The 72,089-nt window shown below is 43.8% G+C and overlaps 1 protein-coding gene across 1 annotated transcript; it reads left to right on the forward strand.

Annotated features, from left to right (window-relative positions):
* Nucleotides 1–24,932: 24,932 nt before the first annotated feature.
* On the forward strand, nt 24,933–25,956 carry LOC123185063 (non-specific lipid transfer protein GPI-anchored 22). Its single transcript, XM_044597074.1, has 2 exons — nt 24,933–25,548; nt 25,650–25,956. The coding sequence occupies exons 1-2, from the start codon at nt 25,041–25,043 to the stop codon at nt 25,724–25,726; spliced, it is 585 nt and encodes a 194-aa protein (XP_044453009.1). The 5' UTR covers nt 24,933–25,040; the 3' UTR covers nt 25,727–25,956.
* The last annotated feature ends 46,133 nt before the right edge of the window (nt 25,957–72,089 follow it).

Here is a 72,089-nt window from a genome sequence, read left to right on the forward strand (position 1 = left end):
TATTGAGCTCAATGTGACCAAGGTGTTGGACACGGGATCATGCATTACGGTACGAGTAAAGTGACTTGCCGGTAACGAGACTGAACAAGGTATTGGGATACCGACGATCGAGTCTCGGGCAAGTAACGTACCGATTGACAAAGGGAATTGCATACAGGGTTTGATCGAATCCTCGACATAGTGGTTCATCCGATGACAACATCGAGGAGCATGTGGGAGCCATCATGGGTATCTAGATCCCGCTGATGGTTATTGACTGAGAGAGTCTCGGTCATGTCTGCATGTCTCCCGAACCCGTAGGGTCTACACACTTAAGGTTCAGTTAAGCTAGGGTTATAGGGATATGTATATGCAGTAACCCGAATGTTGTTCGGAGTCCCGGATGAGATCCCGGACGTCACGAGGAGTTCCGGAATGGTCCGGAGGTAAAGATTTATATATGGGAAGTCCTGTTTCGGGCATCGGGACAAGTTTCGGGGTTATCGGTATTGTACCGGGACCACCGGAAGGGTCCCGGGGGTCCACCGGGTGGGTCCACCTGTCCCGGGGGGCCACATGGGCTGTAGGGGGGTGCGCCTTGGCCTAATGGGCCAAGGGCACCAGCCCCACATAGGCCATGCGCCTAGGGTTTAAGGGGGCAAGAGTCCTAGGAGGGTAAGGCACCTCCTAGGTGCCTTGGGGGGAGGGAAAACCCCCCTTGGCCGCCACACCCCCTAGGAGATTGGATCTCCTAGGGCCGGCCACCCCCCTTGGCACCCCTATATATAGTGGGGGAGAGGAGGGACTTCATACCTGAACGCCCTGGCCTTTGGTTGCCTCCTTCTCCCTCCCCAACACCTCCTCCACCTCCAAAGTGCTTAGCGAAGCTCTGCCGGAGTACTGCAGCTCCATCAACACCACGCCGTCGTGCTGCTGCTGGTGCCATCTCCCTCAACCTCTCCTCCCTTCCTTGCTGGATCAAGAAGGAGGAGACGTGGCTGTTCCGTACGTGTGTTGAACGCGGAGGTGCCGTCCGTTTGGCGCTGGTCATCGGTGATTTGGATCACGTCGAGTACGACTACATCATCACCTTGCAAGCTTCCGCACGCGATCTACAAGTGGTATGTAGATGCAAACTCTCTCCCTAGACTCGTTGCTTAGATGAACTCATAGATGGATCTTGGTAAACCGTAGGAAAAATTTTAATTTTCTGCAACGTTCCCCAACAGTTCAGAGTCCCGGATGAGATCGGGGACATGACGAGGAGTCTCGAAATGGCCGAGATGTAAAGATCGATATATTAGACGACTATATTAGGACATCGGAAAGGTTCCGAGTGATTTGGGTATTTTTCGGAGTACCGGGGAGTTAAGGGAATACGGAGAAGAAGTATTAGGCCTCATGGGCCAAGTGGTGGAAGAGAGGAGGCAGGGCGCGCGGCCCCCCTAGCCCAAACCGAATTGGACTAGGGGGCGGGCCCCCTTTCCTCCTTTCGTCCCTCTCCTTCCTTCTCCCCTTCCCCTTCCTTTCATGCTCCTAGTAAGAGTAGGAAAGGGGAGTCCTACTCCTACTAGGAGGAGGACTCCTCCTCCTGGTGCGACCTACATGGGCCGACCGGCCTCCCCCCTTGCTCCTTTATATACGGCGGCAGGGTGGCACCCTGATACGTCTCCAACGTATCTATAATTTTTTATTGTTCCATGCTATATTATATTCTGTTTTGGACATTATTGGGCTTTATTATACACTTTTATATTATTTTTGGGACTAACCTATTAACCGGAGGACCAGCCTAGAATTGCCGTTTTTTTTGCCTATTTTAGGGTTTCGCAGAAAAAGAATATCAAACGGAGTCCAAACGGAATGAAACCTTCGGGAACGTGATTTTCGGAACGAACATGATCCAGAGGACTTGGACCCTACGTCAAGACATCAATCAGGAGGCCACGAGGTAGGGGGCGCGCCTAACACCCCCCCCCCCAGGCACGCCCTCCACCCTCGTGGGCCCCCTGTTGCTCCACCGATGTACTCCTTCCTCCTATATATATATCTACGTACCCCCAAACTACCAGATACGGATCCAAAACCCTAATTCCACCACCGTAACTTTCTGTATCCACGAGATCCCATCTTGGGGCCTTTTCCAGAGCTCCGCCGGAGGGGGCATTGATCACGGAGGGCTTCCACATCAACACCATAGCCTCTTCGATGAAGTGTGAGTAGTTTACTTCAGACCTACGGGTCCATAGTTATTAGCTAGATGGCTTCTTCTCTTTTTTTGGATCTCAATACATAGTTCTCCCCCTCTCTTGTGGAGATCTATTCGATGTAATCTTCTTTTGCGGTGTGTTTGTTGAGACCGATGAATTGTGGGTTTATGATCAAGTTTATCTATGAACACTATTTGAATCTTCTATGAATTCTTTTATGTATGATTGGTTATCTTTGCAAGTCTCCTCGAATTATCAGTTTGGTTTGGCCTACTAGATTGATCTTTCTTGCAATGGGAGAAGTGCTTAGCTTTGGGTTCAATTTTGCGGCGTCCTTTCCCAGTGACAGTAGGGGCAGCTAGGCACGTATTGTATTGTTGCCATCGAGGATAACAAGATGGGGTTTATTTCATATTGCATGAGTTTATCCCTCTACATCATGTCATCTTGCTTAAAGCGTTACTCTGTTCTCTTGAACTTAATACTCTAGATGCATGTTGGATATCGGTCGATGTGTGGAGTAATAGTAGTAGATGCAGGCAGGAGTCGGTCTACTTGTCTCGGACGTGATGCCTATATACATGATTGATACGTCTCCAACGTATCTATAATTTTTGATTTCTCCATGCTATCTTATCTACTCTTTTGGACATTATTGGGCTTTATTATCCGCTTTTATATTATTTCTGGGACTAACCTATTAGCCGGAGGCCCAGCCCAGAATTGCTGTTTTTTTGCCTATTTTAGGGTTTTGAAGAAAAGGAATATCAAACGAAGTCCAAACAGAATGAAACCTTCGGGAACATGATTTTCTCACCGAACATGATCCAGGATACTTGGACCCTATGTCAAGAAACAAAGGAGGAGGCCATGAGGTAGGGGGCGCGCCTCCCCCCATGCGCACCCTCCACCCTCGTGGGCCCCCTGTTGCTCCACCGACGTACTCCTTCCTCCTATATATACCTACGTACCCCCAAACGATCAGATACAGAGCCAAAACCCTAATTCCACCACTGCAACTTTCTGTATCCTCGAGATCCCATCTTGGGGCCTGTTCCAGAGCTCCGCCGGAGGGGGCATCCATCACGGAGGGCTTCTACATCAACACCATAGCCTCTCCGATGAAGTGTGAGTAGTTTACCTCAGACCTTCGGGTCCATAGTTATTAGCTAGATGGCTTCTTCTCTCTTTTTGGATCTCAATACAGAGTTCTCCCCCTCTCTTGTGGAGATCTATTCGATGTAATCTTGTTTTTGCGGTGTGTTTGTTGAGACCGATGAATTGTGGGTTTATGAACAAGATTATCTATGAACAACATTTGAATCTCCTCTGAATTCTTTTATGTATGATTGGTTATCTTTGCAAGTCTCTTTGAATTATCAGTTTGGTTTGGCCTACTAGATTGATCTTTCTTGCAATGGGAGAAGTGCTTAGCTTTGGGTTCAATCTTGTGGTGTCCTTTCCCAGTGACAGTAGGGGCAGCAAGGCACGTATTGTATTGTTGCCATCGAGGATAACAAGATGGTTTTTTTATCATATTGCATGAATTTATCCCTCTACATCATGTCATCTTGCTTAAGGCGTTACTCTGTTTTCATGAACTTAATACTCTAGATGCATGCTGGATAGCGGTCGATGAGTGGAGTAATAGTGGTAGATGCAGGCAGGAGTCGGTCTACTTGTCTCGGACGTGATGCCTATATACATGATCATACCTAGATATTCTCATAACTATGCTCAATTCTGTCAATTGCTCAACAGTAATTCGTGCACCCATCGTAAAATACTTATGCTCTTGAGAGAAGCCACTAGTGAAACCTATGGCCCCCGGGTCTATCTTCATCATATTAATCTTCCAATACTTAGTTATTTCCTTAGCTTTTTTACTTTGCTTTTATTTTACTTTGCATCTTTATCACAAAAATACCAAAAATATTATCTTACCATATCTATCAGATCTCACTCTCGTAAGTGACCGTGAAGGGATTGACAACCCCTTATCACGTTGGTTGCGAGGAGTTATTTGTTTTGTGCAGGTACGAGGGACTCGCGCGTAGCCTCCTACTGGATTGATACCTTGGTTCTCAAAAACTGAGGGAAATACTTACGCTACTTTGCTCCATCTCCTTTCCTCTTCAAGGAAATCCAACGCAGTGCTCAAGAGGAAGCAATGATCATACCTATATATATTCTCATAACTACGCTCAATTCTGTCAATTGCTCAACAGTAATTTGTTTACCCACCGTGAATACTTATGCTCTTGAGAGAAGCCACTAGTGAAACCTATGGCCCCGGGGTCTATCTTCCATCATATTAATCTTCCAATACTTAGTTATTTCCTTTGCCTTTTATTTTACTTTGCATGTTTATCATAAAAATACCAAAAATATTATCTTATCATATCTATCAGATCTCACTCTCGTAAGTGACCGTGTAGGGATTGACAACCCCTTATCGCGTTGGTTGCGAGGATTTATTTGTTTGTGTAGGTGCGAGCGACTCATGCATGGCCTCCTACTGGATTGATACCTTGGTTCTCAAAAACTGAGGGAGATACTTACGCTACTTTGCTGCATCACCCTTTCCTATTCAAGGGCAAACCAACGCAAGTGCTCAAGAGGTAGCAAGAAGGATTTCTGGCGCCCTTGCCTGGGAGTCTACGCAAAAGACAACACACTAAGTACCCATCACAAACCCTTATCTCCCGCATTACATTATTTGCCATTTGCCTCTCGTTTTCCTCTCCCCCACTTCACCCTTGCCATTTTATTCGCCCTCTCCCTCTCTATCCTTCCTCTCTTTCTCTATTTGCCTCTTTTTGCCTGTCTCTTGTTTGTTTGTGTGTTGGATTGCTTGCTTGTCATGATGGCTCAAGATAATACTAAATTGTGTGACTTTACCAATACCAACAACAATGATTTTATTAGCACTCAGATTGCTCCTCTTACCGATGCTGAATCTTGTGAAATTAATGCTGCTTTGCTGAATCTTGTCATGAAAGATCAGTTTTTCGGCATTCCTAGTGAAGATGCCGCTACCCATCTAAATAGCTTCGTTGATTTGTGTGATATGAAAAATAAGAAAGATGTGGATAATGATATTGTTAAATTGAAGCTATTTTCTTTTTCGCTTAGAGATCGTGCTAAAGCTTGGTTTTCGTCTTTGTCTAAAAATAGTATTGATTCGTGAAATAAGTGCAAAGATGCTTTTATCTCTAAGTATTTTCCTCCCGCTAAGATCATCTCTCTTAGAAACGATATTATGAATTTTAAGCAACTTGATCATGAACATGTTGCACAAGCTTTGGAGAGTATGAAATTAATGATATGTAATTGCCCTACACATGGTTTGAATTTGTGGATGATTATACAAATTTTTTATGCCGGATTGAATTTTGCTTCTAGAAATCTTTTAGATTCGGCCGCGGGAGGCAACCCAATTTTATTTTTATTCCTTGCTTTTTGATCCTGTTTAGTAATAAATAATTTATCTAGCCTCTGTTTTGGTTGTGTTTTTTGTGTTTAATTAGTGTTTGTGCCAAGTAGAACCGTTGGGAAGACTTGGGGAAAGTCTTTTTAATCTTGCTGTAAAAAACAGAAACTTTAGCGCTCACGAGAACTTCTGCCATTTTTATTTGGAAAGATCTATTTAGTTAATTATTTTTTCAGATGATTAATAGATAAATTACTCATGTCTAGCAGTTTATTTTAGAATTTTTGGGGTTCCAGATCTTGCGTTAGCTACAGATTACTACAGACTGTTCTGTTTTTGAAAGATTCTGTTTTTCGTGTGTTGTTTGCTTACTTTGATGAATCTATGGCTAGTAAAATAGTTTATAAACTATAGAGAAGTTGGAATACAGTAGGTTTAACACCAATATAAATAAAGAATGAGTTCATTATAGTACCTTGAAGTGGTGTTTTGTTTTCTTTCGCTAACGGAGCTCAAGAGATTTTCTACATTAAGTTTTGTGTTGTGAAGTTTTCAAGTTTTGGGTGAAAGATTTGATGGATTATGAAACAAGGAGTGGCAAGAGCCTAAGCTTGGGGATTCCCATGTCACCCCAAGATAATCTAAGGACACCTAAAGGCCAAAGCTTGGGGATGCCCCGGAAGGCATCCCCTCTTTCGTCTACTTCCATCGGTAACTTTACTTGAAGCTATATTTTTATTTACCACATGATATGTGTTTTGCTTGGAGAGTCTTGTATTATTTGAGTCTTTATTCGTTAGTTTTCCACAATCATCCTTGCTGTACACACCTTTTGAGAGAGACACACATGATTCGGAAATTGTTAAAATACTCTATGTGCTTCACTTATATCTTTTGAGTTATATAGTTTTTACTCTAGTGCTTCACTTATATCTTTTAGAGCATGTCGGTGGATTTGTTTTATAGAAACTATTGTTCTCTCATGCATCACTTAGATTATTTTGAGAGTCCTACAAAACAGCATGGTAATTTTCTTTAATTATGTTAGGCATTCAAGATTAATAATAAAATTTTCTTATGAGTGTGTTGAATACTATGAGAAGTTTGATACTTGATAATTGTTTTGAGATATAGAGATGGTAATATTAGAGTCATGCTAGTTGAGTAGTTGTGAATTTGAGAAATAATTGTGTTAAATTTTGTGATTCCCGTAGCATGCACGTATGGTGAACCGTTATGTGATGAAGTCGGATCATGATATATTTATTGATTGTCTTCCTTATGAGTGGCGGTCGGGGACGAGCGGTGGTCTTTTCCTACCAATCTATCCCCCTAGGAGCATGCGCGTAATACTTTTATTTGATAACTTGTAGATTTTTGCAATAAGTATGTGATTTCTTTATGACTAAGGTTGAGTCCATGGATTATGCGCACTTATTCTTCCTTCCACCATTGCTAGCCTCTCTAATACCACGCACCTTTCGCCGATATCATACACCCACCATATACCTTCCTCAAAACAGCCACCATACCTACCTATCATGGCATTTCCATAGCCATTCCGAGATATATTGCCATGCAACTTTCCACCGTTCCGTTTACTATGACACGCTCCATCATTATCATATTGCTTTGCGTGATCATGTAGTTGACATTGTATTTGTGGCAAAGCCACCATTCATAATTGTTTCATACATGTCACTCTTGATTCATTGCATATCCCGGTACACCGCCGGAGGCATTCACATAGAGTCATATTTTGTTCTAAGTATTGAGTTGTAATTGTTGAGTTGTAAAGTAAGTAGAAGTGTGATGATCATCATTTTTAGAGCATTGTCCCAAGTGAGGAAAGGATGATGGAGACTATGATTCCCCCACAAGTCGGGATGAGACTCCGGATGAAAAAAAAGAGGCGAAATAAGCCCAAATAATAATAATAAAAAGAGGCCATAAAAAAAGGAAGAAAAGACCCAAATAAAAAAATGAGAGAAAAAGAGAGAAGGGACAATGCTACTATCATCTTACCACACTTGTGCTTCAAAGTAGCACCATGATCTTCATAATAGAGAGTCTCCTATGTTATCACTTTCATATACTAGTGGGAATTTTTCATTATAGAACTTGGATTGTATATTCCAATGATGGGCTTCCTCAAAATAACCTAGGTCTTCGCGAGCAAGCGAGTTGGATGCACACCCACTTAGTTCCTTTTGTTGAGATTTCATATACTTATAGCTCTAGTGCATCCGTTGCATGGAAATCCCTACTCACTCACATTGATATCTATTGATGGGCATCTCCATAGCCCGTTGATACGCCTAGTTGATGTGAGACTATCTTCCCCTGTTTTGGCTCCTCCACAACCACCATTCTATTCCACCTAAAGTGCTATGTCCATGGCTCACGCTCATGTATTGCGTGAAGATTGAAAAAGTTTGAGAACACCAAAAGTATGAAACAATTACTTGGCTTGTCACCGGGTTGTGCATGATTTAAATACTTTGTGTGGTGAAGATAGAGCATAGCCAGACTATATGATTTTGTAGCGATAACTTTCTTTGGCCATGTTATTTTGAAGAGACATAATTGCTTAGTTAGTATGCTTGAAGTATTATTATTTCTATGTCAATATTGAACTTTTTTCTTGAATCTTTCGGATCTGAATATTCATACCACAATTAAGAAGAATTACATTGAAATTATGCCAAGTAGCATTCCACCTCAAAAAATCTGTTTTTATCATTTACCTACTCGAGGACGAGCAGGAATTAAGCTTGTGGATGCTTGATACGTCTCCAACATATCTATAATTTTTTATTGTTCCATGCTATATTATATTCTGTTTTGGACATTATTGGGCTTTATTATACACTTCCATATTATTTTTGGGACTAATCTATTAACCGGAGGCCCAACCCAGAATTGCTGTTTTTGCCTATTTTAGGGTTTCGCAGAAAAAGAATATCAAAAGGAGTCCAAACGGAATGAAACCTTCGGGAACGTGATTTTCGAAACGAACATGATCCAGAGGACTTGGACCCTACGTCAAGACATCAATCAGGAGGCCATGAGGTAGGGGGGCGCGCCTACCCCCCCCCTTCCAGGCACGCCCTCCACCCTCGTGGCCCCCTGTTGCTCCACCGACGTACTCCTTCCTCCTATATATACCTACGTACCCCCAAACTACCAGATACGGAGCCAAAACCCTAATTCCATCGCCATAACTTTCTGTATCCACGAGATCCCATCTTGGGGCCTTTTCCAGAGCTCCGCCGGAGGGGGCATTGATCACGGAGGGCTTCCACATCAACACCATAGCCTCTTTGATGAAGTATGAGTAGTTTACTTCAGACATACATGTCCATAGTTATTAGCTAGATGGCTTCTTCTCTCTTTTTGGATATCAATACAAAGTTCTCCCCCTCTCTTGTGGAGATCTATTCGATGTAATCTTATTTTGCGGTGTGTTTGTTGAGATCGATGAATTGTGGGTTTATGATTAAGTTTATCTATGAACAATATTTGAATCTTCTATGAATTCTTTTATGTGTGATTGGTTATCTTTGCAAGTCTCTTCAAATTATCAGTTTGGTTTGGCCTACTAGATTGATCTTTCTTGCAATGGGAGAAGTGCTTAGCTTTGGGTTCAATCTTGCGGTGTCCTTTCCCAGTGACAGTAGGGGCAGCAAGGCACGTATTGTATTGTTGCCATCGAGGATAACAAGATGGGGTTTATTTCATATTGCATGAGTTTATCCCTCTACATCATGTCATCTTGCTTAAAGTGTTGCTCTGTTCTCTTGAACTTAATACTCTAGATGCATGTTGGATAGCGGTCGATGTGTGGAGTAATAGTAGTAGATGCATGCAGGAGTCCATCTACTTGTCTCGGACGTGATGCCTATATACATGATCATACCTAGATATTCTCATAACTATGCTCAATTCTGTCAATTGCTCAACAGTAATTTGTTTACCCACCGTGAATACTTATGCTCTTGAGAGAAGCCACTAGTGAAACCTATGGCCCCCGGGTCTATCTTCCATCATATTAATCTTCCAATACTTAGTTATTTCCTTTGCCTTTTATTTTACTTTGCATCTTTATCATAAAAATACCAAAAATAGTATCTTATCGTATCTATCAGATCTCACTCTCGTAAGTGACCGTGTAGGAATTGACTACCCCTTATTGCGTTGGTTACGAAGATTTATTTGTTTGTGTAGGTGCGAGGGACTCGTGCATGGCCTCCTACTAGATTGATACCTTGGTTCTCAAAAACTGAGGGAATTACTTACGCTACTTTGCTGCATCATCCTTTCCTCTTCAAGGGAAAACCAACGCAAGTGCTCAAGAGGTAGCACACCCTAGAACACACAAGTTGATCATTGATCCCTTAGCCATGTGCGGTGCCCCGCTCCACCATAATCCACCTCGATCATATTGTAGCGGTGCTTAGGCGAAGCCCTGCGTCGGTAGCAACATAAGTATCGTCATCGCACCATCGTGCTGACGGAACTCTCCCATGAAGCTCTGCTGGATCGGAGTTCGTGGGACGTCATCGAGCTGAACGTATGCTGAACTCGGAGGTGCCATGCGTTCGGTACTTGGATCGGTCGGATCATGAAGACGTTCGACTACATCAACCGCGTTCTCATAACGATTCCGCTTACGGTCTACGAGGGTACGTGGACGATACTCTTCCCTCTCGTTGCTATGCATCACCATGATCTTGCGTGTGTGTATGAGTTTTTTTGAAATTATTACGTTCCCCAACACGTGCAAGCTTAAATAATCCACAAACTTCATCCACATAGATTAGGTGCAAATCAGGATGTAATGTTCCATCACCTGTGAAAAGATTAGTTAGCAGTTTCTCTATCATACCCGAAGTGATGTGGCCATGGGTGCAACCAAAAATAATATTTCACATGAAATAATAATCCAACCTACACATGTTCAGAAGGAGTTGCTGACGGCACCAACTAAGAAGACCAAGGCAGAAGAGTTTTTTCTTTATTGGAAAAATACGGATGCCAATTCCATTGTCAGATCATAAGTCGGAGGATATTAAGCCGACCTTCAGAACAACTCCGCATTACGTAGCATAACAAAATATACTTGTGCGTGCTATTTACAAATTAAGGTCAAGTGTCCAGCGTGTTATTTCCTAGTATTACAAGTTACGTAGCATGGAGGGTCAAGAGTAGTAGTCCGTTTTGGACTTTTGTGATCAACTTGCCGGATACTTAATTAGTTAAATCTTGTTTAGTTTGAATAGGAAAGTGATAGAGTCCGATTGTAGTTGGGTTTGTTTCCACAGTTTTGCTTATGCGCGTTGCCTATATAACAGGCAGGCTCAGGCCTTTGTATGGGAGAGTGAGTGAAATAAAGTACCAGAAAACACATCACGTTGGGATGCATCAAAATCCTTGTGTTTGCTGATCCGCGAGGGATTTCAGAGCTGCTACGCGTAGGATTTGATCCACTCGAATTCTTGCGCAAGTCTTTTTGTTCTTTGGTCTTCTTGGGTCTTTGCTTGATCCGAAGAGTCGTACTACTACTTTTACCTACACTGCTCCTGGTGCGACGATCGTTCGTCGACGTTCTTGCTAATTCATTAAGTACCGTGAAAGATTGGACCTACGAACGACTCGCCGTCTAGTCGGGTCTCATCAAGTGGTATCAGAGCAAGGTTGATCACGGTACAATTTTCTCTATCTAGTTCTTCTGTTGATCTACTTGAGTTGCTACAATGGTGCATTCACAGAAATCAAATTCAAGTGTGCATGGTGCACATGAAGGAGATGTGGAAGACGAGCTGCCCTTGCCCACCTATGATCCAAGTGTTGCGTCGGCTATCGTGCTTGGATTGGAGGCAACTCGTGACTATGTGCTGAATCTAGTGGGGAGGCGCATCGACAAGGTTGAGGAAAGTCTAGGAAAAAAGATTGCTGATTTGACTGAGGCCGTTCATCGATTGAGACCACGTTCACCACCTACCGATGGGTCTGTTGCACCGCGTCGTCATCGGCAATTATCTGGACAGCGGGTAGGTGAACAAGTTCGCAATAATGGTGAGCTTGAAGACCATCAGTCTGAGGGGGCTGGTAACTATTATGAGTCTGTGCGGCGTGCTTATAACCATCATGGAAGTGGTCTACACCATGGGAGGGACATGAACGTCCGCGGCGCGCCTACGAAGATGATGGTATTGGAAGAATAAAAATTTCCATACCGTTGTTTAGCGGCAAAGACAACCCATATGATTATTTGGAGTGGAAGATGCGCGTGGATCAGATTTTTGATAGACAACGGTACACCAAGGAGAAAAAGGTGCGTGCTGCATCTATTGAGTTCACGGGCTATGCTTTAATATGGTGGAACCAACTATGTCACGCGGGTGGACGTCCGGAGTCTTGGAAACAGATGAAGAGTATCATGAAGAGACGTTTTGTTCCGGAGCACTTCACTAGGACCTTGTACACACGGTTGCAGCAGCTTCGACAAGGTAATTCTAGTGTTGAGGAGTATTATAAGGAGATGGAAATATTATTGATTCGTACAGGGGTAGAGGAGCATGAAGAGGCTACAATGGCACGATTCATGCATGGTCTGAAATCAGAGGTACGAGATCGTGTCGATATGGTAGAATATAATGGATTACAAGGATTATTACACCATGCCATTCGAGCGGAGCAGCAAGTAAAGTGTCGTGCCGGTCATGATAATTCATCAAACTCGATGCTACGTAATTTTCAGAGAGAGGATGGTGGTAATAGTGGATTCAAATCTGATTTTAAGTCAGCTGCCAAGGAACTATCTCCATCCAAGGTTGAATCGTCTCGTGCTTCTAACTCTCGCACTAGTGATAGTGTGTGCTTTAAGTGTGGTGGTAGGGGGCATAAGAAGTTTGAGTGCCCTAATGAGAAGAGAGTACTCCTCATAGAAGAAGGATACATGTCCGCGAGTGACGGAGAAAAAAAATACTGATAGATCTAGTGAGAAATCTGAAGATGATGAAAAAGTGATTGCGAGTTTTGAAGCTGCAGAAGCATACACATCATTAATGGTGCAACGAGTGAAAGAAGACCGTATTGAGGATAAGGGGCGGCGATGGGATATTTTTCAGTCCGAGTGTAAGATCAACAACACCAATTGCAAGCTAATAATAGATGGTGGAAGCTACACCAATGCAGTCAGCAAAGGGTTAGTTGATGCTTTGGGGTTGCCGGCATGGAAGCACCCACAACCCCACCGTGTTGAGTGGTTGTACCATACTGGAAAGCTCAAGGTCACTCATAAGGTACGTGTCAAATTCTCAGTTGGCGACTATACTGATATGGTGATATGTGATGTCATACCAATGGATGCATGCCACTTGTTACTGAGGAGACCATGGCAGTATGATCATAGTGCTACACATGAAGGTCGGACAAACACTTATTCATTTTGGGATGCTGGGAAGCGATGTGTTCTGCAACCAATGTTTTATAATGCAATCAAGGTGGACGGAAATGTTTCATTACAGATTTTTTTTGGGAAAACTACATTGAAACCGAGGACGGTTTCAATTCAAGGGGTAGGGGATGATGTGGCCATGGGTGCAACCGAAAATAATATTTCACATGAAATAATAATCCAACCTACACATGTTGAGAAGGAGTTGCTGACGGCACCAACTAAGAAGACCAAGGCAGAAGAGTTTTTCTTTATTGGAAAAATACGGATGCCAATTCCGTTGTCAGATCATAAGCCGGAGGATATTAAGCCGACCTTCAGAACACCTCCGCGTTACGTAGCATAACAAAATATACTTGTGCGTGCTGTTTACGAATTAAGGTCAAGTGTCCGGCGTGTTATTTCCTAGTATTGCAAGTTACGTAGTATGGAGGGTCAGGAGTAGTAGTCCGTTTTGGACTTTTGTGATCAACTTGTCAGATACTTAATTAGTTAAATCTTGATTAGTTTGAATAGGAAAGAGATAGAGTCCGATTGTAGTTGGGTTTGTTTCCATAGTTTTGCTTATGCGCGTCGCTTATGTAACAGGCAGGCTCAGGCCTTTGTACGGGAGAGTGAGTTAAATAAAGTACCAGAAAACGCATCACGTTGTGATGCATCAAAATCCTTGTGTTTGCTGATCTGCGAGGGATTTCAGAGCTGTTACACGTAGGATTTGATCCAGTCGAATTCTTGTGCAAGTATTTTTGTTCTTTGGTCTTCTTGAGTCTTTGCTTGATCCAAAGAGTCGTGCTACTACTTTTACATACGTTGCTGCTGGTGCGACTATCGTTCGTCGACGTTCTTGCTAATTCATTGAGTACCGTGAAAGATTGGACCTACGAACGACTCGCCGTCTAGTCGGGTCTCATCAAGAAGAGATTTCAAAATAAACATTTTCAGAAGGTTCAGTAGGTTGAGGAGCAACTCTTTGCTCTACCGGTCAAGGTGAAGATACCCCGAACAAGCCCCTCAAAGGATTATGTTCCATAGTAACAAGTGACAGTAAATTTCAGCACACTATATAAATTTTTCCTTACCAACTTCCACCTACCAAAAGCGCTTCACTCTCCAGCAACGGCGCCAGAAAATAGTCTTGATGACCCACAAGTATAGGGGATACATCGTAGTCCTTTCGATAAGTAAGAGTATCGAACCCAACGAGGAGCAGAAGGAAATGATAAGCAGTTTTCAGTAAGGTATTCTCTGCAAGCACTGAAATTATCGGTAATAGATAGTTTTGTCATAAGGTAATTTGTAATGGGTAACAAGTAATGAAAGTAAATAAGGTGCAGTAAGATGGCCCAATCCTTTTTGTAGCAAAGGACAAGCCTGGACACACTCTTATATAAAGGAAAACACTCCCGAGGACACATGGGAATTATCGTCAAGCTAGTTTTCATCATGCTCATATGATTCACATTTAGTACTTTGATAATTTGATATGTGGGTGGACCGGTGCTTGGGTACTACCCTTCCTTCGACAAGCATCCCACTTATGATTAACCCCTCTTGCAAGCATCTGCAACTACAAAAGAAGTATTAAGGTAAACCTAACCATAACATGAAACATATGGATCCAAATCAGCCCCTTACGAAGCAACTAATAAACTAGGGTTTAACCTTCTGTCACTCTAACAACCCATCATCTACTTATTACTTCCCAATGCCTTCCTCTAGGACCAAACAATGGTGAAGTGTCATGTAGTCGATGTTCACATGACACCACTAGAGGTGAGACAACATACATCCCATCAAAATATCGAACGAATACCAAATTCACATGACTACTTATATCAAGACTTCTCCCATGTCCTCAGGAACAAACATAACTACTCACAAAGCATATTCATGTTCATAATCAAAGGGGTATTAATATGCATAAAGGATCTGAACATATGATCTTCCACCGAATAAACCAACTAGCATCAACTACAAGGAGTAATCAACACTACTAGTAACCCACATGTACCAATCTGAGGTTTGAGACAAATATTGGATACAAGAGATGAACTAAGGTTTGGGATGAGATGGTGCTGGTGAAGATGTTGATGGAGATTGACCCCCTCTCGATGAGAGGATCGATGGTGATGACTTCCCCCTCCTGGAGGGAAGTTTCCCCGGCAAAACAGCTCCGTCGGAGCCCTAGATTGGTTCTGCCAAGGTTCCGCTTCCTGGCGGTGGAGTTTCGTCCCGTGAGCTTGCTTATGATTTTTTCCGGAGGAAAGACCTCATATAGCAGAAGATGGGCACGAGAGGGCTGCCAGGGGGGCCCACGAGGCAGGGGCCGCGCCCCCACCCTCGTGGATGGTGGGTGGCCCCACTTTGGTGCTTCCTTTGCCCAATATTTTTTATATATTCTGAAAATGACTCCTGTGGAGTTTTAGGACTTTTGGAGCTGTGCAGAATAGGTCTCTAATATTTGCTCCTTTTCCAGCCCTGAATTTCAGCTGTCGGCATTCTCCCTCTTCATGTAAACCTTGTAAAATAAGAGAGAGAATAGGCATAAGTATTGTGACATAATGTGTAATAAAAGCCCATAATGCAATAAATATCGATATAAAAGCATGATGCAAAATGGACGTATCAGCTACTTTGCTGCATCACCATTTCATCTTCAAGGGAAAACCAACGCATGCTCAAGAGGTAGCAGGCTTCCCGCGGTGGCATGGCGTGGTGCAGTCCCTATCCAAGGCGGATCTGTGACGGTGATCCGCTATGGATTGGTTTGGATCAGAGACGGTGACGAGCGCGCGTGATCCTTCTCGGTGGCTCTCGCGGCTTGACGAGGCGGGGTGGGAGCCCTCCTCCTACGCTCCAGTGGTGGCACACTCAGGTAGTGCCCGGTGCACCAGGGATCCCACAGTGGCATTATTGCCGCGGGGTGGTCACCGGATCTAGGCGGCTGGATCTGGGGCTTTGAAGGCGGTCGAGACGGTGCAAAGGTTGTTGGGTGGATCTCTTGGGACGGACCCAGGTGAAAACCTGGTCTTCAGTCGATGGACGGAGCTGGTGATGACGATGCCCTTATCATTGTTTCCTTCATGAAGGCATCACCGAGGTGAAGCTCCCAACTCCACTCAATACCTCCGGGGGAAACCCTAGATTAATTAATCGGATGTTGGCGGCAATCATGTGTCGTAACGCCCCTTGGGGGCAGCATTCTTGGAGGTGCACTCGGCTTTGCGGGACCAGCGGACGGCTTCTTTGGTGGAGCGGTGCTTCATCCATACATTGATGGCGATGGATCTTGACGGCGTGGCGCAGTGCAGATTCAGAGTTTGATGTGGGGGGGGGGGACTCGCGCAGGAGGACGACGCTGTCTGGCGTCGTGGTGGCATTGATGGCAGAGAGACCTGGCACGGTAGATGCAACAGTACAGCTCTGAAGATGGAATCATGGCAGGTGGCTGCGGCGGCCTCATACTCAACAGGTGTCCTGATTGAGGAGTGCGCCGGACTGGTAGGTGCCCCATACCAGGCAGGCGTCCTGGTTGGGACCTCATGTCTTAGATGTTTAGGTTTGGCCGCGATGTCTGTTTGGTATTAGGCCCAGGGCTATCAACGCCCCTTCCTCAATTGGATAGGTGTAGCGACAGTTGTTGGTTAGATGGTGGCTTTAGTCTTGCTGTGGTATGACTTTGTAAGGTCTTGTGAGAATAATTAATAAAGTGGCCGCATGCATCGCCTAGATGCAGAGGCCGGGGTCATCCTCCTTTTGTAAAAAAAATCAATTCCTAGAAGTTTCTAGACTTGAGTTGCAGCAGGACACAAAAAAAGAATGCGACAGACATCATCAGCCTCAGCCCCACATTTGCATGTGGGCATCCAGGGGAAAAATTATGCCATCCAAGGAAACCTTGATATGCCTACGTGCCAAATTAAGTCAACATGGAAATGTATCCCGTAGATTTTTTCAGTCATTTTTAACCTTTGATGGGCAATTCAAACCCTCTTTTTTTAATTGGCAAACCCAAATTTTTGGCCAAATTCTTCCCGACTCAGCACCCCCTACTTCCTATCTACTAGAAAATTATTGCCTCCCAAGTGCAAGGGTTTGGAGCAAGTAGCAATTTCCCTTAAGTGACCTCAAGGTTTATCGAACCAACAAAAGCTAAGTGATTTCGATTAGTGATTAGTACCTGCACACACAAGTATAAAACCTTCTTGTGCGGTTATGCCCCCAACAAAACTAGCAAGGTTGTCAATCTCACTAACTAGCTTGTCGGGGGAATGACCCCTGGGTAGGCGCATCCATACTTGACCATTTTCAAAAACATCAGGGCAGCAAGCGCCCGTCAATCCGGCTAGCTAATACTCCACCCCAAAACTGCTATCCAACATGCATCTCAAAGTATTGCAATAAGTATGATGACATGAAGTAGATGATATATTTTCTTCACCCTACGTCCAAATGACAACTACATGACCCTCTTTTAATCCCTAGTGGCAACAACACAATACAAGCCTTTTTTACTTTCTCTGAGCGCAATAGCTTACTTGTAAGGTTGAAGCCAACTATCATACACAACTCCCTTTGAATATGTGATGTCTAATATGCAACTTTATTCTTGTAGACTCTGTTGAGCCTCCAAGCACAGAGTTTTGTAGGACAGCGGCGAATTTCTCTCAAGTGGAGGACTTAAGGTTTAACAATCCATAGGAGGTGTAGGATGAAGATGGTCTCTCGGAAATAACCCTACAATCAAATATAAGAAATCTCTTGTGTCCCCACAACACCCGATACAATGGTAACTTGTATAGGTGCACCAGTTTGACGAAGAAATGGTGATACAAGTGTAGTATGGATAGTACATATATGATTTTGTAATCTGAAATAATAAAAACAGCAAGGTAGCAAGTAGTAAAAGTGAGCACAAACGGTATTCCCATGCTTGAAAACAAGACCTAGGGTTCATACTTTTACTAGTGCAATCTCTCAACAATGCTAACATAATTGAATCATACAAAATTCCCTCAATGTGCGACAAGGAATCACTCCAAAGTTCCTATCAGAGAAAGTAGGATGAAAACATGTATCAACCTTTGTGCCTAGATTACCCCAATGTCACCACAGGAATCGCAAGTTGATTACCAAAACATATATCAAGTGACCCAATAGAATACTCCATTGTCACCACAGGTATCCACATGCAAGACATACATCAAGTGACTCAAATCTAAAATTTCCAATCCGATAACAATGAAACCTCATAGAGTAGGACTCAATTTGTCACAACAAAGATAGAGAAGGACGAACACCATATATATGATTCCACTATATTAACAAAGCTCATGGTACATCGAGGTCGTGCCCTATCAAGATCACGAGAGAGAGAGAGAGAGAGAGTCAAACAGATAGCTACTGGTACATATCCTCGGCCCTAGGTGTGAACTACTCCCTCCTTGTCATGGAGGCAGCCGAATCGTTTGTGTTTGTTTTCGCTAATCGCACACAATTCATCCTAGTGAATTGTATGTGTCTATCGCACACACCTTGATTTGGCCAACCATTTCTATTGTGTTGACTGATCGCAAATAGTTTATCCTTGTGAACTGTATGCCGTATATCGCACACACATTGATCTGGCCAACTATTTCTGTTGTGTTGGCTAATCGCAAACAGTTCATCCGAGTGAACTGTATGCCGTATATCGTGCACACCTTGATCTGGCTAGCCATTTCTATTGTTCTGGCTCATCGCAAACAGTTCGTATAGATCAACTGTATGCCACGTATCGCACACGCAACTCTAATCTGAATCATGCTTGGTGTCTCCGCCATCGCACACAGTTCGTCTTATTGGTGACAGTTTTACTATGACGCCGTTTGGGACACATTTTGGTCGAAGGGTCTCTGATTCATGTGTTGTGTTAGCAGGTCGTTGCACCAGTGTAAGCTTGCCCTTCCAGTAGTTTAATTTCTTTCCAAATCGATCTTCAATGCATTTCATTCTTTGTTGGTTGATGTACGATGATGGATTGATATTTTCAAATATCTAAAATGTAGGGACCCCAGGTCACACCCGAACAACTGTCTATAATTATTATGTTCTTCCTTGGCACACCCAAAGTAGAACAACTCACTCTTATTGAAATTAAATTTCAAGCGAGACAGTTGTTGGAATATACATAAAACCAGTTTCATATTTCTAGCCTTTGTCATATCATGTTCCATGAAAATAATACTATTGTCCACATATTGTAGTATGGACACCCCACCATTATCCACGAGATGCGGGATGAGACCACCTACCTGGTCATTCTCTTTAGCTCTACCAATGAAAACCACCAACATATCAACACCTACATTAGCAGGATATGAGACACCGGATCCCTCTGCATCAGTCCTTTTTGCGTCTGGAAATAATAACCTATGTCATAATTAACCTTGATCCTTACGCTGCCTGCTTGTGTAAAGAATTCAACTTGCTTCCTCCAAGCCGAATCAAAACCCTTCATACACAAAGCCTGCTACAGGAATGGCCACTTGACTTTACCGTATGCCTTCTTGAAATCCACTTTGAAGACAACTCTATTGAGTTTCTTCGAGTGAATTTCATGTACGGTTTCATGCAGAACGACCACATGAAAGCCATTTGAGTCGGTTGTACCGCAGTATGCACAATTTGTGTGAGGCAATTAGTCCTAATTTTGGTAAATATCTTAAAGGTCACATTTAAGCACACATATCGATCTGAACTGCTCAATGCGAACCGCCTCCACCTTCTTTGGCAACAACGTAATTGTCCCAAAGTTAAGTTTAAATAATTAACAACGGACATTAAACATATAATGGAACATTGTCATTAAATCAGCTTTAATTATATCCCATTGATACATCTCCAACGTACCTATAATTTTTGATTGCTCCATGCTATATTATCTACTGTTTTAGACATTATTGGGCTTTATTATCCACTTTTATATTATTTTTGGGACTAACCTATTAACCGGAGGCCCAGCCCAGAATTGTTGTTTTTTGCCTGTTTTAGGGTTTCGAAGAAAAGGAATATCAAACGGAGTCCAAACGGAATGAAATCTTCGGAAACGTGATTTTCTCAACGAACAAGACCCGAGAGACTTCGACCCTCCATCAAGAAAGCCAGGAGGTGGTCACGAGGGTGGAGGGCGCCCCCCTAGGGCGCGCCCCCTGCCTCATGGGCCCCTCAAAGCTCCACCGACGTACTTCTTCCTCCTATATATATCCACGTACCCCCAAACGATCGGGGACGGAGCCAAAAACCTAATTCCACCGCCGCAACTTTCTGTATCCACGAGATCCCATCTTGGGGCCTATTCCGGAGCTCCGACGGAGGGGGCATCGATCACGGAGGGCTTCTACATCATCATCCAAGCCCCTCCGATGAAGTGTGAGTAGTTTACTTCAGACCTACGGGTCCATAGCTAGTAGCTAGATGGCTTCTTCTCTCTTTCTGGATCTCAATACAATGTTCTCCCCCTTTCTCGTGGAGATCTATTCGATGTAATCTTCTTTTTGCGGTGTGTTTGTTGAGACCGATGAATTGTGGGTTTATGATCCAGTCTATCTATGAATAATATTTGAATCTTCTCTGAATTCTTTTATGTATGATTGGTTATCTTTGCAAGTCTCTTCGAATTATCAGTTTGGTTTGGCCTACTAGATTGGTTGTTCTTGCCATGGGAGAAGTGCTTAGCTTTCGGTTCGATCTTGTGGTGTCCTTTCCCAGTGACAGAAGGGGCAGCAAGGCACGTATTGTATCGTTGCCATCGAGGATAACAAGATGGTTTTTTTATCATATTGCATGAAACTATCCCTCTACATCATGTCATCTTGCTTAAGGCGTTACTCTGTTTTTAACTTAATACTCTAGATGCATGCTGGATAGCGGTCGATGAGTGGAGTAATAGTAGTAGATGCAGAATCGTTTCGGTCTACTTGTCTTGGACGTGATGCATATATACATGATCATACCTAGATATTCTCATAACTATGCTCAATTTTGTCAATTGCTCAACAGTAATTTGTTCACCCACCGTAGAATACTTATGCTCTTGAGAGAAGCCACTAGTGAAACCTATGGCCCCCGGGTCTCTTTCTCATCATATCAATCTCCATCACTTTATTATTGCTTTGCTTTTACTTTGCTTTTATTTTATTTACTTTGCATCTCTATACCAAAAATACCAAAAAATATTATTTATCATCTCTATCAGATCTCACTTTCGTAAGTGACCGTGAAGGGATTGACAACCCCTAAGCGCGTTGGTTGCGTTGAGCTATTGTTTTTGTGTAGGTACGAGGGACTCGAGCGTAGCCTCCTACTGGATTAATACCTTAGTACTCAAAAACTGAGGGAAATACTTACGCTACTTTGCTGCATCATCCTCTCCTCTTCGGGGAAATCCAACGCAGTGCTCAAGAGGTAGCACCCATCACCTCTTATAAAATTCTACCGGAAAGCCATCCAGACTAGGTGCCTTATTATTTTTCATTTGCGCTATTGCTTTGAAAACCTCCTTTTCTGTGAAGGGAGCAGTGAGAACCTCATTCTTATCGTCTCCCAGTTGTGCTACGTCCTCTACCATATCCTCGTTGAGTGAGACAAAATTCTCTACTAGCACTAATCTTCAGTTGAGTGACATCCTCACGAAAGGACTCATGCATGTCAAATTCATCGAGATGAGGCAGAAGCTCAGGGTCGAGGAGGTGAAGCCAATGCAACATGCTTGGGATGGTGAATTGTTAGCCAACTAGGAAATATACCCGTGTGTTGCAACGGGAGACAAAAAAATTATGCGCTAACCAAATAAGTATGACTTAATACCCTGACACATGAGCATCCCCTATTTTAAGGCTCACCATGTTGCCCTTATTTTTCTCCCACCCTCGTTGATGATGGTCGCAATGTCCACGTGATCACAATGCATTCAACATGGTAAATCCCAAGGCTATGAGCTTGTCACTGCACATCACACTTATCATTATGTTGCACAGGGGAATGTTTAAAATTTTAAAACAAATCTCATCGTCCACGAACTACACCAATGCCTAGACATATAAAGACTTTCGAAAAACTAATCAAATCCTAGACATAAAAGACTTTTGAATCGGTGAATTGTTTTTGAAACGACAAACATTATTTCTGAAATTTTGGATTTTCTCAAAACGAATCACGAACATTTATTTTCTTTACGAACATTTTTGAAATGCATGAAAAGTTTTCGAATTTATGAACATTTTTCAACTCAAAAAACATTCTTCGAATCGATGAATTTTCTTTAAAAAATTGGGGAACAAATTTGGAAAATTGTGTTTTTTGTTCTTTTTAATTTTTGTGAACATTTTCTAAAATTTCATCGACATTTTTTTAGATTCCCGAATAAGTTTTGATTGCTCAATAATTTTTTTCGAAATCATGAAAATTATTTTATTTTCCTACCATTTTTCCCAAATTTTATATAATTTGCAAACATTTTTGCAAGATTTCATAAATATTTTTTTGAATTCACATACATTTTATGGTTTCTCAAACTTAAAAAAAAACTAACAACTTTTAAATTTGGAATCCCAAATTAGTTTAAAGAAGGAAGAAAACAGAATAAGAAAAGAAAAGACAAAAAAAGGAAATAAAAAACAGGGGAGTCAAGCCCCGCATCATGAGCCAGCCCATGAACGGAAGGAAAAAAATTATGGCGGACGGGGATCAATCCCTTGTCTGTTGGCCACAAGAGATAGGCCTTCGCCACTGTGATGTGTGTGCGCCTATGGTTTCTAGCAACATCCTATCTTTAAAATAATGAGTCACGATGATGACTTCGGAAAGAAAAATTGAATTGTTTTCTTTACTTATGGATGGCATAGCCGGTAATTTATAGCAACTTCGGTGCTATTTTCTTGGACGGATGATCAGAAGCAATAGTCGATTTTATTATTAGCAAAACTGTTATTATTATTAAGAAGGACTAGCAAAAAGGCTCATGCGTTGCAACGGGAGAAAAAAAATCCTCTCATATCTTTAGCTGGATCAGTTGGACAAACTATGCATGGCCAGTTGATAGGTTATGAGATCGAATCCTTTCATCGGCAATTTTATTTTTTTGCCAGTTCTCCGGACTTTAGGCCACAGTGCACCGCCAGGTCGACTTCCTCTGTTGGGGCAAAACGGGTGGCAAATAACGAAACCAAATAGCGTACGTGAATTTAACTGAAGCGGGACGAAACCAAGAATATCACCCCCCTTTAATAGTAAATAAAATTGAAGCGGGACAAAACCAAGAATATCACCTCCCTTAATAATAGGTATATAGATATAGATATAGATTAGGATTAGGATTAGGATTAGGAAAAGATAATCCCGCTACTTCTTTTATGTAGTTAGCAGAAATAACGGCCGTGTAGCATGTGCTTGTGCATGTCTCAGACAAAAAACTTTGCTTTATTTCCATAGTTGTAGGGCGGCCGATCGCATCGTGGGATAGCACAGATCATGGTGATCGTGTTCTTCTAAAAAAAATAATGGTGATCGTGGCGGCCAAGTAGGCATGAGGCACGAGCGGTCATGGGATGACATGGCCACTTTGCTCGGTCCACCGCCCGGTTTTAGCTTAATAGAGGAACAAAAAAGTAGCAAATCGACACGCAAATCACTTGTCACCTGTGTCCTGGTCATGAACTCATGATCACCATCGCCTACCGCCGTTCTCTTGCAACAACAGGCGATACCACATTTTCTAACAACGTTCGTCATTCTCATTGTGCCATGGAAGCTTTGGGATGCAGCTCGATGCTCAAACTATCCTCTTCAACATTATCAGTGACTTTGACACTTTGGACTCGCAAGACTAAAATCTGCGCAGAAACCTGACGCCATAACTGCACTTTTCGAGGAAAGATCTCATCCACCACCGACGTGATCAGGGCAATCAGGACGAACCTAGAGCTATGGCACCTTGCGGGGGGCAAATGCATCGAGAGCTGTGAGATTGCGCCAAATGCATTGAGAGCCCCTTCGGAGATTTACTATGAGATTGCCGACTAGTGTTAGGCCTACGGGCTTTTTCCCTCTCTTTTCATGTTTTCTTTCTCTTTTCTCTCTCTTGATCACTTGATCACCCCATGTTTTCATGCTACCACTGCTAACCAGCAAGATGCTAGGCCACGCCGGGCTGTAGGGCAATTTCCTCTGTTCACTCTGCCGTGGTTGTAACTGCCTCTCATTGAAATGAAAATCCAGGCACCGGTTGGAAGTTTCAGAAGAAAATGGGAGAGCAATCTGTTCACCGGTAACGGGGATTGATAAGATGCAGCTTGGACGACTCATCAGCAGTACGCGATGAAGGGAAAAGCCATCACCAATCTTCTACCACTTCTGATAGCGATAGGCGTGGTGCTTTTCAGAAGACAAAGGTTATAATGTGAGTGTCATTCTAAGTTCATCGCTTCGATTCTCGCATTTACTCAAATTAGAAATAGAAATCCAATAGTGGCTCATTTCAAATTCGTAATTTGGTGTCTATCTGAAAGTTATTTTCGGGTCTCCTGGTCAACAAGCTCGGAATCAGACTGGCATGGACACCGAAGATCTAGAGCAAGAAAAGAAAAGAAACTCTCAGCTAGATCAAAACAGAACAACACATCCTGCATCCATACTGTACCTCGGAAGATGCCTCTCAGCCCGCAAAATCACTCAACAGAACAATGCTTACCTACTCTCAGTAACCTCCAAGGAAATTGTAAAGAACGTGAGTCGCGCCTACGGTTCAGTCAAACAAAGACAAAGATGATGATGAATTGACGCCCGGACGCCGCTACTAAATGACGAAGACAGCAGGATGAGCACGCCACACCTGAGTTGATCCAAGTCGAGCACACTTACTCCACCGTACCAGAGTTGATCCAAGTTGAGCACACTTGCAAGGGCGCTAACCAGATCGATGGTTTTGCTCCTGACGTACGCCGCACTCGCAGCGGCGACGATGCGACGGCCGGAAGAGAGGGCACACCTCGCCGAAGCCGAACCGGCAGCGGCTACCTCCTCGCCGGCGCCGGCTCCACCGTACACCGGCGTCTCGGTCTTCATCCCGGCACCGCCGCCTCTGCCTGGCATGCCCGCGTTACCGCCGTTGCCCGGCTTCCCGGGCATGGCAGGCGCGCCATCGCCTTCTCCTTCGCCTTCGCAGCAGCCGGCCAGTTGCTTGGGAGCGCTCGGGCGTGTGATCACGTGTGCTCCGTACCTCACCGACTCCGTGCCCGCGCCGCCGAGTACCTGCTGCGACGGCTTCAGGTTGCTCGTCGGCAGCAGCGCCCGGATCTGCTTGTGCCATGCCATCATCGGCAACTTGAGTACATTGGCAGGGGGGGAGATCGACCAGCTTCGCTTGCTCGTGCTGCCTCTGACGTGTAGCACGTTCGTCCCCCCGGACCTTCTTCTCATGTGCATCCGTGAGTTTGAAAGATCCTTGTCTGTTTTACTCCTTTATTAGTCGTATAAGAGATTCATTTGTACGTACGTATATCAACTTACGGAATAAACTGTCTTGCAGTGTCTCCGGTGCCGCCGATTATGCCTCAGCACGACCGCGCCGGTGTCGGAGAAAGGCTCGGTGCTCTCGGCGGCTAGGCCATTGGCGTGCTCTCGAAAAGAAGAAGGGAGTGTCTATTTAGAAGTCGACTGAAATTGAATTAGGCTTCAGTCGAATTCCTGTATGTCTATCATTTATGTTCCCCGCGCACTGCATGTATGTCAATTTCCATCTGATATCACACCCGGGCCTTGTATGCATGTGCGTTGACGGGTTGGCCTTGTATGTACAGTGGAAGTCGCGAAAAAAAGGGGTTCTAGTCTTGAAATGGTTTCAAAATAGATGCAATACTACCCAACAAAGACAAACCCAAAAGAAAACTGATTCTAAATGGCTTGCAATACAAACAATTGGAAAAAAACACTATGGTTAACTGATCCATTGAACTTACAGTGTTCACAATTCCACTGTAAATTACAGTGGAAGTACTATGTAAATTCCACTACTGTTTACAGTGCAACTACTCTGCAAATTACACTCTACTAACACTAGAATTATAGTGGGAGAAAAATTCCAATCATCTAGCATATACACCAGCAAAAGAATCCTTTCAGGCTAGGGAAATGAACTGAAAATTTACAGTAGATAAAACACCAGAAATTACTGTCACATTCTATTGTAATTTCTTGCTAGTCAAACAGTAAAATCAAGTTCACAACAATAACAATCGCCAACATGGACAAACAAATATAAATGGTTTCTAAAAATGGATGCAATCCCTTCTAACAAACCCCAACAAATTCAATCCCCAAGTTCTAACAAAACTGGAGCTTGCAACCAAACAAGAAAAGCAAAACTGCTCCACTGAAATTACAGTGTTCACAATTCATTGCCATTTACAGTGGAAGTACTTTGTAAATTACACTGTAAATAAAGAAAAAAAAATCACTGTGAATGACACTAGAATTACAGTGGGAGTTGCACTGTAACATACACTTTGATTCCACTGTAATTTACAAAGTTATTACACTATAATTACAGTAATTTTCTCTGTAAATTCAATTTACTTAAACTGAAAGTTCGCTGAAATTACGCTTTGACCTACACTCTAATTACATTGTGATTTTCTCTTTACTAAACTGTATAAAAAACCCTCAATTGAACATGATCTATTTTTCAACATCCTTCAAATGATGCCAACTTTTACAAGCATGTGTTCGTACCCATGGTAGGCATCCATTCCAGGTTTGAACAACTTTTGACATTGTATGCATGTTCCCACGTCTAGCCATTTATTGGTCTTTTTTCACCGAGAAAACTCTAGAAAATGTAAAACATCTCGAAAACGCAAACAACTTGGCATGATGCCTTGGATTGTTCATACAAGGCCACAAATTTTTTTTTGGAATAACTTCAAGGATGTCGAGAAACAATGTGCTCTCAAACGAGACGGAGCCTTCTAGCCACTCAAAGACCCTTCGTTGAACATGGTTTGTTTCTGGACATTCTTATCATGACCCCATTTTTTGTTTGTATTTTCTAAATCTGTTTTGAAATTCTAACAAATTTAGTGTTTTTCAAAAAAATGAATTATTCAAAAAAATGTTCGTGTTCAAAGTTTTATTTGCTCTGTTCAAAAAAATGCTCGTGTTTTGACATTTTGAGCAATTTTAAAAGACAGAAACATTTTTTGAAATTTATGTATAATTTCCTAAAATACGAATATTTGTATTTAATGAACAAAATTTGAATAAGCAGAGAATATTTGAGCAAATTTCAAAAAGTGCGAGAATTTTCGGAAAAGGAAAAACGAAAATAAATGAAAAATAAATAATAAACATACAAATTCACTACAGTAAAACCGGTCGCTCAGGGACAATGGGCCTTTCCAGTCGGGTGGCCTCAGTCCTGTGCGTGGCGTCATCTTTGCCGCTCGCTGGGTCAAACTGTCGGGGATTGTGAGCGAGGATACATGTCCCGGCTAACTTCTACGTTTCCACAAGTGGCCAACCGGTTATTGGAACCTTCCCTGAACTGATTTTTTCCTGTGTTGTTTCTTCTCTGTTTTTTTTTGTTTTTTGTTTTTTGTTTTCTTTTTCTTTTTATGCAAGGTTTTCCTATTTTAAAATTTTATTTTAATAGTTAAAAATTGTCTGCTTCTTCTAAAATATTTGGAAATTCAAAAATTTCTCACAAAAAAATGTCTTCGCTTTCAAAATTTATTCACAAATTCAAAAACAATTCATGTTTTAAAGTTTAATCGCAAATTCCAGAAATATTTGGTGAATTTCAAAATATACTCTCATTTTAAAAATACAAATTTTTAAAAAATCATGTTTTAAAATTTGTTCACAAATTAAAAAAATCAGGGGATGTCAAGAAAATGTTCGTAATATTGAAAACCGATCTAGTTTTCAAATTTTGTTCCTGTTTTTTTAATTCGAAACCTGTCCGTGTTTTTCATAATATTGGTGTTTTTCATAAAATTTATTGAAATTTGAAATTTTATTCACATTTTTCCAAAACCTGTTCGTGTTTTCCAAAATGTTTGGAAATAATTAAAAAATCTGTACGGTGCAGCAAAGAAAGCTGCTACCGCCAATATTGCCATTACTGTCAATTATTAAATGGTTTGTGCTTATATTAGTCATCAGCAGCCGTTGTCTCTAGTGGCTGGCTGCACTTGGTGAGAAGCTGGAAGTCAAGAGTTCGATTCTTGCCCAGTCGTTGTCGTCCTTGTGCGTATATACGTTCCGGGCGACCCATCATACTTATCTGTGAAAAGTTTGTGAGGAGGATTGTACCGAAGCGGGACATAGGGGAATGGTTTGAGATCAGGGGATTTTTACAACATGCTACATGTGCGAAGTCTTGACCTTGTCATTATAGCCAGGAATCCTTATATTATGGTAATGTTAATGTATCTGGAAATCAAATGAGCATGCAAAGTGCCTATCATTTTGCTTGGTGTGCTTCTGTTACAATAGATGTAGAATTACAGTAGCATTGTTTTATATCGTGCTGAGATGATGTATTTTTATTGGAAATAGTGTTATTTATTATTATTTTTGCGGAAATTTTTTCAATCTATTCATCTTCAATCATGATAGTACAATGAACACTAGAAATAATAAAAATTACATCCAGATCGTAGACCACCTAGCGACGACTACAAATACTGAAGCGAGCCGAAGGCGCGCCGCTGTCATCGCCCCTTCCTCGCCAGAGCCGGGCAAACCTTGTTGTAGTAGACAGTCGGAAAATCGTCGTGCTAAGGCCCCATAGAACCAACGCACCAGAACAGCAACCGCCGCAGATGAAGAGTGTTAGATCAGAAGGATCTAACCTAAAGACACACGAATGAAGACGAACGGTGAACAGATCCGAGCAAATCAACCAAAGACAGATCCGTCAGAGACACACCTCCACACGCCCATCGATGATGCTAGATGCATCACCGGAACGGGGGCTAGGTTTTGGAAATATGAGCAATTTACCAAATGATTTTATTAACAGAAATACTAGATAAAACATGACTAATATAGTAGAGATAAAACAAGTCATGCGTTTTGACAGAGAGAAGGTAAATAGTTTCTGCATATATGAACCGTAGCCTACCATATCTATAGCAGACAGTAGAACTAGTTGCATATATGAAGTAGAACCTAACATATTTAGGGCAAGTACTAGTACGAGAAACTGTGGCAGGATATTTAACAGAAGGAAGAGCACATACGGGACAACAGCAGCAGTAGCACTGGACCTGGGGGCGGTGTCCTCGCCAGCATGTCGTCGAGGAGGTTGTCGACGTCGGGGAAGAAGTCGTCGTGGGGAAGTAGTCGTCGGAGTCTGGGGCGTCCGTGACGAAGGAATCAGTCAGTAGTCGCGCAGAGCGCTACCCCAAAACTTTCTCACCCTTCTCCCGTACAGGACTCAAAGAGGTGCGGTTTCGGAGGCCTACTGTCCCGACCTGCGGTGCACGCCACAAGTCGGGATAAGGAAGACAACAGCAGCTCAGAGATTGGAACAGGTGGCGAGAGGAAGAAGAAGTTCTGGTGCGTCTCTCTGGGAGGAGCGACCTCCCTTTTATAGGCGCAAGAGAAGGAGGCGAGAGGGCAGCGACGGGAGGCGAAACGAAGAGACGGAGGCGAAGCGAACAGCCAGCAGCCGAAGGGCTGCACCGTTCGCATTCGAACTCCATTTTCGCAAAAATCTTTTCAGCTTCCGAGTGACCTTTCATATACCCGTAATGCGAGGCAAAAATTTAGATATGGGCTCGGCTCATTCCCGCAACCCGCGGCGCGTTGTGACGAGGCGTGGCGTGGTGTGGCGTGGCGAGGCGGGCGGCGAAGAAGGAGCGCGCGTGGATATCCCTCTTGTTCTCATGCTCGTACAAGTGGGAAAGAACCTCCCTTATAAGAAGGTCCAACTCCCACTAAACTAGCAATGTGTGACTAAACTTTAGTAGTATCCCTTACCTTGCACAAATGGGCTAAGTGAGCCTCTAGGATTTATTAGAAATTTCTGAAATAGTTATTGGGCTGCCTAAAATAGACTAAATTCCAGCACTAGGCGGAGATACCTTTATTCCATCTCCAGGAAGCGGCCACTGTCTCGCCTTCCTAAGCAGGACACAAACCCTAACAAAACTCAAAAAAAATCTAAAAACGGAGACCTCCCACCGGCAAGTGCCGAGATCCACTCCGTCTTCATGACCCTCAGGCCATCGGAGACGGGATGGACCGGCGCCGGCGCCGGTGGGAGGCAGAAAACCCTAGATTTTTGAGGCGACGGCTGGCTGGTTTTTGAGACGGGATGGATGGTGCAACCACGATCTCCTGCTTCTTCTTCTCCACTCTGATGTGTTATTAATGTAACGTTAATGGATGCACATGGTTTTTCTTGAAGTTACTATTGAGAGGCTAGGTCATTGACCTTCAATTATCCATTACCTCCGACTATATGCAATTGGACAAGAAACTGGACATGCAATTGGATAGATGTATGTGTCACATTTTAAACGAGCCCGGCAACCTTGAAGCCCGCACCTCTGTAAAAGTACAATGGCCTGCTTAGAGTCTAAGATTTCCAACACGGATTTTGTTTCTTTGAGATCGTAAGTAAAATGTTTATACTATGCAACCAAGCCATGCTACTCCCACACCAAAGATTTGTTACTGTGAAATCCTATTCTCCTGTAGTGTGATTACTACATGAGCTTATCTGCGTGTTTTTTAACTTCTATTTGTACATATGTTGTCCAACTATCGCTTTGAGCAGAAATAGGGCACACAGTTTGGTCGAATGGTCTTCTATACATGTGTCATCTTAGGACTTTTCTATGGTACTTTTACTTTATCATTCTAAGTATGTTCATGTACTATATCTAAGATATTACAAAGCAAGTTACACAAAAAGTTACATGTGCAACCATAGTTTTTGACTTTTTCTTATGTTTATGAAATACATACATATTTTTAGGTAAAAAGAGTATGCTCAAAATATGATACACATTATCTAAAAAATAGTATATATATACTACATACTACATATACATACTCTTAATTTTGGTAGATACTATATACAACATATAAAACTCACATGAGGGTAACTATCCCTGGGTGGTAAGAAACATTTGAGTAGTTTCCTATGCACAAAGAACTAATGAGTATTTTTCTATGCATCCAATGGATTCATCATCGAGAGCTAATGAGTGGTTTCAAAATGATCTGGTTGAGCGTATGTGGGTGGTTCGAGCGAAGAACCAATAAAATATGTCTGAATAAGTTGAATTCAAATTTAAAATATTTTATCTATAAAATTTCATGTTCTATTGTAGTATTTATATTTAAATTGCATTGAAATACTTGCATGTCATTATTGTGGGGGCTGCTACGCGTCGGCCGGCGGATCTTTTTAAAAGATCCGCCGCCTGGCGAGCCATTGGATCCGACACAATCTTGCGGGTGAACGTCTTGCTCTACTTCGCAACAAAGGTCTTGTTGCGGAAACATTTGCAAAGAGGTTGTACTATGGATTTTTTTTGGCAATATAAATTGTGTCACAGGATTTTTTTTTCTTGCAACATAGGTCGTGTTCTAGATTTTTTTCTATCTACACTTTTCTTTGGGCCGTGCTACGTGTCGGCCGGTTGAAGTTCGGGAAAGATCAAGCACGCGAGCTTCACGAATTGCAACAAGTTAGTTGTTGCGGAAACAGAGACTTTGTGCAAAGATGTGTTCTAACTTTTGCAACAAAGATATTGTTGCATAAAACTTTGCAACTGAGGCGATGTTGCAAAAAAAATTGTCTCCACTTTTATGAAACAAAGGTGATTAATTTTTTCCTTCACTTTTATGCAACATAGGTGATATTGCGGAAGGAAGTTTTGCAACATAACCAATGTTGCATTTTATCTTGCAATGAATAGGGTTGACCATGAATGAAGTGGTCGTGTTTGCTGGTGGTTGAAGGGCCCACCGAGGAGGAGGCACAAGGCCCTCTAGCAGCAGGACACACATCGATTGAACGAAGTGATCGACGTGATACTGTGATCCGCCAGTTGATCCCAATCTTTTCCCCATTTATTATGGGTGAACGAGATATTTATTTTTAAAATTTTGACCACTTCGGATATAGAAAAAAACATAGACGGTGAAAAAATTGAATGACCGTCTCCTTTCCACGAAAATGTTTGGGAAACGCTTCCATCCGGCGGACCGGCCGAGCGTTGGGCCGGTCGCTCGCTCGCGAGACGCATACGCTCGTGGGACCAGGCATCGCTTCCTTTTCTTCCTTTCGTCTACCTTTCCCCTTTTCATTTTCTTTGTCATCGCCATGGATGCCCTCGCACTAGCCCGCCCTCCCGTGCCCCACACCTGCTCTACCATGTGCGTGCTTCTGGATCCGGCGATTTGTGTCACGACATACATCCGCCGTGCAGGGGCGCGACCGCGAGCCGCCATGGCTGGAGTCTCCTTCTTCCTCCCGATCTGAAGGCAGCCCTCACCTCTCGGGGCACACAAGGGCTGGAGGTTAAGTGTCCATTGTGTCCTCCGTTACAATTGTTGTTTTGATATACCAGTGTTTTAGTGAAGGCTTGTTAAGGTTGAGCTTCACCTAGAGCAAGTAGCTACACTCCTTCACAACTGAACAATGGACTATGCCTTGAATTGTCAGTTTGGCGTAAAGAAGCTTCACCACGTGTCTTACTAGTACTGGGATGCCGAAGGCTGACCCCTCTAGTGGAGCATATAAGTCACACTCCTGGCCTATTCATGAGCTTACTAGAGATCACCCCAATCTCATAGACTGTGACTAGCAGTCGGGCTCACATAGGTGTGTTCCTCCAAAGATCGCTCTGTAGGATAGCATCTTGCTTACATAAGCTTTGGAACATATTAAGACAATAGTCATCCTACCATACAGTATTGAGAGTATTGCATCTCCAACGGAGTGGGTTAGTATAGTTACTCTCCTCAGTTCACCACTGGCTTGTTTTCCCAGGTCCTACTTCATGGGATCTCCGATCACATAGGTTGGGTTACCACCATGGCAACTCATGTGGGTCTCATACCCATCTCCCTCGATGCATTATCTAACACAACACATGATAGCCCTTTCGTAAAGGGATCTGCCAGATTCTTAGCCGTATGGACATAGTCCAACTCTATCACTCCGGAGTTTCTTAATTTTCTGACAGCTTTTAATCTCATTCTTATGTGTTTGTTGGACTTCATGTTGTCCTTTGAACTCTTCACCTTGGTGACGACAGTCGGATTTTCACAGTTCATAAGGATAGCCGGAACCAGTTTATCAACCAATAGCAAGTCCATCAAAAGATCTCGAAGCCATCCTGCTTCAACATCAGATGTGTCTAATGCTGTTAATTATGCTTCCATTGTCGATCTCGTTAAGATCGTTTACTTACAAGACTTCCAGAAAACAGCGCCACCTCCAAGAGTAAACATATACCCAGTTATGGCCTTCATCTCATCAGCATCAGAGATCCAATTCGCATAACTATACCCTTCAAGTACCGACGGGTCTCCGGTATAGTGAAGTCCATAGTTCATAGAACCTTTCAGATAGAGCATAACTCTTTCAACAGCATGCCAATGTACATCACCCGGTTTGGAAACAAACCGACTCAGTTTGCTCACATCAAACGCGATATCAGGCCTCGTTGCGCTCGCTAGGTACATCAGTGAACCAATGATTTGAGAGTATCTCAATTGATCTTTAGCCATGCCTTTGGACTTTCGAATCAACACGCTATGATCATATGGTGTTTGAGATGGTGTGCAGTCCGAATATCCAAAACGACTCAACACCTTCTCAACATAGTGGGATTGCAGAAGTGTGACCCACCCTCATTATCTCTCAGTAGCTTGATGTTCACGATAACATTAGCCACACCAAGGTCTTTCATCTCAAAGTTCTGAGATAGAAACAATTTGACCTCCTCAATGACTTTGAGGTTTGTTCTGAATATCAGTATGTCATCAACATACAAGCATAGTATAACTCCTTCGCCCCCACCATGACGATAGTATACACATTTGTCAGCCTCATTAACAACAAAACCAACATATGTCAGAGTTGTATTGAACTTATCATGCCATTTCTTAGGTGCTTGCTTCAGGCCATATAAAGATTTCAGCAACCTACACACCTTCCTTTCCTGACCATCTATCACAAAGCCATCTGGCTGTTGCATGTAGATTTCCTTATTTAGCTCTCCATTCAGAAAAGCTGTCTTAACATCCATCTAATGGACGAGAAGACCATGTGAGGTTGCCAATGAGAGTAATACTCGAATGGTGGTCAGTCTAGCCACATGTGAATAAGTATCGAAGAAATCTTCCTCTTCTTTCTGGTCATAGCCCTTGGCCACAAGCCTAGCCTTGTACTTTTCAATCGTACCATCGGGCCTAAGCTTCTTTTTGAACACCCACTTACATCCTAGTGGTTTGCAACCATAGGGACGGTCAGTGATCTCCCATGTCCCGTTAGCCATGATGGAATCCATCTCGCTACGAACCACATCCTTCCAGTAGTCAGCCTCTGGAGAAGCATACGCTTCTGAAATAGAAGTAGGAGTATCATCCACGAGGTACACGAAGAAATCATCACCAAAGGTCTTTGCAGTCCTTTGTCTCTTGCCCCTACCAAGGGTTTCCTCGTCATCCTCCTCGGGATTTTCATCATGTGTTCGTTCATAATATTCCAGAGGAATGGCGGGCTCAGGAGTCTCATCAGATTCCTGTCTAGAAGTGCTTTGCATATCTCTCATAGGAAAAATATCCTCGAAGAATGTAACATCCTTAGACTCCATAATTGTGCCGAACTTTTGGTCAGGTACCTCAGATTTCACTACTAGAAATCTATAGCCAACGCTGTTCTTAGCATAGCCCATATTAACGCAGTCCACAGTCTTGGGTCCAAGCTTACGCTTTTTGGGGATCGACACATTGACTTTCACCAAACAGCCCCAAGTACGCAAGTACGAGAGTGTTGTCCTTCTCTTCGCCCATATCTCATAGGGAGTGATCTCATTATCCTTTGTAGGAACTTTATTCAGGACATGACATGCCGTCAATATAGCCTCCCCCCACCATGCCTTGGATAAACCCGATGTATCTAACATGGTGTTACCCAAATCAGTTAGAGTACGGTTTTTTCGCTCGGCAACCCCGTTTGACTGGGGTGAATAGGGAGGCGTCCTCTCATGAATAATGCCATGTTCCGCACAAAAGGAATCAAACTCACTTGAGAAGTACTCCCCACCACGATCTGACCGGACTCGTTTAATTTTCTTTTCAAGTTGATTCTCAACTTCTGCCTTATAGATTTTAAAGTAGTGTAGAGCCTTGATGTCTACTACACAACCTTCTTCTTGTAGACGTTGTTGGGCCTCCAAGTGTAGAGGTTTGTAGGGCAGTAGCAAATTTCCCTCAAGTGGATGACCTAAGGTTTATCAATCCGTAGCAGGCATAGGATGAAGATGGTCTCTCTCAAGCAACCCTGCAACCAAATAACAAAGAGTCTCTTGTGTCCCCAACACACCCAATACAATGGTAAATTGTATAGGTGCACTAGTTCGGCAAAGAGATGGTGATACAAGTGCAATATGGATAATAGATAAAGGTATTTGTAATCTGAAATTATAAAAACAACAAGATAACTAATGATAAAAGTGAGACTAAACGGTATTGCAATGCGTTGAAACAAGGCCTAGGGTTCATACTTTCGCTAGTGCAAGTTCCCTCAACAATACTAACATAATTGGATCACATAACTATCCCTCAACATGCAACAAAGAGTCACTCCAAAGTCACTAATAGCGGAGAAGGAACGAAGAGATTATGGTAGGGTATGAAACCACCTCAAAGTTATTCTTTCCAATCAATCCGTTGGGCTATTCCTATAAGTGTCATAAACAGCCCTAGAGTTCATACTAGAATAACACCTTAAGACACAAATCAACCAAAACCCTAATGTCACCTAGATACTCCAATGTCACCTCAAGTATCCGTGGGTATGATTATACGATATGCATCACACAATCTCAGATTCATCTATTCAACCAACACATAGAACCTCAAAGAGTGCCCCAAAGTTTCTACCGGAGAATCACGACAAAAACATGTGCCAACCCCTATGCATAGGTTCATGGGCGGAACCCGCAAGTTGATCACCAAAACATACATCAAGTGAATCACGTGGTATCCCATTGTCACCACAAATACGCACGGCAAGACATACATCAAGTGTTCTCAAATCTTTAAAGACTCAATCCGATAAGATAACTTCAAAGGGGAAACTCAATCCATTACAAGAGAGTAGAGGGGGGAGAAAACATCATAGGATCCAAATATAATAGCAAAGCTCGCGATACATCAAGATCGTATCACCTCAAGAACACGAGAGAGAGAGAGAGAGAGAGAGATCAAACACATAGCTACTGGTACATACCCTCAGCCCCGAGGGAGAACTACTCCCTCCTTGTCATGGAGAGCACCGGGATGATGAAGATGGCCACCGGAGAGGGATTCCCCCTCCGGCAGGGTGCCGAAACGGGTCTAGATTGGCTCTCGATGGCTACGGGGGCTTCTGGCGGCGGAACTCCTGATCTATTATGCTCCTCGATAGTTTTAGGGTATGTGGGTATATATGGGTGAAAGAGATACGTCAGGGGAGCCACGAGGGGCCCACGAGGGTGGAGGGTGTGCCCTAGGGGGGTGGGCGCGCCCACCTACCTCGTGGCCTCCTCGAAGCTTCCCTTACATGCACTTCAAGTCTCCTGGGCTTCTTTCCTTCCAAAAATGAGTTTCGTGAAGTTTCAGGTCAATTGGACTCCGTTTGATTTTCCTTTTCTTCAAAACCCTAAAACAAGGTAAAAACAGAAACTGGCACTGGGCTCTGGGTTAATAGGTTAGTCCCAAAAATTATATAAAAGTGTATAATAAAGCCCATAAACATCCAAAACAGTAGATAATATAGCATGGGGCAATCAAAAATTATAGATACGTTGGAGACGTATCAGCATCCCCAAGCTTAATTCCTGCTCGTCCTCGAGTAGGTAAATGATAAAAATAGAATTTTTGATGCGGAGTGCTACTTGGCATAATTTCAATGTAATTCTTCTTAATTGTGGCATGAATATTCAGATCCATAAGATTCAAGACAAAAGTTCATATTGACATAAAAATAATAATACTTCAAGCATACTAACTAAGCAATTATGTCTTCTCAAAATAACATGGCCAAAGAAAGTTCATCCCTACAAAATCATATAGTTTAGTCATGCTCCATTTTCGTCACACAAGAATGCCCTCATCATGCACAACCCCAATGACAAGCCAAGCAATTGTTTCATACTTTAGTAATCTCAAACCTATAAACTTTCACACAATACATGAGCGCGAGCCATGGATTTAGCACTATGGGTGGAATAGAATAATGAGGGGGTTATGTGAAGAAGACAAAAAGGAGAAAATCTCACATCAACAAGGCTAATCAATGAGCTATGGAGATGCCCATCGATTGATGTTAATGTAAGGAGTAGGGATTGCCATGTAACGGATGCACTAGAGCTATAAATGTATGAAATCTCAACAAAAGAAACTAAGTGGGTGTGCATCCAACTTGCTTGCTCACGAAGACCTAGGGCACTTGAGGAGGCCCATTGTTGGAATATACAAGCCAAGTTCTATAATGAAAAATTCCCACTAGTATGTGAAAGTGACAAAACAAGAGACTCTCTATCATGAAGATTATGGTGTTACTTTGAAGCACAAGTGTGGTAAAAGGATAGTAGCATTGTCCCTTCTCTCTTTTTCTCTCATTTTTTTATTTGGCCTTTCTTTTTTATGGCCTTTCTCTTTTCTCTTTTTTTGGGCCTTCTCTTTTTTTATGGCCTTTCTCCTTTTTTTATAATTCCTCACTTGGGACAATGCTCTAGAAAATGATGATCATCACACTTCTATTTATTTACAACTCAATGATACAACTCGATACTAGAACAAAGTATGACTCTATATGAATGCCTCCGGCGGTGCACCGGGATATGCAATGGACCAAGAGTGACATGTATGAAATAATTATGAACGGTGGCTTTGCCACAAATACTATGTCAACTACATGATCATGCTAAGCAATATGACAATGATGAATGTGTCATGATAAACGGAATGGTGGAAAGTTGCATGGCAATATATCTCGGAATGGCTATGGAAATACCATAATAGGTAGGTATGGTGGCTGTTTTGAGGAAGATATAAGGAGGTTTATGTGTGATAGAGCGTATCATATCACGGGGTTTGGATGCACCGACGAAGTTTGCGCCAACTCTCAATGTGAGAAAGGGCAATGCACGGTACCGAAGAGGCTAGCAAGGATGGAAGGGTGAGAGTGCGTATAATCCATGGACTCAACATTAGTCATAAAGAACTCACATACTTATTGCAAAAATCTACGAGTCATCAAAAACCTCGGCACTACGTGCATGCTCCTAGGGGGATAGATTGGTAGGAAAAGACCATCGCTTGTCCCCGACCGCCACTCATAAGGAAGACAATCAAATAACACCTCATGTTTCAAATTTGTTACACAACGTTTACCATACGTGCATGCTACGGGACTTGCAAACTTCAACAAAAGCATTTCTCAAATTCACAACTACTCAACTAGCACGACTTTGATATTATTACCTCCATATCTCAAAACAATCATCAAGTATCAAACTTCTCTTAGTATTCAATACTCTATGTGAAGTTTTTTCTATTCTTGGATGCCTAGAATATTAGGATTATTTAAGCAAATTACTATGCTATTTAAGACTCTCAAAATAATCTAAGTGAAGCATGAGAGTTCATCTATTTCTTCAAAATAAAACTACCACCATGCTCTAAAAGATATAAGTGAAGCACTAGAGCAAATGACAAACTACTCCGAAAGATATAAGTGAAGATCAATGAGTAGTCGAATAATTATGCAACTATGTGAAGAATCTCTCTCATTTAATAATTTCATATCTTGATAATTTATTCAAACAGCAAGCAAAGCAAAATAAAATAAAATGTCGCTCCAAGCAAAACACATATCATGTGGCGAATAAAAATATAGCTCCAAGTAAAGTTACCGATGAGCGAAGACGAAAGAGGGGATGCCTTCCGGGGCATCCCCAAGCTTAGGCTCTTGGTTGTCCTTTAATATTACCTTGGGGTGCCTTGGGCATCCCCAATCTTAGGCTCTTGCCACTCCTTATTCCATAGTCCATCGAATCTTTACCCAAAACTTGAAAACTTCACAACACAAAACTTAAAGTAGAAAACTCGTGAGCTCCGTTAGCGAAAGAAAACAAAACACCACTTCAAGGTACTGTAATGAACTCATTCTTTATTTATATTGGTGTTAATCCTACTGTATTCCAACTTCTCTATGGTTTATAAACTATTTTACTAGCCATAGATTCATCAAAATAAGCAAACAACACACGAAAAACAGAATCTGTCAAAAACAGAACAATCTGTAGTAATCTGTAGCTAACGCAAACTTCTGGAACCCCAAAAATTCTAAAATAAATTTCTGTACGTGAGTAATTTTTCTATTAATCATCTGCAAAAAGAATTAGCTAAATATCACTCTCTAGTAAAAGATGGCAGCAATTCTCGTGAGCGCTAAAGTTTCTGTTTTTTTACAGCAAGATCAACAAGACTTTCCCCAAGTCTTTCCAACGGTTCTACTTGGCACTAACACTAATTAAACACATAAAACCACATCTAAACAGAGGCTAGATGAATTATTTATTACTAAACAGGAACAAAAAGCAAGGAACAAAAATAAAATTGGGTTGCCTCCCAACAAGCGCTATCATTTAACGCCCCTAGCTAGGCACGATGATTTCAATGATGCTCTCATAAAGGATAAGAATTGTAACATAAAGAGAGCATCTTGAAGAATATGAATAGCACATTTAAGTCTAACCCACTTCCTATGCATAGGGATTTTGTGAGCAAACAACTTATGGGAACAATAATCAACTAGCATAGGAAGGCAAAACAAGCACAACTTCAAAACTTTAAGCACATAGAGAGGAAGCTTGATATTATTGCAATTCCTACAAGCATATATTCCTCCCTCATAATAATTTTCAGCAGAATCATGAATGAATTCAACAATATAACCAACACCTAAAGCAATCTTTTCATGATCTATAAGCATAGAAATTTTACTACTCTCCACACAAGCAAAATTCTTCTCATGAATAATAGTGGGAGCAAACTCAACAAAGTAACTATCATGGGATTGAAAATTAAAATCAAGATGACAATTTTCATTGTTATTATTATTCTTTAAAGCATACGTGTCATCACAATAATAATCATAGATAGGAGGCACGCTTTCATCATAATAAATTTTCTCATCAAAACTTGGGGGACAAAAAATATCATCTTCATCAAACATAGCTTCCCCAAGCTTGTGGCTTTGCATATCATTAGCATCATGGATATTCAAGGAATTCATACTAACAACATTGCAATCATGCTCATCATTCAAATATTTAGTGCCAAACATTTTATAGATTTCTTCTTCTAGCACTTGAGCACAATTATCCTTTCCATCATACTCACGAAAGATATTAAAAAGGTGAAGCGTATGAGACAAACTCAATTCCATTTTTTTATAATTTTATTTTATAAACTAAACTAGTGATAAAACAAGAAACTAAAATACTCGATTGCAAGATCTAAATATATACCTTCAAGCGCTAACCTCCCCGGCAACAGTGCCAGAAAAGAGCTTGATGTCTACTACACAACCTTCTTCTTGTAGACGTTGTTGGGCCTCCAAGTGCAGAGGTTTGTAGGACAGTAGCAAATTTCCCTCAAGTGGATGACCTAAGGTTTATCAATCCGTAGGAGGCATAGGATGAAGATGGTCTCTCTGAAGCAACCCTGCAACCAAATAGCAAAGAGTCCCTTGTGTCCCCAACACACCCAATACAATGGTAAATTGTATAGGTGCACTAGTTCGGCGAAGAGATGGTGATACAAGTGCAATATGGATAGTAGATAAAGGTATTTGCAATCTGAGATTATAAAAACAGCAAGGTAACTAATGATAAAAGTGAGCGTAAATGGTATTGCAATGCGTTGAAACAAGGCCTAGGGTTCATACTTTCGCTAGTGCAAGTTCCCTCAACAATACTAACATAATTGGATCACATAACTATCCCTCAACATGCAACAAAGAGTCACTCCAAAGTCACTAATAGCGGAGAAGGAACGAAGAGATTATGGTAGGGTATGAAACCACCTCAAAGTTATTCTTTCCAATCAATCCGTTGGGCTATTCCTATAAGTGTCACAAACAGCCCTAGAGTTCGTACTAGAATAACACCTTAAGACACAAATCAACCAAAACCCTAATGTCACCTAGATACTCCAATGTCACCTCAAGTATCCGTGGGTATGATTATACGATATGCATCACACAATCTCAGATTCATCTATTCAACCAACACATAGAACCTCAAAGAGTGCCCCAAAGTTTCTACCGGAGAATCACGACAAAAACATGTGCCAACCCCTATGCATAGGTTCATGGGCGGAACCCGCAAGTTGATCACCAAAACATACATCAAGTGAATCACGTGGTATCCCATTGTCACCACAGATACGCACGACAAGACATACATCAAGTGTTCTCAAATCTTTAAAGACTCAATCCGATAAGATAACTTCAAAGGGGAAACTCAATCCATTACAAGAGAGTAGATGGGGGAGAAAACATCATAGGATCCAAATATAATAGCAAAGCTCGCGATACATCAAGATCATATCACCTCAAGAACACAAGAGAGAGAGAGAGAGAGATCAAACACATAGCTACTGGTACATACCCTCAGCCCTGAGGGAGAACTACTCCCTCCTCGTCATGGAGAGCACCGGGATGATGAAGATGGCCACCGGAGAGGGATTCCCCCTCCGGCAGGGTGCCGGAATGGGTCTAGATTGGCTTTCGGTAGCTACGGAGGCTTCTGGCGGTGGAACCCCTGATCTATTATGCTCCTCGATAGTTTTAGGGTACGTGGGTATATATGGGTGAAATAGATATGTCAGGGGAGCCACGAGGGGCCCACGAGGGTGGAGGGCGCGCCCTAGGGGGGTGGGCACGCCCCCTACCTTGTGGCCTCCTCGAAGCTTCCCTTACGTGCACTTGAAGTCTCCTGGGCTTCTTTCCTTCCAAAAATGAGTTCCGTGAAGTTTCAGGTCAATTGTACTCCGTTTGATTTTCCTTTTCTTCGAAACCCTAAAACAAGGTAAAAACAGAAACTGGCACTGGGCTCTAGGTTAATAGGTTAGTCCCAAAAATGATATAAAAGTGTATAATAAAGCCCATAAACATCCAAAACAGTAGATAATATAGCATGGAGCAATAAAAAATTATAGATACGTTGGAGATGTATCAAGCCTCATCTTTAGTATTTAACATATACACATAGCAATATCTAGTGGAATCATCTATCAATGTCATGAAGTATTTCTTTACACCTTTAGTCAACACACCATTCATCTCACAAAGATCAGAATGTATGAGTTCTAATGGTGCCAAGTGTCTCTCCTCCTCGGCCTTGTGAGGCTTGCGAGGTTGCTTAGCTTGCACACATGAAAGGCACTTAGAACCTTTGGCTAATGTGAAACTCGGGATTAAATCCAACTTAGCTAGCCGCGTCATAACACCAAAACTAATGTGACAAAGACGTGAATGCCAAACTTCAGATTCATTAACATTCGAAATGAATATGGTTCACGACTTTATTACAAAAATCTGCAATGGAAAGGCGGAACATCCCTCCGCTCTCATAACCTTTTCCAACAAAGAGTCCATATTTCGTAACAACTAATTTATTAGACTCGAAAACCAACTTAAATCCTTCTCTACATAGAAGGGAGCACTAACGATGTTCTTCTTGATGGCGGGGACATGCTGCACGTTCTTCAGCTGCACGATCCTTCCTGAAGTAAACTTCAGATCGACCGTGCCAACACCATGAACAGAAGCACTCACGCCATTCCCCATCAATACGGACCCGTGGCCTGTGATTTGGTAAGAAGAAAACAATGAAATGTCAGCACACACATGAGCACCTGCACCTGTGTCCACCCACCAATCGGTGGGCTGAAACATTGAAAAAACAGTAAATAAAGTACCGTACCCAGATGCACCATTTTTATTGTTGCCCACAATCATGTTGACAGGCTTAGAGTCCTGTCCTGGCTTCTTGTACTTGTTTTGGCACTTGTTGGCCGAATGTTCAACTGAACCACAAGTAAAGCAGCCATCATCCTTCTTGTTCTTCTTAAAGGTCTTCTTACACTTCTTCTTAAAGTCGGTATTGTGTTGGACACTGTTCTTTCCCCTGGGCTTGTGGGAGTTATGTTTCCTCTGGTTTATCATGTTGGCGATAGAGGTTCCTTCGACCCCTTTTCTGTGTGAGTCCTTTGCCCTCGAATTCTGCTCAACACTCAGATGTCCGATGACATCCTCCAAGGAGAATTCACGCCTCTGATGTTTTGGAGTGGTGGCAAAGTTCCTCCAGGAATTAGGAAGCTTAGCGATTATGCAGCCCATGACAAACTTGCCCGGTAACTCGCACTTAAGAAGTTCAAACTCCTTAACGATTCATATTATCTCATGAGCCTGCTCCAGTACAAGACGGTTTTCAAGCATCTTGTAATAGTGGAACTGCTCTATAACATACATTTCGCTCCCAGCGTCGGTGGCCCCGAACTTAGATTTGAGCACCTCCCACAAGTCCTTGGTGACATGCACATGTAAATATGTGTCGACCAACTTATCTCTGATCACGCTAAGAACTGCTCCTAGGAACACAACGATAGCTTCCTTGAATGCCTTCTCCTATGCAGGAGCAACCGTTCCTGCAGGAACACCGGTGACCCAGAACACGTTCATAGCCGTGAGCCATAAGGTGGTCTTCGTCTGCCAACGCTTAAAATATGTACCGGTAAACTTATCCGGTTTCAGTGCTGCGGCAAAGCCACTGGCTGAAAAATTCCTACACATAATAGATTTTTGGATTGCTGAGTAAATAGACAATTTTTTGATTAACTTAATCCACGAGTAAATCACTAGCATGGCATTGACACAAATAAACGCGTACTGATATTCAGTCAAGCAGGCACATACTACGCTAATTGCAGAAAGATCTACGTATAACGCTAGCATGGCTAAACGGAAAACACTAGGAGCAGGATAAACGAGTTATACCCTCCAGTAGGCCATGCAGAGGCCGCGGCAGTGGTGGCGGCAGTAGCGTCCTCGGCGACCTTCTTGTCGGCCTCGAGTTTCTCGGCGGCGACACGTTCGACGTCGGTGGACATGGTGATGATGAAGACAACGCAGACATAGAGGAAGAATTGGATCAGAGGCGAGTAGTCGCGTAGTTGCTGCCCAAAAACCTATTCGCCCCTCTCAACCAGAAGGGCAGGGTTTACTCTCCGTTCGTGACTGGCAAAAATAAGCGCGTAGGTGTGAGCTCGACTCGGTTCAATCCCGCAACCCGTGGCGTGATACGTCCATTTTGCATCATGCTTTTATATCAATATTTATTGCATTATGGGTTGTTATTACACATTATGTCACAATAGATATGCCTATTCTCTCTTATTTTACAAGGTTTGCATGAAGAGGGAGAATGTCGGCAGCTGGAATTCTGGGCTGGAAAAGGAGCAAATATTAGAGACCTATTCTGCACAACTCAAAAGTCCTGAAACTTCATGGGAGCACGTTTTGGAATATATAAAAACTACTGGAGAAAGAATTAACCAGAGGGGGCCCACACCCTGGCCACGTGGGTGGGGGCGCGCCCTACCCCCTGGGCGCACCCCCTGTCTCGTGGGCCCCTTGGCAGGCCTCCGGTGCCCATCTTCTGCTATATGAAGTCTTTCGTCCGAGAAAAAAATCATAAGCAAGCTTTCGGGATGAAACTCCGTCGCCACGAGGCGGAACCTTGGCGGAACCAATCTAGGGCTCCGGCGGAGTTGTTCTGCCAGGGAAACTTTCCTCCGAGAGGGGGAAATCATCACCATCGTCATCACCATCGATCCTCTCATCGGGAGGGGGTCAATATCCATCAACATCTTCACCAGCACCATCTCATCTCAAACCCTAGTTCATCTCTTGTATCCAATCTTTGTCCAAAAACCTCAGATTGGTACCTGTTGGGAGCTAGTAGTGTTGATTACTCCTTGTAGTTGATGCTAGTTGGTTTATTTGGTGGAAGATCATATGTTCATATCCTTTATGCATATTAATACCCCTCTGATTATGAACATGAATATGATTTGTGAGTAGTTACGTTTGTTCCTGAGGACATGGGAGAAGTCTTGCTATAAGTAGTCATGTGAATTTGGTATTCGTTCGATATTTTGATGAGATGTATGTTGTCTCTCCTCTAGTGGTGTCATGTGAACATCGACTACATGACACTTCACCATTGTTTGGGCCTAGAGGAAGGCATTGTGAAGTAACAAGTAGATGATGTGTTGCTAGAGTGACAGAAGCTTAAACCCTAGTTTATGAGTTGCTTTGTAAGGGTCTGAGTTGGATCCATATGTTCCATGCTATGGTTAGGTTTACCTTAATACTTCTTTTGTAGTTGCAGATGCTTGCAAGAGGGGTTAATCATAAGTGGCATGCTTGTCCAAGAAAGGGCAGTACCCAAGCACCGGTCCACCCACATATCAAATTATCAAAGTACCGAACGTGAATCATATGAACGTGATGAAAACTAGCTTGATGATAATTCCCATGTGTCCTCGGGAGCGCTTTCCTTTATATAAGAGTTTGTCCAGGCTTGTCCTTTGCTACAAAAAGGATTGGGCCATATTGCTGCACCTTATTTACTTTTATTACCTGTTACCCGTTACAAATTACCTCATCACAAAACTATCTTTTACCGATAACTTCAGTGCTTGCAGAGAATACCTTACTGAAAACTGCTTATCATTTCCTTCTGCTCCTTGTTGGGTTCGACACTCTTACTTATCAAAAGGACTACGATAGATCCCCTATACTTGTGGGTCATCAAGACTCTTTTCTGGCGCCGTTGCCGGGGAGTGAAGCGCCTTTGGTAGGTGGAATTTGGTAAGGAAAAATTTATATAGTGTGCTGAAATTTACTGTCACTTGTTACTATGGGACATAATCCTTTGAGGGGCTTGTTCGGGGTATCTTCACCCCGACCAGTAGAGCAAAGAGTTGCTCCTCAACCTACTGAACCTACTAAAAATGTTTACTTTGAAATTCCTTCGGGTATGATAGAGAAACTGCTATTTAATCCTTTTACAGGAGATGGAACATTGCATCCCGATTTGCACCTAATCTATGTGGATGAAGTTGGTGGATTATTTAAGCTTGCAGGTATGCCCGAGGATGTTATCAAGAAGAAGGTCTTCCCTTTATCTTTGAAGGTAAAGGCATTGACATGGTTTAGGCTATGTGATGATATGGGATCATGGAACTACAACCGATTGAAATTGGAATTTCATCAAAAGTTTTAACCTATGCATCTTGTTCATCGTGATCATAATTATATATATATATAAATATAAATTTGGCCTCACGAAGGAGAAACCATCGCTCAAGCTTGGGGGAGGCTTAAGTCAATGTTATATTCCTGCCCCAATCATGAGCTCTCAAGAGAAATTATTATTCAAATTTTTTTTGCTCGGCTTTCTCTCAATAATCGCTCCATGCTCGATACTTCTTGTACTGGTTCTTTTATGATGAAGACTATTGAATTCAAATGGGATTTATTGGAGAGAATTAAATGCAACTCTGAAGATTGGGATCTCGACGAAGGTAAGGAGTCAGGTATAACCCCAAAGTTTGATTGTGTTAAATCTTTTATGGATGTCGATCTTTTCCGTGAATTTAGCACTAAATATGGACTTGACTCTGAGATAGTAGCTTCTTTCTGTGAATCCTTTTCTACTCATGTTGATCTCCCTAAGGAGAAGTGGCTTGAATATAATCCTCCCATTGAAGTAAAAGTAGTTGCACCTATTAAAGTTGAAGAAAAGAATATCACTTATAATGTTGATCCTGTTGTTCCTACTGCTTATATTGAGAAACCATCTTTCCCTGTTAGAATAAAGGATCATGTTAAAGCTTCAACTATGGTTCGTAAGAGTAATACTAGAACACCTATACCCTCTGAGCAAATTAAAGTTGAACCTAGTGTTGCTATGGTTAAAGATCTCTTGGCCGATAATATTGATGGGCATGTTATTTACTTCTGTGATGAAGCTGCTAGAATTGCTAGACCTGACACTAAAAATAAACATAGACCTGTTGTAGGCATGCATGTTATTTCTGTTAAAATAGGAGATCATTGCTATCATGGATTATGTGATATGGGTGCTAGTGCAAGTGCAATACCTCATTCCTTTTATAAAGAAATTATGCATGATATTGCACCTACCGAGATAGAGGAAATTGATTTTACAATTAATAGAGACACTATTTCACCAGTTGGGATTGTTAGAGATGTTGAAGTCTTGTGTAGGAAAGTTAAATATCCTGCTGATTTTCTTGTTCTTGGTTCCCCACAAGATAACTTTTGTCCCATTATATTTGGTAGACCGTTCTTGAATACTGCTAATGCTATGATAGATTGCAAAAGGGATGTTGTTACTATTGGTTTGGGGGATATGTCTCATGAGTTTAATTTTGCTAAATTTTGTAGACAACCCCATGATAAAGAATTGCCTAGTAAAGATGAAATTATTGGTCTTCCTTCTATTGCCGTGCCTCCTAATGATCCTTTAGAACAATATTTGCTCGACCATAGAAATGATATGTTTATGGATGAAAGAAGGGAAATAGATGAAGTATTCTTCAAACAGGGACCTATTTTGAAACACAACTTGCCTATTGAAATCACTACAAAAAAAGACACATTCGTGACATTTTGGGCCGAACGATTTTTTTTCTGTCATACTTATGACACTTCTATGACGATAATTGTGACAAAACCCGGTATCATCATAGATGTGGTGGGGTCCTACTTCTATGACAAAAAATCATGATAGAAAATGGGCTTTTCGTCCTGGGCGGGCCGGAGACGCAGTTGCATGACATTCTTTGGGCCGTCCATGACGGAAAAAACCATGGTAGAAGCGAGGGCGAGGAAAATATCAGGGTGTTCCCGGTTACGGTGGGTGGTCGGGGCCGAACGATGCGCATTTCTCTCGTACACGCACGCACGTGGGTGCGAGTCGTTGGGCTCTAACTGAACCCGAGCGAGGCGTTGGGCTCTAACTGAACCCAAGTGATTGCACTGCAGGCTACACGTTACTGAACCCGAACGATCGATCGATGGCTGTTAACTGAACCCGATCGAGCGATTCCTTCGCTACTGCTTCTAACTGAAGCCAATCGATGCCGCCTATGGATGAACAGTGAGTGTTGCGGGGGGGGGGGGGGGTTGGATGAACAGAGTTCCCGGTGGGGGTGGATGAACAGGACCCCGTGGTGTTGCCTCTGGATGAACAGTACCCCGATCGATCGAGCCGGTTGGGGTTGGATGAACAGGACCCTGTGGAGGGCAGGATGAACAGGACCACCCCGTGGAGGGAAAGATGAACAGTAGACGGTGGATGGCAGGATGAACAGTAGCCCGTGGAGGGGTGGTTGAACACGAGCCCGTGGAGAGGGTTGGTTGAACAATAGCCGGTGGAGTAGCGTGCGGTGGAGGTTGGATGAACAGGAGCCCGTGGATGAACAGTCATAGGTGGAGGCTAGAGGAGGTCGACGGTGGATGAACAGTAGCCCGTGGAGGCTGGAGGGGGTCGACGGTGGAGATGAACAATATCCCGTGGAGTCCCGTTTTGCGGTACGCCACACCCCTCCCGATGAACAGGACCCCCGTTTCGACCGTAACGCTCCAACACAAGTCTGTTTCCTCCGTTTTGCGGTACGCCACACCCCTCCCGATCAACAGGACCCCCGTTTTGACCGTAGGAGGTCCATTTCCTCCATTTTGCGGTACGCCAGACCCCTCCCGATGAACATGATCCCGTTTCGAACATGGCCGGTCGAACACAAGGCCGTTTCCTCCGTTCTGCGGTACGCCAAGTCTCATTTCCATCGGTTGTTTCGTCCAAGCCATCCCGATGAACACGACGACGCATTCCGTTCTGACCCAGCCGGTTGGCTCCCCATGAACACAACGACAACGCTGTTTCTCCGTTCCGACCCAGCCATCTACACGAGCCTGGCCGTACGTATGCGCGAGTAGGTGTTCGAGACCCTGCCCGTATGTACGTACATAGCCGTATTTTCTTTCTTGCACACTGGCCACTATACGTACATGTACATGCTACGTGCGCGCCTCTACTACGACACGTGCGCGCCTCTACATCGACCAGTATGTATGTACACGTTGATACGTCTCCGTTGTATCTATAATTTTTGATTGTTCCATGCCAATATTATTCAACTTTCATATACTTTTTGGCAACTTTTTATATTATTTTTGGGACTAACATATTGATCCAGTGTCCAGTGCCAGTTCCTGTCTGTTGCATGTTTTTGGTGCAGAATATCCATATCAAATGGAGTCCAAATGGGATAAAAACGGATGGAGCTTATTTTTGGAAAATATGGAAAATTCGGAAGGAAAATCAACGCGAACCAGTACCTGAGGTGGTCACGAGGCAGGGGGGCGCACCCCCCCTAGGGCGCGCCCCTACCCTCGTGAGCCCACCGTAAGGCGGTTGACGCTCTTCTTTTGCCGCAAGAAAGCTAATATTCAGAAAAAAATCACGGCGAAGGTTTCAGGCCAATCAGAGTTACGGATCTCCGTATATATATACGAAATGGTGAAACAGAGCCAGAACAGAACACAGAAACAGAGAGAGACAGAGAGACAGATCCAATCTCGGAGGGGCTCTCGCCCCTCCCGTGCCATGGAGGCCATGGACCAGAGGGGAAACCCTTCTCCCATCTAGGGAGGAGGTCAAGGAAGAAGAAGAAGGAGGGGGGCTCTCTCCCCCTCGCTTCCGGAGGCACCGGAGTGCCACCGGGGGCTATTATCATCAACGCGATCTACACCAACACGTCCGCCATCTTCACCAACATCTCCATCACCTTCCCCCCTCTATCTACAGCGGCCCACTCTCCCGCAACCCGCTGTACCCTCTACTTGAACATGGTGCTTTATGCTTCATATTATTATCCAATGATGTGTTGCCATCCTATGATGTCTGAGTAGATTTTCATTGTCCTATCGGTGGTTGATGAATTGCTATGATTGATTTAATTTGCTTGTGGTTATGTTGCTGTCCTTTGGTGCCCATCATATGATTGCGCGCGTGGATCACACCCTAGGGTTAGTTGTATGTCGATAGGACTATGTATTGGAAGGCAAGAGTGACATAAGCTTCAACCTAGCATAGAAATTGATGCATACGGGATTGAAGGGGGACCAATATATCTTAATGCTATGGTTGGGTTTTACCTTAATGAACATTAGTAGTTGCGGATGCTTGCTAATAGTTCCAACCATAAGTGCATAGAATTCCAAGTCAGGGATGACATGCTAGCAGTGGCCTCTCCCACATAATACTTGCTATCGGTCTAGTAAGGTAGTCAATTGCTTAGGGGCAATTTTGCAACTCCTACCACCACTTTTCCACACTCGCTATATTTACTTTATTGTTTCTTTATCTAAATAGCCCCTACTTTTTATTTACGTAATCTTTATTATCTTGCAAACCTATCCAACAACACCTACAAAGTACTTCTAGTTTCATACTTGTTCTAGGTAAAGCGAACGTCAAGCGTGCGTAGAGTTGTATCGGTGGTCGATAGAACTTGAGGGAATATTTGTTCTACCTTTAGCTCCTCATTGGGTTCGACACTCTTACTTATCGAAAACTGTTGTGATCCCCTATACTTGTGGGTTATCACACGTTCGCGACTAGAATGACAACGCTGCGTACGCTTCGACCAGGTGGGTCCCGACTGTCAGGCACTTCCTTGCGTGCGAAGATGTAGCTGGTGGGTCCCAGCAGTCAGGGGGCGAATTTTTTTTTGTTTTTGCCCAGACGCACTTCCTTGCGTGCGAAGATGTAGCTGGTGGGTCCCAGCAGTCAGGGGGAAACGTTTTTTCGTGAAATATGGTGGCCCGTCCGGTGGGTCCCCGCTGTCAGGTGGAGGAATAATTATTTTGCGCGTAATAAGGAGGCAATTCCTTGCTGCGGCCGTGGACCTAGCTGTCAGCCTCTCCACATACAGTCCACGTCCGATGGAAGCCGTTCCTTGACCATGTTGACCATGCCGCGCCGAGAGCACCAGGGCGGTGGATGACGGCGAGGCCTAGGAAGGGGATGACGCGAAGCCGGGGAAGACACGGTAGTGGATGCCCACGCGTAGAGGAGTACGACGGTTCACTGGTTCGCTGCGGTGTGAGGCTGCCGTAGCCGCAGAATAACAGGGGGTGTGGGTGAGTAGAGGGATGGCCTGGCTAGCGATGGGAATAGTAGGGGGCGGTGAGGCCTCCGGGGCAGCACAGCCGGCCACGGGAGGCAGGAGCATGCGGCACGACCGGTGCTACTTTGGGCGGCTGGAGCAACAAGACCAGAGGTTGAAGAAGCACTACGGCCATTGGATGGACATCGTACGGTCACTGGAGCTAGAATCGTTCATATTGACTAAGTTGGCAAAGCACTCCGTCCCCGTCAACTTAGTAGGCCCACAAGTCAGCCTCCCACCAAGGTGGGTCCCAACTAGCAGGGGGAGTATTCATTTTTTTGTGCGTAATAAGGAGGCACCTCCGGTGGGTTCGAGCTGACAGCGGGGGGAACGTTTTTTTTGCGAAATACGTTGGCCCGTCCGGTGGGTCCCGACAGTCAGGGGGGAAACGTTTTTTTTCGCCAAATACGGTGGCCCGTCCGGTGGGTCCCTGCTGTCAGGTGCAGGAATAATTATTTTCCGCGTAATAAGGAGGCACTTCCTTGCGGCTGCCGTGGACCCAGCTGTCAGCCTCTCCACGTATAGTACTCTTCCGATGGAAGTCGTACCTTGACCACGTTGACCACGCCGCGCCGAGAGCACCAGGGCGGTGGACGACGGCGAGGCCTAGGAAGGGGATGAAGCGAAGCCGGGGAAGACGTGGCAGTGGATGCCCACACGGAGAGGAGTACGAGGGTTCACTGGTTCGGCTGTGGTGTGAGGCTGCCCTGCCGCAGAATAACATGGGGTGTGCGTGAGTGGAGGGATGCCTTGGCCAGCGGTGGGAGTAGTAGGGGCGGTGAGGCCTGCGCGGCAGCACAGCCGGCCACGGGAGGCAAGAGCAGGCAGCACGACCGGCGCTGCTTTGGGCGGCTGGAGCAAGAAGACCAGAGGTTGAAGAAGCACGCCGGCCGTTGGATGGACATCGTACGGTCACTGCAGCTAGAATCGTTTATATTGACTAAGTTGACAAAGCCCTTGGTACGCGTCAACTTATTAGGCCCATAGGTCAGCTTTCGAAACGGTGCGCCCCAGATGTCAGGGGGAGGAATCATTTTTTGGGCGGGTGAAGCTAGAATATCCGAGATTGAAGAAGAAGCACGACATCTGTTGGATGGACATCCAACGGCCACTGTTGCTAGAAGCGTGTGTTGACTATAAGTTGACAAAGCCTTGCATATGCGTCAACTCTTTTTTTGAGGGGACGCGTCAACTTAGTAAGGCCACAAGTGTGTGGCAGAGAACTTATAGCCCATTTGAGATTTGTAAGAATGTGCAGCCAATTTTTGAATTCTAATGGAATTTACTACAGCCCATTTACAGTTTGTTAAAAGTACAACCCATTTCAACTAACCGTTCAAAATAGAATTCAATAAAATTTCGCACATTTTGATGGGATTCAAAATATTTTTATCCCAAAATTTCTACTCAGATTAAATACAATTTCAATATAAATTTATATTACGTAAAAATCCAACGAAACATTGCGCTCGCAACAATTAATGAAATTAATTTTTTTAATATCCAAAAATAATATTTTATAAAATAATTACGTGTTTGGTGCATTTTTTATAGTTACTGCCCAGTTTTTATAATTACATCCCATTTATTATTTCATAAAGCCCATTTTCTTGTTAAGCCTAATGCATCCCTCCTAGGAAAGATTTGTAGCCCAGCGGGGCGGAGAATAACAACTAGACCTTGCCTGGGTATTCCTAAAAAAAAGTATAGTTGGGCTAGCCATTTTCAGCTTGAAAAAAATTAATATCTGGGCTTGATATCTGGCCTGGGCTAGACGGGCCACAACCCGCCCAGTTAATAGCTGCAACGATGTTTTCGTTGTTGTTCAGAGGAGAAAAATTAATATCTGGGCTAAACATCGCTCAAGAAAAACTTCACAGTGCTCACACCTCAAAAACACAAATACTGCTCGAGTTGCTTGGTCCCAGCTGTCGGCCGCTTCTTGTGCAATTCTCTCGTTTATTGACTACATAGGTTGACAATGGTGTGGAACCCCGATGTCAGGAAACCTGGAGGAAGCAAAAAATATTGTTTTATATACTAATAAGGAGGCACTTGCGTATGTGCGGCTATGGCCCTGGTGGGTCCCCACTGTCATCCTCTCTAAGTAAAGTCATCTCCTCATCCTCATGGCCGTTGACCATGTTGACAACGCGAGACGTTGGCGCCACCGCGAGCGCAACAACTCGAAGGACGACGGAGAGGGCCTCGCGGGCCCTACGGATGGTCTGATACAGCGCCCGCAACTCATTCGGGAAGCCAGGATCATAGGGCCACATGTCCGCGACGGCATTGTCGTTCGCTTGTTCACCGGTGCTCATTGAGGAGACGGAGGTTGCAGCATAGGTCCTCCTGCGCTGATAGCTCTTCCGCCATTAGGGCATCGAAGTGCGGCCGCACGTGCTCTATGGTGAACATGGCATGAACTGGCTTGGACAGTGGCACCGGCTCCTGGTCGGAAGCTACGTCCATCGTCTGATTGTCGTCTCTTAGCTCGGCGAGGTAGCTGGCGAGCCAGCATGTCCAGCTGCTGGACCGACCCGCTACCAAGCACGAGTCTGACTGCCCTAGCCCACCCAGACCGCCTCCCTCGCCCACACGCGCTTTCCGCCCGAAACGGTCAGCGCCGCCCGCCCCGCTTCCCGGTGCATGCGATTGCTCCGCCTTCAACCGACACAAGTGTCGTCCGTCCGTCCTTCTGCCGCCCACATTAATGATATGCGGTTGCCAAGGCGGCTACTCCGGCGCCACACGCCCGTCCCTCCGCCGCCCACCATTGCTATATAAATTGTTGCGCCGGCCATAGCCGCAGTCATACGCATCCGTTCCTATTCTCCTGTCCACACCACTACTTCCCACCATGGTTTCCTCATGCCCCAACGCTCTTCGGGACGGGCGGACGACGGACCACAAGGAGATGGCAGCCATTGCTGCCGGCAGGTAGCCGGAGGACGACGACGTCCCAATGGAGAACATGGTAGTCGACGATCCGGCGCCAACCCCTCCTCCACGCCATCCTCGACGGTGCATTGCACCATGACCATCGGCAAGGCCCGTGCCCAATATATGGACACGGTGAGGCAGAAGCGTGAGGAGCAGTTCCGGGAGGCGCAGGCCGATGCCACCTACAACCACCATCTCCTCCAGGAGCACCTGCAGGCAGAGGAGAAGATCGCCGCAGAGCGGGTGGAGTAGGAGGCGCTGCTCGACTCGTACCGCTCCGCCCGCGAGGGCCGCCTCGAGCGCTGGTGGTACCGCATGCGAGTGGCGGAGGCTGTGGCTGCCTACAAAGAGGGCGATGAAGCAAGCAAGGTGCAGTTTGGCGAGATCGAGGACGAGGCAGAGGACAATGCCAACTCCGACGAGTCCCCGCTCCGCTGGCGTCGACGAGGCCCTGCTCCGCCGAGGCCCCGCGGTGCCAACAACGAGGCAGAGGACATCGCCGACTCCGCCGAGGCCCCACCCTGCCAGCAACGAGGGGGAGGATTTCCCCCGCTTCGCCGAGGCGCCGCCCGCCGGCAACGAGACGGAGGACATTGCTGGCTGTGCCGAGGCCCCGCCCCGCTGCCAGCGAGGCCGCGCCACACAGGAAACAAGGAAGAGTAGAACATGGTAGGCCGCCGCCGCTCGGTTCCAAGTAAGGCCACCGCTGCTACCCTCAGTTGAAGCCAAGCTAGGCGGGTTGACCACTGACGGCCGTTTAGCTTCTTGACGGCGACGTGGAGTCGGAGAGCTATGTTGGAGAAGGATGCTGCTTCTACTTAACTGCTGGTGCAGTTGGCTGACTGAAACGTGGGCCCAACAGGCATCTGGGCCACATGTCAGTTATGCAACTGCACCTGCAGTTAAGTCACTGAAGCTTTTGTTAGGCTCAGTAGGACACATGTGGGTAGCTTCGGTTAATTAATTATACCTCCAGCGCACCCCTTTTTAGTTGAAGAATGTATGAAATGTAATGAAATCCGACATGTTTATATGAAATCCGACCATGTATGAATGAATTTATTTCGATTAGTTCGAATTCTTGTATCACTGGCATTGGATGAACATGCAAAACAATACGTACTAGCATTATTCCCAGGGTGATCACCTCGTTTGCAGCAGTTTCACATGTTCTCCCTCCGGTCCTTCCTAGTCTGCATACAAGTTTTGTCTGCAGGCAAAGTATCTCTACTTTGACCAATCTTATAGAAAAAAGTATGCACTTTCACAATGTGTGAAGTAAAAAGGAACAGAAGGTGTACAAAGGGTTTGAGCAGCTTTTTAGCGTTCCTATACATTGCAATCAAACACACGGGCCTGGCAATTCATAGAGAACATTCAAAACAATCGATGATTATGCATCTCAGCGATTCACATGTCAGAGCCAATATTTACTTCACAACTAAAGAATAAACAAAAAATGGATCGACGCTGCTGACAGCAAAGGGCGTCCCATTTGAAAATATCAAACGCATGTCTTCTTGCTAAAATCAATGAGACAAATTTGACAAGGTTTTCCCATTCCAAAATATGAAATGCCTACGATTGTGGAATGGGCAGGGTTTGCCTTTAGTTCGGACATTGACATGGCACCTCGTGCTAAATAAACTAGCTGTTCTTTTTGTGCAGTTCCACCAAAATCAACCAAATTCACGCGTAGCTTGTATGATTTCACCCTTATATGTTGCAACACCTTGAACTTATCGGCACCTCCTTTCTTGTGGTGGAAATGAATGATTCGATGTATTCATGAACATTTTGTGCAGTTCCCATTGAAATCAAGCCGAGCACCCTGTTTACACAAATACAAAAAAAGTGATTAGTATAAAGCAAACTGTACTATTAATTGATAGCTTAAACAGGCACCGACATGGTCCATGTAGAGCACACTTTTTGAAAAATGGAACTCAACAGAAAGAATCCTAGAACAACAGTGTACTCGCACATCACAGCAAGAAAATGGAGATTTTTCAGTCCTTCTGAGCTGAAGTTAGTTTGGTCTTGTGGGGGGTAATGTAACCATCCTTCAACTGATCCTTCTGATGAGAAGATAGACATGGCTTCTTCATCCTGGCATAATCGGAACTAGTCACTTCACGTACTCCATATTCTTCTTCAGAGGAGGATGATCCCGTTATGCAAAGACAAGAGGATAACTAAATGCTAGCATCCCTGTTTGCTCGAAAAAAGGAAAGGAAATATTTAAAACAACACAGATGAAGCACTTCTCAAGTACAATACCACTTTTTGATGATAGTATCTAAACAGTAGCACAACACCAATAGAGATGACAAAGCTCAATCATATGGATGAAATCAGTGGGCGAGTACCAACCTTTGTCAGGAGGCTTATTGTGTAGAGCATACATATGAAGCACTTCTCCGGAACCATCTGTTTCTATCTACTGTGGTGGCCATTCTTACTATATACTCCTCGATTAGATTAATGTTTCCAACATCTTCTTGTGCAGTTCCACTAAAATATATGGTATCTTCAAAGAAGATCCCTATTTGCACAAGTAGAGATAATTACATATTACATTAAGAGTGTCATCAAATCAGTGGCAAAACAATTGATTGTTCCAGCCATAGCAATAAATTAAGATGCAAAACTATATCATTACTTGTGTCATCACAGTTCCAGTGCTTCATTACAGCACCAGGAGTTGATTTTTGTTTTTCTTCCGCTTGTTCTTCCCCTTCATCACTTGGTTCAATAACAGACAAGCTTCGCCTTCAATGTAAGATTTGGCATGTCAATTAGGTTGCACAAGTATAGCACTAAACAATGACATCAATTTTTTGATGAAAGTGGCAAAATACAGGCCAACAATTGTGAAATATCCTTATCTTACCTCAATGGGATATTGCGGTGCACATACGGATTGGAAGTCTTGTCTCCATTTGTGCAGTTCACTAAAATCAAGCAACATTACCGTACAAGTAGCACAACATATGAAAGCACACTGCAGAATCATGTGAAAGAAGGCTAGTACTGACCTCTAATGATGCGGAATTCAAACAACTCACAAGAAGAAGATCTGAACCAAATTTGCCAACACGGATAGGAAGTAAGATCTCCTCTTGTGCAGTTCCACTAAGATCAAGAAATAAACCAACGTTGTCGGTGTGCACAAAACACTCCTAAAACAATAGTATTTTGTGTAGTGCGACAAAAGGTCACAATGGCAACGAGGTGAAGTAGATAACCCTATTTACACAGAGGTGCAAAGGAAACAACTAGTGGTCAATAACGGTGGACGACACAGAAGCCAACAAAAAGAAACATCTACCTTACCTAAATGGGAAACAAAGCAAGACGGTAGCATTTCTCAAACGGTGGCATTGATTAATATTAACAGAGAGATTATATTAACAATAAAATTCGTTAAACATGTAATTTTCTTTTAACTGTGGCATTGCATCAATTTTCCAGCAGCATTATTAGAGGGTGCTTGTTTACATGGACATTTTGGTGGAGGGACTAAAAAAACTTCGTGTCAGTCCCATCTAAACCAAACATGAGGGACTTTTAGGGACTAAAAGTGGGCATTTGGGACTAAAGAAAGAAGACCCCGAGGGAGAGTTTTTTGGGACTTTTTCCAGTAGTTGTCCCTGCCACGTGATACGTCTCCAACGTATCTATAATTTTTGATTGTTCCACGCTATTATATTATCTATTTTGGATGTTTATGGGCTTTATTAAACACTTTTATATTATTTTTGGGACTAAACTATTAACCTGAGCCCAGTGCCAGTTTCTGTTTTTCCTTGTTTTAGAGTATCGCAGAAAAGGAAAATCAAACAGAGTCCAATTGACCTGAAACTTCACGGAACTTATTTTTGGACCAGAAGAAGCCCATGGAGTATCGAAGATGGACCAGGAGAGTCCCGGGCTGCCCACGAGGGTGGGGGGCGCGCCCCCCTGCCTCGTGGACAGCCCGGAGGTCCACCGACGTACTTCTTCCTCCCATATACACCCATATATCCTAAAAACTTCAAGGAGCACAATAGATTGGGAGTTCCACCGTCAGAAGCCTCCGTAGCCACCGAAAGCCAATCTAGACCCATTCCGGCACCCTGCCGGAGGGGGAAGCCTTCTCCAGTGGCCATCTTCATCATCCCGGTGCTCTCCATGACGAGGAGGGAGTAGTTCTCCCTCGGGGCTGAGGGTTTGTACCAGTAGCTATGTGTTTGATCTCTCTCTCTCTCTCTCGTGTTCTTGAGGTGATACGATCTTGATGTATCGCGAGCTTTGTTATTATAGTTGGATCTTATGATGTTTCTCACCCTCTACTCTCTTGTAATGGATTGAGTTTTCCCTTTGAAGTTATCTTATCGGATTGAGTCTTTAAGGATTTGAGAACACTTGATGTATGTCTTGCGTGGGATACCCATGGTGACAATGGGGTATTCTATTGATCCACTTGATGTATGTTTTGGTGATCAACTTGTGGGTTTCATGACCTTGGGAATCTATGCATAGGGGTTGGCACACGTTTTCATCTTGACTCTCCGGTAGAATCTTTGGGGCACTCTTTGAAGTACTTTGTGTTGGTTGAATAGATGAATCTGAGATTGTGTGATGCATATTGTATAATCATACCCACGGATACTTGAGGTGACATTGGAGTATCTAGGTGACATTAGGGTTTTGGTTGATTTGTGTCTTAAGGTGTTATTCTGCTATGAACTCTAGGGCTGTTTGTGACACTTATAGGAATAGCCCAACGGATTGATTGGAAAGAATAACTTTGAGGTGGTTTCGTACCCTACCATTATCTCTTCGTTTGTTCTCCGCTATTAGTGACTTTGGAGTGACTCTTTGTTGCATGTTGAGGGATAGTTATATGATCCAATTATGTTATTATTGTTGAGGGAACTTGCGGTAGTGAAAGTATGAACCCTAGGCCTTGTTTCAACGCATTGAAATACCGTTTACGCTCACTTTTATCATTAGTTACCTTGCTGTTTTTATATTTTCAGATTACAAAAACCTTTATCTACCATCCATATACCACTTGTATCACCATCTCTTCGCCAAACTAGTGCACCTATACAATTTACCATTGTATTGGGTGTGTTCGGGACACGAGAGACACTTTGTTATTTGGTTGCAGGGTTGCTTGAGAGAGACCATCTTCATCCTACGCCTCCTACGGGTTGATAAACCTTAGGTCATCCACTTGAGGGAAATTTGCTACTGTCCTACCAACCTCTGCACTTGGAGGCCCAACAACGTCTACAAGAAGAAGGTTGTGTAGTAGACATCACCACGCATCGCACCTTGTCTCCGTTAGTTCATTACTAGGGGTAACATTGTCTTTTAGCATGTCATTTAATAACCTCTAGTCCATGTTTAGTGCCTGGAACCAAGCAGGTAGGGGCTAGGGAGTTTTTAACCAAATAGGGTCTTAGATTAACAACAGCTAAAGAGTTGCACGGGACAGTGGACGCACCAGCACCATGTGCATCTACCGATGTACTGGGGTGATGCACAGTCTGTTGCAACAAAGAACAAACAACCAAGGAGCATATATTTGTTGGTCCCAGTTTTGTTATCTTTAGGCATCTTTCCCTATGTGAGCGCAGCAAATCTAGTCCTACTCAAACTCTACAGCCTTGTCCCCCAAAACAAAAGATCAGTTCATTACAGATGTGCATACTGCGTTTGTCATTGTTTTCCCTTTTCGACCAACGTAGGTGCTGGATAGCCAGTCTGTACTAGTACTTTCCCCATTTCCTTTCCTCTGTGAACCACGTCCTAAATTTATGCTATACAACTTTCCCCACTATTTTCCCCCATTCCTGTCCTCTTTGAACCACGTCTTAGATTCATGCGATACAACTTCCCCCTTCCTTTCCTTTTTGAACCACGTCCTAGATTCATGCTATACAACTTTTCCCACTACTTTCCCCCATTCCTTTCCTCTTTGAACCACATCCTAGATTCATGGTATACAACTTTCCCCACTACTTTCCTGTTTGATCCAACACCTAGATTCGAGTGCAGAAGCGGAAAAAGCCCACATGCAGCTAGAGCAATGCATGTGGAATAAGTAAATTATACCTTAAGGTTCTTGGGGTGTGGTTCGGTGGGCGACTGGAGGCCGTTCGACCCACACTATGTACTTCGACAAAGAAGAAGGGGTCGGAGGCCCTCCCGCGCCACCGCTGGGTGAAAGTGAACAACCGCGCCAGTAGTGGATTCCCTCCTCCCTCGCCGACGGCGACAACATTAAGCCTCCTTCCCTTCCCAGCGGACAGATCCTGCCAGCTCTTTGACCAGCAGTGAGGGGAGAGAGAGAGGCCAACGAAGTCTTGTTTAGATCTGGAGAGGGTGAGAGAGTGTGAAGAGAGCAACTACAAGCAAACCAGGAGTGAGGGGAGAGAGAGAGGCCAATGAAGTCTTGTTTAGGTCTGGAGAGGGTGAGAGAGTGTGAAGAGAGCAACTACAAGCAGACCAGCAGTGAGGGGGGATAGAGAGAGGCCAACGAAGTCTTATTTAGATCTGGAGAGTGTGAGAGAGTGTGAAGAGCGCAACTACAAGCACTGAGGCTCCAGCGTGTATATATATACTGGAGAGAGCGTGAAGAGTGCAAACCCTAGAAAACAAGCGCCAAGGCTGCAGCTTATACATGATGAGGTGATTGTACGGTCACTATGAGATCGTATAGCTCCGTATCCATCCATTTTAACCAGTAGTACGTTACCTCTATCCACGTAGTACGTTGGGTCCCACCAGTCAGAGGGTGAAACAAACAAATTAATAAGAAAAACTAAAAGCGCCAGCGGTGTATCTTACCTCACACATCTCGCTACTGCTCGGGAACACTGTCCAATTGATGCCTCTATTTGCTCATGTACTATTTTAAGTGAATCCTTATTATAACATGCACACAATTTTGGGCACTTGTATTCGACCTAAGTCAGTGTGCCACCATATCTCATAGGAATCCCTCCGTCTAGGTGTAATAAGTCACGTTAGAAGGTGCAGCGGGACCAAGGTGCAAGCAGATTGGAGGAGAAGGAGAAACTTGACCGGTCATTCCTCCAATCAATGCCCTGATTTCTGTCTCTAAATGCAACAATTAATCCAAACAACTAAGAGATGTTGTTTTAGCTACCATGCAGGGTCACGTATTAACTCGCATGCAAACCGACTTTGATTTCTTGACTGATCAACGCGTAGTTGTGCTCCATGCATTGGGTTTCTGGGGGAGATAACAAGGCAGAGTAAGGAGCGTTTTGTTACATTTCTTAGGCTAGTCATAGTGGTGAGTAACTTGGACTAGTACAACATGCATATGTTACTAGTCTATGTTACTACTACGCGAAGTTTGCCGTTGGAAGCGAGCCGATCTGGCTCTCCTGAGCCAGCAAGGTTTTTCTAGCCCACCCAAGCTAGCTGGTCCACAAAAGCTAACATATTTTAACAGTTACAAACGCCTAACCTTGCCCGGCTATGCTATAAGCTGTTCTTGCTAAGGATCCAAACGCTCCCTAAGTAACAATGCTTGCTAGCAACAAGGCCAGGAGGGGATTGAGATGCGAAGTTAATGGACGACGCCTAAACATTTTGGGAATATCTGATTTCCGTAGGATGACTTAACACCTAGACGGAGGGAGTACTACTCCTCAGTCCAGGTTTGATGGAATATTCGTCACCTCTTCTCTTCTTGTACGTACTCCATTTCTATCTCACTTCCTGTGGCTTCGCACTCGCACGATTTTCCTATTCTATGAACCTGTGTGTGCGTGTGTGTGTGTGTTTAACAGCATGTGTGTGTTAGAGAAAGCGACATATCGACCTACTCCTACAGAGAGATGGTGTGTAGTGTACGATTTTAGCCGCCAAAGTCAGTGCATCATCTCATTTCCGGGCGCCCGATAGGGACAGGCAGACAACTGCCATGCCCACTCCTGACTAGCCTGGCCCACCCAAAGCCCCTCCATAGCCCGCGTGCTTCCTGCCCGAAACGGTCAGTGCCGCATTCATGCCCGGGCAGAGCGGACGCGACCTCTCACTGGCGCCTGCGTTGAAGGGAGAAGCGGATTCAAGAGTGATGGTTGCTTCGTCCGTCCAACTTACTGCTGGGTCTATGTGATTTGACGGCTCATTGGTCATTATTACTGAGGTGGTAGGACTGTTGGATGTTCCACGCTTTCGGCGAAAGGAGGTATTACTAGATTACAATTTTCTCCATTCTTACGGCGGAGGAGTGCAAGAGCAGTGAAAACACGCAGGCTCAGTGATTACATGGCCCACCTCACACTATCACCATATTTTCTGGACACCGTGCGGCACCTAACTCTTTACATAGTACTCCCTCTGTTCCTAAATATAAGTCTTTGTAGAGATTCCACTAGGTGGACTACATACGGAACAAAATGAATGAATCTACACTTAAAAAGCATCTATATACATCCGTATGTGGTTCATGGTGAAATCTCTACAAAGACTTATATTTAGGAACAGAGGAAGTACTTGTATAGTATGTACTGTAATTTATCAGCGAGATAGTACAATGCAGTATGTGCGATTCAAGATTACTAGGACTAGTTGATGAGACATAAACTCATCACAAATACAATACGTACAAGCTAGTAGAGGTATGTGCGGGGCAAAGAAGTACATGGAGTGATGTGGGTAGCTGGAGCAGTGGTGCAAGCCGGCTGTAAAGGGCGTTGTACCTGAGGGATGTCGGACGTAGCTCAACCTAGAGGAGGGCGGCGGGAGGAGGCAACTACCTACGTCGCAGCAGTGAGCAATGGACGAAGGCAACCTCAACGGCTTTGTGAGAGAGAATGGCGGGGACCCCTGATCGGGACGTGCCGACAGTGGGTTTTCGCCATCGGCAACGGCTACCGCATCTACACTAAGCATCCACCCCTTCCCCCGGCGGACGTGATCCGCCGAGATGTTAGAGATGTGGCCACAGTTGTTTTGTGAGAGAGAGTGTGAAAACTGAAGAGAGCAACCCCAGCAAGCAACCGTGTAGGCTTCTCCTGCCTATGTATATACTGGAGCGGTTTCCTTTTCTCTCCATATGAACCTATTTATATTGCGTACGTGCCACTGAAGAAAAAAACTTTATTTATAAATGACGCGGCACCTACTACTCGTTCTCCTATAAACCTTGCGCTTGGCATCTCCAAACTATTAACCTTGCGATTGGCTCTTCGTCTCTTTGGGAAGTCGAGCAATAATGGTACTGCAGTATATATCGTTCTGGCTATATGAGACAGAATGAATTGCTGCACGTCCACCACATGGCGAGGGTCGAGGGCGAGTGCGTACTATTACGTCCGTTTCAATATGGACTACATACGGAGCAAAATGAGTGAATCTACACTCTAAAATACGTCTATATACATCAGTGTTTGGAGTATGTATTAGTAGTTCATATTGAAATCTACTAAAGGACATATATTCCAAACAATATGATAATCTCTCTAACCAAGGTAGGGATGAGGAGTAAACGGAGGGAGTACTAGTAAAAATTTCTCCTCGTCCTGCGAGCCACTGCGCGCGTGGGCGAGGGAGCGGGCATACTAAGCAAGCTTCTCCTCGTTCTGCGAGTTGACGGGACACATCAAAAGTACTCCAGTGTATAGAGCCTTGCCTCTAAGGTAGCCCCCACATGGTTTGCCTCTTTTTTAACATAACGCGTCAAGTTGCAATTTGTTTGTTCACCCGTGGTAGATGATCCTCCCTCCATCTAGTGGACAACCAGTACACGTGTCAAGTTACCATGTGGGCTGCCTTTTCTTACAGAAATGAGCTCCACCATGTACCCGCGCGGGTGTGGTTAGGAGAGAGATGGGAGTACGTGCACCATGCGTGCACCTCTTCTCTTCGTGCACGTCCCCCACCTACGTGGGTGTGTGTGAGAGATACAAACCTAGACAAATGGCTTGTGCGTTCGTGAATGTATTTGTGGGAATATGTGTCGATGACATCTCAAACAAAATTTGGCATGCAATGTGTGTGAAATGGAGGCCTATCCATATCATATATAGAGGGTTGGGCGATCCACGAGAAGAGAGGGAGGGGTCATAGATATCGATAGAGTCGAGGAGAGGATCAAGTGGGTGGGTGAGAGATCGATGAAGAGAGCCATTGTAATTGTGTGTGTGTGCAAGTCAAAGATATAGGGCGACTGACCTAGATACCGGAACGTCATAGGGCACAGGTCAAGTTTGTGTGTGGCAGGGAGACATGACTAGAGTGCTCAATGTATCGGTGTGTGTGTGTGTGCGCGAGGGGGTGGGGGGAGGGGTAGGCAGAGGCCTAACTATAGAGGTAGAATGACTCATATATGTGTTGAGAAGGAGAGACCCAGCTATGTCTTGAGGGAGATCGGTCGATGCCCATACATAACTGAAGGACGGGAAATAGGATGGGACAGAGAGACAGAGGAGAGAGAAAGGGAGGGAGAGAGGTAGAGTGTTGGATGGGTGATGGAGTTGCTTCTTGAAGATGGTGTGAGAGGCCTACTAGACAAACTAAGGGTGGAACTACAATATTATCAATAAGAGTGGGGATGTGTTTCTGTGTGTGCCTGTGCGTGATAGATCTGTCGGGACACATCCATGGATGATGAAGGGGAACCATGTGTTTGGTAAGCAAACCTAACTAGATTGGTAGATCAATTGTTGTTTGTTGGAGAAAGGGAGAGACACAACTAATGAGGTAGATCGATCGACGCGTGGGGAAAAACAAGTTATAAGGACCTAGCTAGCTATATGTATAGCGGGAGATCGGTCGGTGTACATCCATTTGTTAGAGGCAAATAAGGCCCGGCGAGACGGATATGCAGAAAGAATGGAGCTAGGAGGTGGTGCGAGAGGCCCAGCTACTAGCTAGATAGCGGGAGGAGTGTGCGGTTGTGAGATCGATGAAAAGAGGGGCGAGAGTTTACACGTGTGTGGGACCGTATGAGAGACATGAGGCAAGGACACATAAAGGAGGAGATTGAAGGTGCATGTGTATGTTGTAGGCAGACATCGCTGGAGAGGTTTATCGATCGGTGTGTGTCAGAAAGGAGTTGTGGAGACTGTCGGAGAACGACCTAAAGAAAAAAAAATGAATGTGCGCGATGGATAGAATGCTGAGGGAGGGGGAGGGCGAGGAGGGCGTGTGCATGCACGAGAGAAAGTTAGTGGTAGCTACAAAGGTTAGAGGATTGTGTGGTTGTAAGAGACTAACAAAGATCATAATTTGATATGAAAGTGGATTCATATATTTGAACAAGAGATCATAGTGTTTTAAACATATGCATGCATGAATATAGTGGTGATACGCGTGTTGTGGTTTTGCACATGTTATACCATAATGTGATAATGCATGGCGTTTGCAACTCACAGCTAAATGTCGAACAATCTAAACCATACTATACATTCGAACAATCTCACATTTTATTTGAATTTGTGATAATGTGTGGCGTTTGCAGCTTACAACTAAATATCGAACAATCTAAACAATACTATATATCGAACATTCTCATATTTTATTTGAATTTGTGGTAATGTGTGGTGTTTGCAACTCACATCTAAATACTTGTAGGCGTAGGGGGTGGGGCACCATACATAATGTGATAAACACATTATACATATGAGACATGGTTTAGTTTGTGAAGATCTAGCTAGAGCTTGAAATGTACTATGATTTGAAATCAACATAAAGTGGATTCAAAAAATCGAGTTCGAGTTCATATAGTACACATAGTTCATATGTAACTCGAGACTTATCATGTGGTGTGCTGTGAAGATAATACACAAACGATGGTTCAACTTGACAATAATGACGATTGTATATCTTATTAAAACAGAGAAACGAATTCAAATGCTTTGACATCACAACAATCATTATTGTAGATCTTATTCAAATAGAGAAACCAATTCAAATTTAGTTCATATTGAAGCGGTAGTATATACATTTGGAATGCCCTAAAACGTTCATTTGAGTACTAGGTTGCATGCATTATACACGTAGTGAAATATTTTAATTGAACATAACATGAATTCAAAGTTTTGAATGACATTTGTAGTGTGAATTGATTTGGTATAATACACGTTAGGCTTGTCCGGAAATTTCAACCCGCGCCTTGTTAGTCTGAAATATTTAAGATATATCTTTGTCTCATTGTGCTCCGACAACTCCCTCCATCTCAACCCACGCCTTGCTATTCCAAAATTACACCGCGCGCGAAAACTCCCACCTCCTGAACCGAAAGAACCGCCTTAAATCGGTGGGGGTACTTTCGTAACTTACCCCACATCTCGGTCCCCTGCCTGGTCTGCTCTTGCTCTTGCTCGCGCTCGCATTGCTGCTCTCACTCTTGCTCTTGCTTGCGATGCTGCTCCGATTTAGCTACACTTCAGTCGACTGAATCGACTTTTGGGTCAGTCGATTTTCAAGGGGTGGGGGGGGGGGGGGCTCGCCGGAGTTAAGGAAGAACCAGCCGCAGTGGGGAGGGGGGCTCACCGAAGAGGTACCCCACTATCTATCTTAGGGTTCAGGGTGGGGGCGGTGGTCGCCGATGGTGGTGGGGCGGTGGCGTGGGGATCGCCGGAGAAAAAGCTCGGCACGGGGGGCCCTACAAGGATGGCCGGGGCGGCGGCGGACCGGCGGTGGGGAGTGTTTTTAGGGCGGGCGGGGCGGCGCACCGCCGGCCGCGGGCGGCGGGGGCGGCTGTTTGACCGGTGGTGGCTGGCGGCTCAGGGGGGTGGAGGTTGAAGATGAACTACAAGCCCTTGATTTCGTATCCAACGACTGCAAAATCGACTGACCAGAGATGAAAAATTCAGTCGACTGATGTGTAGCCTCACCTCTAGTGTGTTTAGTTTCGACAGTAAAATTCAGTTTCGACAACAAAATTCAGTTTTGACAGTTAAGTTTAGTTTCGACAGTTAAATTCAGTTTCGACAGTTAAGTCCATAGATGAGCGGCTGATGTATACAGCTAGCACTTTGTGGTTATGTATTTTAGGTCATCTATTGGAGATGCTATTAGAATTCCACTCAGGTTAACGTTGTCTCTCTTGTCTTGCTTTAGCCTCGGCGTCGTGCAACTCACCGGAGCTACTCCAACGACGAAACCCTCCATCATAGCGGAGCAGTACCTCGGGCTCCATCTCCAGACGCCTAAGACCAACCTCCCCTCCTCCGCCCGCCAAGTCAGCCGGAGCATCCTCATTGGCCAACCCAATCACGCTGAGATCGACATGGCTTCGCCAAAGAGGTTGTACACTTGTTGCATATCTTTTTTACTCTACATGTTATATATATTGTCCACTGAGCACACGGAGTAACGGGAAATACGATCATTTTATCCTACTATATGACAAGCATTGAGGTACCAGGCAACTTAGCTATCCGTGATGGACACTCTTGAACGCCATCATTATTTATCTCTGCGCGTTCGAGCTGTGCATTTGTCGATGGCCCTGGGAGTTGAGCTAGTAGGGCAGTGGCCTGGGTCCAAAGTAATAGAAGTAGCACAAAAACATTTTTTAGTGTAGGCTTTTCCTTGCTCAAGCCCGCATACTGGAATCTCCAGTGCTTGAAAGGAAAAGTGAATGAAAAACATAGGAATTGGAAAGTTACGTATGGTACTAATTTTCATGAATTTGGTGCAAAGTAATGGAGCAAAGGAAAACTGTAGGATTTGTTCCTTTAGTGTCTCCTTGAAAGAAAAACTGTAGGAATTTTAATTTCCACTTGTCCTCCTTTTTGAATTCCTATTCATGAAGCACAAGACTAAGAGATAGTAGCATAATAGCTTTATAACCGTACATTTTCTTGTGGTTTGACTTAATCTCACCATGCTTCTTTGCATCCTGTGATCTTCCAATTCTTGTGAACCAAACACCCAGATTGGCAGAAATCCTCTGTTTTTAAATTGAGAAAATTCCTTATTTGACACAATCTTAAAATCTGCTTCCTTATTTGACACTGAAAAAAAAAATCTTCCCTATATGACATTTCCGTTCATTTTGAGCCCAAATGACACCTGAAAAGACTCTTTTGCCTCTCATGTGGTATGTGCGTGGGGGGCAATAGCGCACGCACGCAGCACCAGTGCGAGGGCAGGAGCACACACGCAGCAACACATACACCTGCACCAACACACACACACACACGCACGCGCGCACACACGCAACAACACGCACACGCACGTGCACACACACACACACAGGCACACACACGCAGCAACACACATGCACGCGCGTGCACACACACACACATACAGCAACACACACGCACGCAGCACACACACATACACACACACGCAGCAGCAGCACACATGCAGGCAGCACATAGGCATGCAACATCACACACACACACACGCACGTACACACGCAGTAGCAAACACACACGCAACGGCACAGATGCACACACACATGCAGCAGTAGCACACATGTGCGCGTGCACCCACACACGCAATAGCACACACACGCGCACACACATACCGCATGAGGGGCCAAATCGTCTTTTCAGGTGTCATTTAGGCTCAAAACGGATAAAAGTGTCGTATAGGGAATAAAATTTAGGACTAGTGTCAAATAGGGAAGAAAAACTTTTCCAGTGTCAAATAAGGAACCAGATTTTAAGACAGTGTCAAATAAGGAATTTTCTCTTTTAAATTCTCTGTTTTGCACGTGCATTCCTATCCTATTCCTGTCTATTTCCTCTCCCTGCATTGTTAGAATTCTCAAATTCAAACAAGCCCTTACACAATTACTTCTATTACAGATATGTGTCAAAGAAAACCTTGTGTGGTTTGTCCTGCTCCTGCGGTGCTGTGTTCCACCCCAGCTTAGCTGCTCCAACGATGAAAGGGTTCACCACAGCAGGGATCCGCTCTCCAGACTGTCTTTCGCCGCCTCAGATCTTCTTCCCCACCGCCGGCAGCCACGACAACTGCATTACCAACATCAACTGAGCAGATGACCTTGAGGACTACACAGGTCCACAAGAGAGGTCGCACTCTTCCGTGTCTGCTTACGTTATGCATCGCTTAATATGATGACATGCTACTTTATCGTTGTGTTCACCTATTAGACTCCGAGTCAGGTCCAAACTTATGCTAAAACTTGAGTTTTTAAATGGTTGTGGGGTACATATTGGGGCAGCAGTCAGTACTATCTGTCTACTATCTGGTTAATCTCGGGTGTCTACTATGAGTTTCATGTTGGGTGCAAACAAACATTAAAGGAGCCATTATCTGTATTCTTTAACTAAAGCTATTATCTGCCTGCTATCATTGGTTTTGGGTCTATCCACAGTTTGCTACCATCACTCTGGATTTGTGCATGCACTCCTTACATAATCTCACTATGTTTTATTCCTATGCATGTCAGTTATTGTACACAATGGAACTGAACATGTAGAGCAAAAGAGACGAGCCTTGCGTGGCAATAAAATTTCATGCAGACGTCGCTCCGTGGTGGGCGCAAAGGCATCCCCCTCCACCCATTTCGGATTGTAATCAAGAGGAAGATAACTGTTCTGAGGGGGATTCAGAAGCAGAAGACCACTCCTATTTACCCCATGAGGTCTTCGCTCTAACTTGGCATGCTGATGTTGGTTATATCATGCATATGGTGCCTTGCATTGCTTACTTTATACATCAAATATGTCAACTGCTTAGTTTAGACATGCTTTGTGTGAATGCCATCTGTTTAGTTTATTCATCGCTTATGTGAATTATGCAATGCCATCTTGTTTAGCCAGGCATCATATGTGTGAATTTTGCAATGCCATCCTGCTTAGCCAGTCATCTTATATGTGAATTATATCAGGCCATCCTTTTTTTCGTTATGTATTACATTTGTCAACAATGTTAGTACATTCAACTACTCTTCGTGTGCATCAGCCATTTGACACGGTGATGGAAAATTCTGGAGTGAAAACAAGGTCTTTAGAGCAGACTATGCTATCTGACGAAGCACATATCTTGCTGGTTACGGATAGCTCCTCAGAGGAGGATTCAGAGACAGATGATCAGTCCTATTCCCCCCCCGAGGTGTATGCTCTAATTAACTTGGCAGGGTTATGTTGCTCATATCATGCATATGGTGTCTTGCATTGCGATGTCATTTGATTAGTTTAGACATGCTTTGTCTGAATGCCACCTGTTTAGTGTCTAATTACCATATATGTGAATTATGCATTGCCATCTTGTTGCAAGACATTATATATGTGAATTATGCAATGCTATCTTGTTGCAAAGGCATTATATATGTGAATTATGCAATGCCATGCTGTTGAGCCAATCATCATGTATGTGAATTATATCATGCTATCACAGCCATTTGAAAGCGGTGATGGAAGTATATGGAGTGAAAACAAGGTATTCAAAGAAGACAATGCTACCTGCTGAAGCAGACATCTTGCTGGATACAGAGAGCTCCTCAGAGGAGGACTCAAAGACTGATGACCAGTCCTATTTCCCCCCGAGGTCTATGCTCAAACTTGGCAGGGTTATATTACCCATGTCATGCATGTTATCTTGCATTGCTTAGTTTTTACATCATATATGGATTGCCATCTGCTTACTTGCTTACTATATAAATCATATATTTGAATTATATCATGCCATCATGTTTACATACACAACATCTATCTGAATTATGGCATGGCAACCCATTTAATAAAGACATCATATAGTTATATCATCTCATCCGGTTTAGTGTTTACAGTCATCATATTTTGAATTATGTCATTCTATCCGGGAATTATATCATGCTATCATGTTTCCATAGGCGGCATGTATGTGAATTATGGCATGCCAACCTATTTAATAAACACATTATATAGTTATATCATGTCATCCTGTTTACATAGTCATCATATTTTGAACTATGTCTTTCCATCTTTTTTAGTTAGCCATCATAATGTGAAATTGTATCATGCTATCCCGTTTAGTTAGCCATCATATATGTGAAATTGTGTCATGCTATCCTATTTTGTTAGAAAACATAAATGTGAATTATTTCATGCCCTCTTTTATTCCCCACTATCCATTGCACCTGTCTATCATACAATGTCTGTACATTCAATTACTTTTCTTGTTTATCAGCCATTTGAATTGGAGAGGGTGATGGCAATATCTAAGGGAGTAACAACACGGTCTTCAGAAAAGATAGTGCTACCAATTGATGCATATAGAACCATGGTTGTACTTTCCCAAGAACCAGCCCCACCATACATAACCCAAACTCTCGCAGATTGTACCCCTACCCAGTTGGACAGAGAACCAACTACACCCCTTCTAACCCCAACCCCAGCAGATAGTAACCCAGTTCTAGTTGACACAGCACCGTCTCCACCATAGAGAACCCAAACATGAGCAATTAGTAAGGGAACTGCAGTGCCCAAAGCACGAGGACCACCACTCCGAA

Source organism: Triticum aestivum, chromosome 2A, assembly GCF_018294505.1.
Source record: "Triticum aestivum cultivar Chinese Spring chromosome 2A, IWGSC CS RefSeq v2.1, whole genome shotgun sequence".
Taxonomy (NCBI): Eukaryota; Viridiplantae; Streptophyta; class Magnoliopsida; order Poales; family Poaceae; genus Triticum; species Triticum aestivum.

What these genes read in the sequence shown, in the direction of transcription:
- LOC123185063 (XM_044597074.1), top strand. Translation starts at nt 25,041, where the DNA reads ATGGTTTTGCTCCTGACGTACGCCGCACTCGCAGCGGCGACGATGCGA. An exon ending in CCTTCTTCTCATGTGCATCC is followed by an intron (nt 25,549 to 25,649) that starts GTGAGTTTGAAA and finishes ACTGTCTTGCAG; the next exon opens with TGTCTCCGGTGCCGCCGATT.